The sequence below is a fragment of the Coregonus clupeaformis genome, chromosome 1 (genome assembly GCF_020615455.1).
Source record: "Coregonus clupeaformis isolate EN_2021a chromosome 1, ASM2061545v1, whole genome shotgun sequence".
Classification (NCBI taxonomy): Eukaryota; Metazoa; Chordata; class Actinopteri; order Salmoniformes; family Salmonidae; genus Coregonus; species Coregonus clupeaformis.
The window spans coordinates 39,257,716-39,329,804 of NC_059192.1; the positions used below are offsets into that span (position 1 = coordinate 39,257,716).

General features: G+C 44.6%; 1 protein-coding gene across 1 annotated transcript; it reads right to left on the bottom strand.

Moving 5' to 3' along the window:
- Nucleotides 1-17,743: 17,743 nt before the first annotated feature.
- On the bottom strand, nt 17,744-49,833 carry LOC121569432 (extracellular tyrosine-protein kinase PKDCC). The gene is made up of 7 exons (XM_041880392.1): nt 48,782-49,833; nt 39,806-39,928; nt 33,886-34,151; nt 27,155-27,234; nt 25,977-26,084; nt 19,651-19,824; nt 17,744-18,277 (listed from the first exon to the last, which is right to left on the bottom strand). The coding sequence occupies exons 1-7, from the start codon at nt 49,580-49,582 to the stop codon at nt 18,192-18,194; spliced, it is 1,638 nt and encodes a 545-aa protein (XP_041736326.1). The 5' UTR covers nt 49,583-49,833; the 3' UTR covers nt 17,744-18,191.
- Between the last annotated feature and the right edge of the window lie 22,256 nt (nt 49,834-72,089).

Here is a 72,089-nt window from a genome sequence, read left to right on the forward strand (position 1 = left end):
AGGACGTGCTCTTGAGCTGACCGGGAATAGATAAGGATGTCGTCGAGGTAGACAAACACAAATCGGTTCAACATGTCTCGGAGCACATCATTGACCAGGGCCTGGAACACTACTCATCCCCTTCCCGTATTCGAACCAGATGGTAGGTGTTCCGAAGGTCCAACTTGGAGAAGATGGTCACCCCCTGGAGAGGCTCGAAAGCTGAGGAGATTAGTGGTAGCGGGTACCGGTTTTTAACCGTAATGTCATTGAGACCCCAGTTGTCGATACACAGACGCAGGGTCTTGTCCTTCTTCTCCACAAAGAAGAACCCTGCGCCGGCGGGGGAGGAAGAGAGACGCATAAACCCAGCAGTGAGACAGTCCTCAATATACCTTTCCATCGCTTTGATCTCTGGACCCGACAGGGAATAAAGTCGGCCCCGAGGAGGTGTAGTGCCCGGGAGAAGGTCAATGGCACAGTCATAGGGCCGATGCATAGGAAGCGAGGTGGCACGGGCCTTGCTGAAAACCTCCCGGAGGTCCTGGTATTCCGCGAGAATGGTGGAGAGGTCCAGGGCTTTTCCCAAACCTGCAGGAAGATGTCCAATGAGCATGGCAAATCGGGCTCCAAACCAGGATAGAACCAGTAGCCCAGTCGATTAGAGGATTGTGCCTCTGGAGCCAGGAGAACCCCAAAGCCACGGGTGCATGAGGGGATTCAATGGGCAGGAACTGCATACTCTCACTGTGATTGCCCGACACTCTCAGGTTAATGGGAAATGTATTGTGGGTGACTCTGCCAATAGAGCCCATCCAACGCTTTGACGTCCATGGGAATGGAGAGGGGTTGTGTGGCGATACCCAGCTCCGACACAAGAGTAGCGTCCATAAAGCTCTCATCGGCCCCAGAGTCAATGAGCACCCGGAGAGATTTGGACCGGTCACCCCACAACAGGGTAGCATGAAAGAGGGGTACGAGCAATGGAAGGTGGGAAACTCCCCGTACGGCTCACCAGCGTACTCATACCTACTTGATGAGCCTGGGTTTTTAATGGGAAGGTAGCTAAGCAGCACTCAGTGATCTCCGAGGGAACTCGGGTGACACCGGATTCTCGGAAATGTAGACTTCTCGCCTCCGAGGAACCCCGGTGGGAATCGAGGGTGAGCGAGGGCGACAGGGCACAGATTCCCTCTCCCTCCTACGTTCTAGTAGCTGGCCATCGATCCGGATGGTCAAGGCTATGAGGGAGTCGAGGTCCATGGGCAGCTCCCGGGCTGCGAGCTCATCTTTGTTTACCTTGCTAGTCTGTGAAGGAACATGTCGAACAATGCTTCTGGGTTCCAGGCACTCTCAGCCGCCAACGTGCGAAAATCCACTGTGTAGTCTGCCACACTATGGGAGTCTTGACGTAGCTGGAGCAGCTTACGAGCAGTCTCTCTCCCGGGCAACGGAGAATCGAATACCTTCCGTTCTTCTGCCACAAACTCCTCCAGGCTGAGGCAGACGGCGGACTGTTGCTCCCACACCGCCGTAGCCCAGGCAAGTGCCCTCCCGGACATCAGCGTTATGAGGTACGCTATCTTCGAGCGGTCCGATGGGAAAGAAGAAGGCTGCAGCTCGAAGACGAGGGAGCACTGGGAGAGAAAGGCCCGGCAGGTTCAAGAATCTCCAGCGTAGCGCTCCGGAGGAGGTAAGCCGGGTTCTCGGGACACTGGGGTAGACTGGGAAGAAACGCCGCTGGTGGCGGGGTAGCTGAGAGTCTGGGGGATCACTGGTGTGGCCCGCTGCCTAGTAGGGAATCCGTGGAATTGCTCCAGCAATGTATCGAAAGCCTGGTCATGGCGTTCTGCCAGGGTATGGAGTCCCTCCATAAGGCATTGCAGTAACTCCTCGTGTCTTCCAATGGTGGCTCATTGCTGGGAGACAGCATTGTGGAGCTGGTCTGAGTCTGCTGGGTCAGTCATGGCCAGTTCGTACTATCACGACTCAGGATATGACCCAGATGCACACACAGGAGGCGGATAGTACAGTTCTCAATAATAATTTAAGACCTGACAAGACGAACTGGCAACAGAATACAGGTATAAATGCACTGAGGATAATGGGGAAGATGGGCGACACCTGGAGGGGGTGGAGACAAGCACAAAGACAGGTGAAACAGATCAGTGTGTGACACTCAGTGTATAGTCAGTGTTATACAGCAGATTTCAATGCAGTAAGAGAGAACCAACATAGCTCCTGGACCATGGGGCTGACAGTCATGAAACAATTAGCAATTACTGCAGCAACTCATCTAGGCTTCCACAGCGCAGAATATTTAATCAAATGTAACGTTTGTAAGTAGCAGAGGATCATCGGCCCATGATCCTGAGGGTGAAGCTGGGACCAATTGAGAAGCAGTAGCAGTGCCCGTGCTGGAGTGAGACGTACAGTATATAGCTCAGAGCTAGCCCGCAGTGCTGGCGAAGGAACTGGAGCCATGATGAATTCCAGTATCTGTATATGTTGCCAGCATCAATGTTGAACAGAGGTTCGCCCGTGGTCGGCATACAGGTAGCCTAACATGAAAGAGAGGATTAAAAGCAGTGTTAATTGTAGTGATTAAAACCAATGTTCTATTGCTAGTCTTAAATTCTTGGAGTGTATGAGAATAAGATTAACATGTGAGTGTTCATGAAACGACCAGAACTGAGAGATTATGCAAAGATGAAAGGGATGGAACATTTAGTGTATTTAAATGAAGAACCCCTAAAAGCCATCATACAGACCGTCTCTGGAAAAGCATGTGTAAACCCAACACCGTTGCTTTAAAGTGAAACTCAAACTTGTGCTACTGAGAGAGGAGAAACACTTTCTGATATGCATGTTAGTCACTGCTCCGTAGGCCATGAAGAGTAGTGGTCAGATGGATTCCTGAGCAAACTACACACCGAAGGGTCCTGACGCCCAAGATGAACTGAAACCCTGCTATCGGACCATTAATAAAGATAGGCTGCATTTGTCTGACTGAGATTCAGAATAGAAAAGCATATTTGGTTATTCAAACAATAAAACATCATACAGAGAGCAGAGGAGACATTAAACTGCTGCAGAGCAGCACAGCTCAGCCATAACATACCATCACATAGCATAAAACTACATACAATATACTACCGAACCCCCAAAACAGCAACCAACGGTGGCTACGTATAACCACTAGTACTATATAAATAGCCTAATGTTACTACTGATACTGTTAAGAAGTAGCTGATGCATCCGCAGCATGCGTGAGCATGCACAATAAGATTGACAATGATAATCTAAAACCTAGGCCTACAATAGTCTACCTGAACTGTGGGCTTATGTCAAACCTTAAATGCCAGTAAGCATTCAGAGAAGAATAGATGACCTGATACCTAGAGAAATAGACCCCGTAGATTACTAGAATAGGCCTGCAGATTAGAGTTGTCTGGAATAGCTCTCTCAAACAGAATGTTTCATTAAAGTGATACAACGCTTGATAGCCAACAGCTAATCGCCAAGTCAGTGATTAACAAGCCCTCAGCATGCTAGGTAATGCTAGTATCAACAGCCATCCAACGCAGCTGGAAGCTGTAACAAGCCTGATTGGTCATCGTACTGCGATATAGTGTCAGCTTCCCCACTAAGGTCCAAGGGGATAACTTGAACTCTGAGAATATGTATATTTTTGGGGGTTAAAGTTAGAAGTAGTAATCCTTTTTTTAATGAGCTGTACTTCTGTGAATATGATTAGTGATGATAATGTTTAGAGATATCACGCTGCTCAGCTGCTGAACGGTGCATATGGCGGCCCACAGCATTTTGTGGTAGATATGGGTCATGCTCAGCTACTGTGCCCGAATGTCACGATCGTTGAACGGAGTAGACCAAGGCGCAGCGTTGAAGGCAAACATACTTTATTATCCGAAGTGATAACACGAACAAAACAATAAACGAATAACGTGACGTCCTAGGTTAAACAACCAACACGGAACAAACCAACTGGAACAAGATCCCACAACACCTGTGGGAACACAGCCTGTCTAAATATGGCTCCCAATCAGAGACAACCAGCAACAGCTGACACTCGTTGCCTCTGATTGGGAACCACTCTGGCCAACATAGAAATACAAAACTAGACTGTGAACATAGAACAAACACATACAATCTACACACCCTGGCTCAACATATAGAGTCCCCAGAGCCAGGGTGTGACAGTACTCCCCCCCCCTAAAGGCGCGGACTGCGACCGCGCCTCAACATAAACCAAACAGGGTAGGGCTGGGTGGGCATTCCTCCTCAGAGGCGGTTCCGGCTCCGGGCTTGCCCACCACCCTCCAATAATCCCCCCGTAGCGCCCCTGGTCCGGTCTGGCCCCGCTGGCTGGAGCTGGACTGGACATCGTAGGAGCGGATTGCTTAAGCTCCGGTGTGGAGCAGCTGACCGGTACCCGACCAGACACCGGTGACCCAGGCACGGGTTGTGCCGGACTGACGACGCGCAACCCTGGCTTGGTGCGTGGAGCAGGAACGGGCCGGACCGGGCTGACGATGCGCACCCCTGGCTTGGTGCGTGGAGCAGCCACGGGCCAGACCGGGCCGACGATGCGCACCCCTGGCTTGGTGCGTGGAGCAGGAACGGGCCGGACCGGGCTGACGATGCGCACCCCTGGCTTGGTGCGTGGAGCAGCAACGGGCGGACCGGGCTGACGATGCGCACCCCTGGCTTGGTGCGTGGAGCAGCAACGGGCCGTACCGGGCTGACGATCGCACCCCTGGCTTGGTGCGTGGAGCAGCAACGGGCGGACCGGGCTGACGATGCGCACCCCTGGCTTGGTGCGTGGAGCAGCAACGGGCCGGACCGGGCTGACGATGCGCACCCCTGGCTTGGTGCGTGGAGCAGGAACGGGCCGGACCGGGCTGACGATGCGCACCCCTGGCTTGGTGCGTGGAGCAGCAACGGGCCGGACCGGGCTGACGATGCGCACCCCTGTCTTTGTGCGTGGAGCAGCAACGGGCCGTACCGAGCTGACGATGCGCAACCCTGGCTTGGTGCGTGGAGCAGGAACGGGCCGGACCGGGCTGACGACTCGCACCGTAGGCTTGGTGCGAGGGGCAGGAACAGGCCGGGCTGGCGACACACACCGTAGGCTTGGTGCGAGTGGCAGGAACAGGCCGGGCCGGGCTGGCGACGCGCACCATAGGCTTGGTGCGAGGGGCAGGAACAGGCCGGGCCGGGCTGGCGACGCACACCGTAGGCTTGGTGCGAGTGGCAGGAACAGGCCGGGCCGGGCTGGCGACGCGCACCGTAGGCTTGGTGCGAGTGGCAGGAACAGGCCGGGCCGGGCTGGCGACGCACACCGTAGGCTTGGTGCGAGTGGCAGGAACAGGCCGGGCCGGGCTGGCGACGCGCACCTTAGGCTTGGTGCGAGGAGCAGGTACAGGCCGGGCCGGGCTGTGGAGACGGATAGGAGGCCTGGAGTGAAGAGCTGCCACAACCCGTCCTGGCTGAATGCCTACCTTCACACACTCTGTGTGAGGCATCAGCACAGGACGTACAGGGCTGTGTACCCGTACCGACATAACAGCACGTGACACTGGCGCAGGATATCCGGGACCGAGGAGAGGCACTGGAGACCACGAGCGCTGAGCCGGCACTTTCCGTCCTGGCTGCATGCCCTCCTTCGCACGACACGTGCGGGGTGCTCGCACAGGACGTACCGGACTATGCCGGACCACTCGTGGCACAGTACGCAGCGCCGCATGCCCCGGAACCTGCCCAGTCTCATGCTGCCATGCCTGAGTACGGGGAGTTGGCTCTGCTCTCCATCCAGGCTCCGCCAACCTGCCTTCTGGCCCCCCAAACCCGGTGGCCTCCTCTCCTAATCTCCCAATTCGCCCTGTGGCAGCCTCCTGCTGCCCAGACGCCCATGCCGTGTGCCCCCCCCCTAAAAATATTTTGGGGTTGCCTCTCGTCCGTCCGACGACGACACTGTTGACGCCGTTGCTCCTCTCTCGCCAGGGCCTTAACCTTAGCCCATGCCCTTTTCCCCAAAGCACGTCCTCCCAGGACCACACTTGGCCCACCTGGGCCATCGCCAATCTCTCCAGCTCCTTACCCGGCGCTTCCTCCCATGTCCAGGCTGCCTGCTCCTGGACACGCTGCTTGGTCCTGGTGTGGTGGGATCTTCTGTCACGATCGTTGAACGGAGTAGACCAAGGCGCAGCGTTGAAGGCAAACATACTTTATTATCCGAAGTGATAACACGAACAAAACAATAAACGAATAACGTGACGTCCTAGGTTAAACAACCAACACGGAACAAACCAACTGGAACAAGATCCCACAACACCTGTGGGAACACAGCCTGTCTAAATATGGCTCCCAATCAGAGACAACCAGCAACAGCTAACACTCGTTGCCTCTGATTGGGAACCACTCTGGTCAACATAGAAATACAAAACTAGACTGTGAACATAGAACAAACACATACAATCTACACACCCTGGCTCAACATATAGAGTCCCCAGAGCCAGGGTGTGACACCGAAGCTCGTGACCCACAGCATGATAAAAAAGTAGGCCATGAATGTCACGTGTTGCTGTGGATTGGTGTGGTGTGGAATCAGGCGCAGGACGCAGAAGATAAGTCGAACAAGACTTTAGTAGAGCACACAAAATAATCCAAACAGCCCGGAGGCAAAAGGACGCACACAGGCGTAAACAAACGAGAGCACACACAGGTGCGAAAATCCTCTCCTAAAAATTACAAGGAGGAAAGCTATGAAATAGCGTACCGAAAACGGGTAGCGCAACAACACGACAAGGGAACAATTACACACAACACCAAACTAACAACAAGGAAACTAAATAGGGTGCTTAATTAGACATGACACAAAATGGGTGTGTCCTCTGTAGCTCAGCTGGTAGAGCACGGCGCTTGTAACGCCAAGTTAGTGGGTTCGATCCCCGGGACCACCCATACACAAAAAAATGTATGCACGCATGACTGTAAGTCGCTTTGGATAAAAGCGTCTGCTAAATGGCATATTATTTATATTATTATTATTTACAAAACAGGTGTGACTAACAGACAAAACCAATCAAACAAGAAACATAGAGCGGTGGCAGCTAGTACTCCGGAGACGACGACCGCCGAAACCTGCCCGAACAAGGAGGAGGAGCCGCCTCGGCCGAAACCGTGACAGTACCCCCCCCTTGACGCGCGGCTCCAGCCGTGCGCCGCCTCCGGCCTCGGGGACGACCAGGAGGACGCGGAGCAGGGCGCGTGGATGACCACGATGGAATTCGGTCATCAGGGGACGGATCCAGAATGTCCCTCCTCGGCACCCAGCACCGCTCCTCCGGACCGTACCCTCCCACTCCACGAGATATTGGAGACCCCCATCCGGCGTCTCGAATCCAGGATGGTCCGAACAGTGTACGCCGGAGCCCCCTCGATGTCCAACGGGGGCGGAGGAGTCTCCTCAATCTGAAAGTCCTGGAGTGGACCAGCTACCACCGGCCTGAGGAGAGACACATGGAACGAGGGGTTAATATTCTTGTAATCAATAGGCAGTTGTAACCTGTAACACACCTCGTTCAATCTCCTCAGGACTTTAAAAGGCCCCACAAACCGCCGACCCAGCTTCCGGCAGGGCAGGCGGAGGGGCAGGTTTCTGGTTGAGAGCCAGACTCGATCTCCAGGTGCGTACACTGGCCCCTCACTGCGGTGTAGGTCGGCGCTCGTCTTCTGTCGACGGATGGCACGCTGCAGATGGACGTGTGCAGCGTTCCACGTCTCCTCCGAGCGCCGCACCCACTCATCCACAGCAGGGGCCTCGATCTGGCTCTCATGCCAAGGTGCCAGAACCGGCTGGTACCCTAAAACACACTGGAAAGGGGTTAGTCTCGTGGAGGAGTGGCGGAGAGAGTTCTGTGCCATCTCGGCCCAGGGCACATATCTCGCCCACTCCTCCGGCCGGCCCTGACAATATGACCTCAGAAACCTACCCACATCCTGGTTGACTCGTTCGACCTGCCCATTACTCTCCGGGTGGTAACCCGAGGTAAGGCTCACCGAGACCCCCAACCGTTCCATAAAGGCTCTCCAGACTCTGGAGGTAAACTGGGGGCCTCGATCGGACACTATATCCTCGGGTACCCCGTAATGCCGGAAGACGTGAGTAAATAGAGCCTCAGCGGTCTGTAGGGCAGTAGGAAGACCCGGCATGGGAAGGAGACGACAGGCCTTCGAGAACCGATCCACAACGACCAGGATGGTGGTATTCCCTTGTGAGGAGGGAAGGTCGGTAACAAAATCCACCGAGAGGTGAGACCAGGGTCGTTGTGGAACGGGCAGGGGTTGTAATTTACCCCTGGGCAAGTGTCTGGGCGCCTTACACTGGGCACACACTGAGCAGGAGGAGACATAAACCCTCACATCCCTGGCTAACGTTGGCCACCAGTACTTCGTACTAAGGCAGTGCACTGTCCGACCAATACCTGGATGTCCAGAGGAGGGGGACGTGTGAGCCCAATAAATCAGCCGATCCCGGACCTCGAGCGGGACGTACGCCCGACCCACCGGACACTGTGGAGGGCTAGGGTCGGTGCGTAATGCCCGCTCGATCTCCGCATCGACCTCCCACACCACCGGTGCCACCAGACAAGACTCCGGTAGTATGGGAATGGACTCCACGCACCTCTCCTCCGTGTCATACCGCCGGGACAGGGCATCTGCCTTCCCGTTCTGGGACCCAGGGATGTAAGTGATCTTGAACACAAACCGGGCGAGAAACATAGTCCATCGAGCCTGGCGAGGATTCAGTCTCCTAGCTGCCCGAATGTATTCCAGGTTACGATGGTCGGTCAGAATGAGGAAAGGGTGCTGAGCCCCCTCAAGCCAATGCCTCCACACCTTTAAGGCCTGTACTACGGCTAACAGCTCCCTGTCCCCTACGTCATAATTCCGCTCCGCCGGACTGAGCTTCTTAGAATAAAAAGCACAGGGGCGGAGCTTAGGTGGTGTGCCGGACCGTTGTGAAAGAACTGCCCCGATACCGGCCTCAGACGCGTCCACCTCAACTTGGAAGGGTAAAGTGGGATCCGGGTGCGCCAGCACTGGAGCCGAGGTAAACAGGTCCTTCAGTCTCCCAAAAGCCCTGTCCGCCTCAGCCGACCACTGCAAGCGCACCGGACCCCCCTTCAGAAGAGACGTTATGGGAGCTGCCACCTGTCCAAAACCCCGGATAAACCTCCGGTAGTAATTCGCAAAACCCAAGAACCGCTGCACCTCTTTAACCGTAGTTGGGGTTTGCCAATTACGCACGGCGGACACTCGGTCCACCTCCATTCTCACCCCTGACGCAGACAACTGGTAACCCAAAAAGGAGACTGACTCCTGAAAGAACAGACATTTCTCGGCTTTGACATACAGGTCATGCTCCAACAGTCTCCTCAATACCCTGCGCACCAGGGCTACATGCTCGGCCCGAGTAGAACTGTACACAAGAATATCATCTATGTACACCACTACTCCCTGCGCCTGCATGTCCCGGAAAATTTCATCTACAAACGATTGGAAGACTGATGTAGCATTCATTAACCCATATGACATGACGAGATACTCGTAATGGCCGGAGGTAGTACTAAATGCTGTCTTCCACTCATCGCCCTCCCTAATGCGCACCAAGTTATATGCGCTCCTGAGGTCCAATTTTGTGAAGAACCGTGCCCCGTGTAATGACTCCGTCATGGTCCCAATCAGCGGGAGTGGATAACTATATTTCACAGTCACCTGATTGAGACCGCGGTAATCAATACACGGACGCAAACCTCCATCCTTTTTCTTCACAAAAAAGAAGCTCGAGGACGCGGGAGAAGTGGAGGGCCGTATGTATCCCTGTCTCAGAGACTCGGCAATATAAGTTTCCATTGCCCTTTTCTCCTCCTGTGACAAAGGATACACATGGCTCCGTGGAAGCGCGGCTCCTGTCTGGAGGTCTATCGCACAATCCCCCTGTCTATGAGGTGGCAACCGTGCCGCTCTGGTCTTACTAAACACGAGTGCCAAATCCCCATACTCAGGAGGAATGTGCAGTGCTGGCATCTGGTTCGGACTCTCCACCGAGGTCGCCCCTACGGAAACACCCAGACATAGCCCCTCACACTGAGCAGACCACCCTTTAAGAGCCTTCTCTCGCCACGAAATAGTAGGATCATGGGTAATCAACCAGGGAAGCCCCAGTACCACCGGATACGCAGGAGAGTCGATCAGATAGAGTTGAATCGTCTCCTCATGACCCCCCTGCGTCATCATCCTAAGTGGCGCTGTGACCTCCCCAATTAACCCAGATCCTAACGGACGACTATCTAAGGCATGTACAGGGAAGGGCTTATCGACTGGAAGGAGGGGAATCCCTAACTTAACACAGAATTTACGATCTACAAAATTCCCAGCTGCGCCTGAATCGACTAGCGCCTTATGCTGGGAACGAGGTGCAACCTGTGGGAAACAAACAGGTAATGTAATGTGTACGACAGAAAGCTCTGGGTAAGTAGGGCGCCTACTCACCTGGGAGGACTCCCCAATGTGTGACCTGCCATCTCCCTCACCAGGGGACCCTCCCCAGCACCTAGCCGCGGTGTGCCCTCCGCGGCCGCAGTTGGTGCAGGAGACTGCCCCCCTCGGGCTCCTTCCTCTCCTCCCTCTAGCGCCAGCACCTCCAAGCTCCATCGGGCTCTGCTCGGAGGCGCTGGAGGGTGGAATGGGAGGCCCCCACCTGGGACGTCCGCGGGTCGCAAGCAGGGTGTCCAGTCGAATGGCCATGTCCACCAGCTGGTCAAATGTTAGTGTAGTGTCCCTGCATGCTAACTCTCTGCGGACGTCCTCCCGAAGGCTACATCTAAAGTGGTCTATGAGGGCCCTCTCATTCCACCCAGCATCGGCCGCTAGAGTCCGGAACTCCAGCGCAAACTCTTGAGCGCTCCTCATCCCCTGTCGGAGGTGGAATAGACGCTCCCCCGCCGCCTTCCCTTCTGGTGGATGGTCGAAGACAGCACGGAAGCGGCGGGAGAACTCCGCATAGGTGACTGTGGCGGTGTCTATTCCCCTCCATTCGGCGTTGGCCCACTCCAACGCCTTGCCGGTGAGACAGGAGATGAGGGCAGAAACGCTCTCGTATCCCGAGGGCGCCGGGTGTATGGTGGCAAGGTAGAGCTCCACTTGTAGTAGGAACCCCTGACACCCGGCAGCGGTGCCGTCGTACGCCCTCGGGAGCGAGAGCCGAATCCCACTGGGTTCCGGTAGATGGACGGGCTGGCTGTCCGATGGTGATGGTGCGATAGGTGGAGGTGTGGGTACCCCGCTGGTTTCCCATCGACGGAGGGTGTCCATGACGCAGTCCAAGGCGTTCCCGATCCGGTTGATACGATCGTCTTGACCACGGAGACGCTCCTCCATGATGTCGGTGGGTGCTCCTGCTGATTCCATGAAAGGTGTGTAATTCTGTCACGTGTTGCTGTGGATTGGTGTGGTGTGGAATCAGGCGCAGGACGCAGAAGATAAGTCGAACAAGACTTTAGTAGAGCACACAAAATAATCCAAACAGCCCGGAGGCAAAAGGACGCACACAGGCGTAAACAAACGAGAGCACACACAGGTGCGAAAATCCTCTCCTAAAAATTACAAGGAGGAAAGCTATGAAATAGCGTACCGAAAACGGGTAGCGCAACAACACGACAAGGGAACAATTACACACAACACCAAACTAACAACAAGGAAACTAAATAGGGTGCTTAATTAGACATGACACAAAACAGGTGTGACTAACAGACAAAACCAATCAAACAAGAAACATAGAGCGGTGGCAGCTAGTACTCCGGAGACGACGACCGCCGAAACCTGCCCGAACAAGGAGGAGGAGCCGCCTCGGCCGAAACCGTGACAATGAAGAGTAGAAGAGAAGATGACAGAACTAATTAATAGATAAACATAAGAATGCATGTCTTTATCCTGTAAGGGGCAATCTGGGATAAAGCTAATACGATTATCCCACCACTATTTTATACTAGCTGGGAACGGCCGGAGAACTGACCACTAATGTAATAAACAGCTACAGTGAGGGAATTAAGTATTTGATCCCCTGCTGATTTTGTACGTTTGCCCACTGACAAAGACATGATCAGTCTATAATTTTAATGGTAGGTTTATTTGAACAGTGAGAGACAAAATAACAACCAAAAAATCCAGAAAAACACATGTAAAAATTTTTATAAATTCATTTGCATTTTAATGAGGGAAATAAGTATTTGACCCCTCTGCAAAACATGACTTAGCACTTGGTTGCAAAACCCTTGTTGGCAATCACAGAGGTCAGACGTTTCTTGTAGTTGGCCACCAGGTTTGCACACATCTCAGGAGGGATTTTGTCCCACTCCTCTTTGCAGATCTTCTCCATGTCATTATGTTTTCGAGGCTGATGTTTGGCAACTTGAACCTTCAGCTCCCTCCACAGAATTTCCATGGGATTAAGGTCTGGAGACTGGTTAGGCCACTTCAGGACCTTAATGTGCTTCTTCTTGAGCCACTCCTTTGTTGCCTTGGCCGTGTGTTTTGGGTCATTTGTCATGCTGGAATACCCATCCACAACCCATTTTCAATGCCCTGGCTGAGGGAAGGAGGTTCTCACCCAAGATTTGACGGTACATGGCCCCGTCCATCGTCCCTTTGATGCGGTGAAGTTGTCCTGTCCCCTTAGCAGAAAAACACCCCCAAAGCATAATGTTTCCACCTCCATGTTTGACGGTGGGGATGGTGTTCTTGGGGTCATAGGCAGCATTCCTCCTCCTCCAAACACGGCGAGTTGAGTTGATGCCAAAGAGCTCGATTTTGGTCTCATCTGACCACAACACTTTCACCCAGTTCTCCTCTGAATCATTCAGATGTTCATTGGCAAACTTCAGACAGGCCTGTATATGTGCTTTCTTGAGCAGGGGGCGCTGCAGGATTTCAGTCCTTCACGGCATAGTGTGTTACCAATTGTTTTCTTGGTGACTATGGTCCCAGCTGCCTTGAGATCATTGACAAGATCCTCCCGTGTAGTTCTGGGCTGATTCCTCACCGTTCTCATGATCATTGCAACTCCACGAGGTGAGATCTTGCATGGAGCCCCAGACTGAGGGAGATTGACAGTTCTTTTGTGTTTCTTCCATTTGCGAATAATCGCACCAACTGTTGACACCTTCTCACCAAGCTGCTTGGCGATGGTCTTGTAGCCCATTCCAGCCTTGTGTAGGTCTTCAATCTTGTCCCTGACATCCTTGCAGAGCTTTGGTCTTGGCTATGGTGGAGAGTTTGGAATTGATTGATTGCTTCTGTGGACAGGTGTATTTTATACAGGTAACAAGCTGAGATTAGGAGCACTCCATTTAAGAGTGTGCTCCTAATTTCAGCTCGTTACCTGTATAAAAGACACCTGGGAGCCAGAAATCTTTCTGATTGAGAGGGGGTCAAATACTTATTTCCCTCATTAAAATGCAAATCAATTTATGAAATTTTTTTGTTGTCATTCTGTCTCTTACTGTTCAAATAAACCTACCATTAAAATTATAGACTGATCATTTCTTTGTCAGTGGGCAAACGTACAAAATCAGCAGGGGATCAAATACTTTTTCCCCACACTGTATGGATGACAGTAAAGCTATGGTTGAGCTACAGGGTTTGCGTGCAAACACATGTTTACAACAATAGAATTATACACACTACAAGAAAATGCATCCGCCTGCTATCGAGGGACCAACAGCAGTAGAGGCAGCAGATAATGAGTGAGTAAACTGATCAGCTTAAATATACCACCATATTAAGTTAGGAAGTGTTTGTAGAACATGATTGGTGCGACCTCAGCTGATGCATCAGCTGATGCATCGCTGAAGACAATACTCTGGTTCCCTGTCTCAACCTGCTGCACTTAATATAGTAGTAGTTTATTTCATTTTTACATTTAGGCCGTACTTGGCAGCTAAAAGCTGAATTGCAGTACACAAGTAAACGTAAAATAAACAAGCATCAAGTCTATATCTTCAGAGGGTGCCTGCGTTTGGTGAAGGCATCTACCAGTATTCTACTGGTAACCGAGTTGTATGGTAGGGACAAGGTTGGTGATGATAATGGTGATGATGATGGAGTTGGGTCACTGGAGTTGTCCTCAGACGTTGTTCTCGTCAGTCCTCAGCTCTCTGTAGCTACTGGACGACTCCTCCACCAGCTATGTGTAGTACCCACTTGGGTGATGCTTCTTCTGCTGCCGATTCTGGCGCTTAAAACTCACCACACATAAGTCCAATGTATAAAGTAATCCTATAAGGGAGCCCTCTTCCATCTCCACACTGCAGTCCTCTCACACTTTGGATGGTGAAACAAGAAGCTGTGTCAAGAATGCGTCTTTTGAATGCAAACAGTCAGCTGGCTAGCTAACAAGCTAACTAACTAGCTAGCTAGCTAAGCAAACCAAACAAATCAACCTCCCATCATTTCTGCAACTCCGATGCCCAAGACAAGTAGACATATTGGATCATAATGTTTAATTAGCAAACAAAACAAAACTGATTTCAAATAACAAAACAAAAAAACTTAAATCAACTAAATATGTACAATATTTACAGGAGCTCTCAACCTATGCTGCATTTGTGGCGTCATGGCAACCAAAATAAAAATATTTTACTGTAACTAAATAAACACACACACACAGATGTCTCACTCGCCACAAGGTTTTTATTTTTCCATATAAAAATAGCCATCTCATCGTTATCATCAAAAGAAACAATGAACAACAGACACAAAGTGTTAATGCTTTGTAGAATTCACTTTTGATTCATTATTTTCACAAGGAGTGCTTTCACTGAAAGCAATGTCTCTTTGATACTGTCTGTTGAATTATCTAAAGGTTAATGTCACATTTCCTTAGGAAATTAGAATAGAGCGCGATTAGGTCCTGCTTTGTTTGCTCTAAACCCAGGGTCATATTAATTAGAGCAAACCGTAGCAAAGTGTTTTGCAACGTAAAGCGAAAATGAGTTTTTATTGGACAAGTTTTGGTAGGTACTCCCTGTTTTAGTCAAATTCCTTCCGTTTGGTGCAATGAATACAACCCAGTGAGAGTGGCACACACTCTCCTCAATAAATACACCATAAAATACACCATAAAAATGTACCCTCTCAAGGAGGTCACTACACTACATAAAATTTGGTCAACATGCAAAATCAATAATGACACAATATTCCAAATGAGTCCTTGATTTGTCTGTACGAGAACAATTTCTTTGTTTTCATCAACATTGGATAAAAAAAGTATATATTTTATCTGATAACTCAGATATAACAATCATCTGTGTTATAAGCGCAGATTCTTCATTCACTAAGATTTGGAATCAATCACACTTTCTGAGATGCTTTTTGAAAGCATAGAGAAACCCTGTTTGAAAAAAGAAAGTGCTGTGGGTCTAATACAAGACCGAGGGAGGGAAAGGAAACAGAGAAAGAGAGACATGAGGGGATAAGGGAGGAGGCAGAACGTCTGAGTAACACTCAGCATTAGAGAATCTAAAAGTAAGGGCTGAGACTGAAACATCAGTCCTTTGCCAATACCTTTGTTTCCATCTGGAATAAAGCCTGAGCATTGCATGAAGACATACTATTTAAACATTTTTCTTGGGGTAAACCCCTTATTTTTGGAATATGTTTCTCTTGTTGAGTACCTTTCCTATTGTTTGATGGTTGGCTGAAGGTTTGTATAGAGGCTGGCTTGAAACCTTCACAGACAATGATAAACATGCTACAGTACCAGAAGGAGATCCTTTTGACCAGACTCCATGTGAAGGTACAAAAGTATGTGGACAGCCCTTCAAATTAGTGTATTCGGCTATTTCAGCCACACCCATTGCACACAGCCATGCAATCTCCATAGAAAACATTGGCAGTAGAATGGCCCGTAATTAAGAGCTCAGTGACTTTCAACCGTCATAGGATGCCACCTTTCCAACAAGTCAGTTTGTCAAATTTCTGCCCTGCTAGAGAGCTGCCCTGGTCAACTGTAAGTGCTGTTATTGTGAAGTAGAAACGTCTAGGAGCACCAACGGCTCAGCCGCGAAGTGGTAGGCCACACAAGCTCACAGAACGGGACCGCCGAGTGCTGAAGAGCGTACGCATAGCGCATAAAAATTGTGTCCTCGGTTGCAACACTCACTACCGAGTTCCAAACTGCCTCTGGAAGCAACGTCAGCACGAGAACTGTTCATCAGGAGCTTCAGGAAATGGGGTTCCATGGCCGAGCAGCCGCACGCAAGCCTAAGATCACTATTCACAATGCCAAGCGTCGGCTGGAGTGGTGTAAAGCTCACTGCCATTGGACTCTGGAGCAGTGGAAACGCGTTCACTGGAGTGATGAATCACGCTACACCATCTGGCAGTCCGATGGACGATTCTGGTTTTGGCGGATGCCAGGAGAACGCTACCTGCCCGAATGCATAGTGCCAACTGTAAACTTTGGTGGAGGAGGAATAATGGTCTGGGGCTGTTTTTCATGGTTCGGGCTAGGCCCCTTAGTTCCAGTGAAGCAAAATCTTAATGCTACAGCATACAATTACATTCTAGAAGCCGGGTGTACACTACACAATTTTGGCCCCGATTTAGCTGTCCCAGACAAGTTTTTGAGATCGGAGACAAAATCCCCATGCCTACTCGGGGCGCACGGCCGTCACCGACGCTCGTTTAATGTGAGTGGGTCAGAGACGCAATCTGAGGTTTGAGCAGTCCCAGACGTCCCCATATTTTTAAACATTTTATCGGCACAAAATCTGTAATGCTCTTGTTGTGTGAGATGTGCAATGAAACGTTTTGAGAACGGTGATGAGCAATAACCAATGAGACCTCGCCAGAGAAGAAGCCAGTGAGATGATGACGTTGTTTAGCATCACCCAGAATGTATAGACTCTCGAGAAGGCGCGATGAATACTACTAGTATGCGTTTGTACTTGCCTTTAATCAAGTGTCAAATCGTTACAGTTCTGAAGTTCACAAGCAATGTTATTCAATTCAAAATGTTGGGTAGATATTTCAACTCTGTACGGCAAGCGTGAATGTCTGACTGAAAAACGTTTGATGCTGTTTTGAGCCACAGCTCGTTGTAGCTACATTAAATCTAATCACATCATCACATCATTGTTTTCGCAAGACAACGTGGTATCGACAATCCTCAAGACCAAGTGAAGAATCTTGGCAAGACAAAAAAAAAACTACAGGAAAGATGGTCGTTTAATGTGAGAGGTTTAGCGATGTTAGGATTTTGAAAGTCGTGTAGTGTACACCTGGCTTTAGTTCCAGTGAAGGGAAATCTTAACGCTACAGCATACAATGGCATTCTAGATGATTCTGTGCTTCCAACTTTGTGGCAACAGTTTGGGGAAGGCCCTTTCCTGTTTCAGCACAACAATGACCCAGTGCACAAAGCGAGGTCCATACAGAAATGGTTTGTCGAGATCGGTGTGGAAGAACTTGACTGGCCTGCACAGAGCCCTGACCTCAACCCCATCAAACACCTTTGGGTTGAATTGGAATGCCAACTGCGAGCCAGGCCTAATCGCCCAACATCAGTGCCCGACCTCACTAATGCTCTTGTGGCTGAATGGAAGCAAGTCTCCGCAGCAATGTTCCAACATCTAGTGGAAAGCCTTCCCAGAAGAGTGGAGGCTGTTATAGCAGCAAAGGGGGAACCAACTCCATATTAATACCCATGATTTTGGTATGAGATGTTTGATGAGCAGGTGTCCACATACTTTTGAACATGTAGTGTAGTTTAGGGGGCACAGGAGGGGAATCTCAGGCGTGCACTCTCACCCTTCTTAGCTAGGAGGGTAACCTCACTACACCCTGAGCTATAGCCTTGCACAACCCAACATTTTCCTTTGCAGAACACATATGAAGAGCAATATTGTAACATTGTTCTCCTAGTGATATTATTGCACTTCAGTGGGAGCTGGTTTGGGTTAGGCTTCTCTATGCCCCATGGAGGGTGTGTTCTAGGATCCATCTTCAACTCCCTCTGTCCGACCCATCCAATGGGGTGACTCACTAAGCCGTGAGGGCATGCCCCAGGAGCAGGTTAGCCAATCAGAGGGAGGTTTGGCAGTTAAGTCTCCTCCCCCTCCGTTGATTCAGCTGCCAACTCTGACGTAGGTGACCCGTCCCTTGGCAGAGCTCAGACTGGCACTGCCCGTCTTGAAGAATACAAGCTGGTGACCTGGGGACAGAGAAGAAGAAAAATCAATAAATGTGAATAAAAGTGGAAAAGTAGGAGAGACCGTAAGAGGAAGACATTGTGTTAAATGAGCTGAATGTACCCTAGCATATGCATACCTTCTACAATGTATTATCTGTTAATTGCATGAATACGATGACAATCGTACCAGAAATTGCTAAAAAATAGAAAGACTGAAAATAAAGAACTGCGGTGTGTAGAGGAGGTAGAGACAGAGAGAGATACTGTATGATGGCTGGAGAGGAGGAGGACGAAGAGTGAAGAGAAGGAATGTGAAAGTGCTGTGGGTCTAGACGGGCCTGGTTCAATAAATAGGGATTGCCATGCTGATGTGCTCCCCTCAGACTGAGCTCTAATGAAGTGTGTGTGTGTGTGTGTGCGCGTGAGTGACACCTAGTAGAAAGGAGGGGGTTAGTGACGAGAGACGACGATACTGAAGGCCCTGCCTCTGTTTGATCAGAGAGAGAGACGTCTGACAACGCTGGGTACTTTACCTCCCACACACACACACACACACACACACACACACACACACACACACACACACACACACACACACACACACACAAACACACACAGGGTACTTTATGGACAAACCCCACAGACACAAATGGACACACAAACACACACACACACAGACAGCCACACGAATGCACCCCACACATTGTCTTCAACAATACAATGATAACGCTGTAGCGTGAAGAAACATTCACTCGCTGTTGGCTGGGCTCCCTGCTTGTGCCATCAAACCCCTGCAACTTATCCAGAACTCTGCAGCCCGCCTGGTTTTCAACCTTCCCAAGTTCCCTCACGTCACCCCGCTCGAAGCTCGCATCCACTACAAGACCATGGTGCTTACCTACAGAACAGCAAGAGGAACTGCCCCTCCCTACCTTCAGGCTATACTCAAACCCTACACCCCAACCCGAACATTCCGTTCTGCCACCTCAGGTCTCTTGGCCCTCCCACCCTTAAAATAGGGCAGCTCCCGGTCAGCCCAGTCCAAGCTCTTCTCTGTCCTGGCACCCCATTGGTGGAACCAGCTTCCCCCTGAAGCTAGGACAGCAGAGTCCCTGCCCATCTTCCAAAAACATCTGAAACCCTACTTCTTTAAACAGTATCTTAAATATTCCTCCTCCTCCTCCTCCTCCTCACCTCGAATAATAAATAAATAACCCCCCCTTGTAGCTCTGACTCTACTGATAGCTACGTTATTAAGGAAAAATGTACTTTCTATGCCTGTGATATGTGGTTGTCCCACCTAGCTATCTTAAGATGAACGCACTAACTGCAAGTCGTTCTGGATAAGAGCGTCTGCTAAATGACTAAAATGTGAATGTAAATGTAACTCTTGCCTGTCCAGGTGGTCTGATTGGTCAGTACAAATGCTTGGCACTGGGCATGGCTCTCACACACACCAATAGCCTCTGTGATGCTGAAGACTGATAGCAGACATCCATCGTGCTGATAGGATGGCCAGCAGCGGTAGTTCTCCCCAGGAATAGAGGCATCCACCACATGCTTATAGTCTGGAGAAGACAAGGAGAGAAGTAATTTAGTTAGCAAGGAAGGGTGTGTGTGTGTGTGCGCGTGTGTGCGTGTGCGTGCGTGCGTGTGCATGTATGTGTGTGTGTGTGTGTGCATGTGTGTGCATGTGGTCCTCTGTAGCTCAATTGGTAGAGCATGGCGCTTGTAACGCCAGGGTAGTGGGTTCGATCCCCGGGACCACCCATACGTAAAAATTTATGCACACGTGACTGTAAGTCGCTTTGGATAAAAGCGTCTGCTAAATGGCATATTATTATTATGTTTGTCACTGGTTGGGGGAGATACACTGAGGGTCCTGCACATGTGTAATGAGGTAGCTTATTATGTGAGAATACCTTGTTTTCTCTTCTCTCTTTGTGTCTTTTCTGTTTTTAACACTCCTAAATATTAAATTGGACCCCCCCCCAAACTTCTCCCTCCAACTATTTTTTACTTTGAAATAAAATAAGGTGATTCATTAAAACATTAGGTTGAATTTGAGTGTAAGCAGTTGCAATTGAAATGTACATTTACCATGCCAATAAAGAAACATAACTTTTATTAAATCGAATTACAGAGGGAATTACAAAATGCTCAACATTGTTTTAACCAGATCCAGGGTTCCCCTAAGGATCCACTAAAAATATGAGTGTGTTTGACGGACATTTAATAAAAGCAAAAAAATCTAAAATACAAAAGAAATGAATAGAATTAAATAGGTTCGCTTTGCCAAGGCCCATATCAAAATACTGCTGGTAGCCAATAGTTGTATGTTGTAGAAAATAGAATAGCCTGTTTTGTGTCCTGGGTTTTATGCTCAATAGAGCAAGTCTTATTTCTCTGAGTGTTCTCAAGTTGAACAATAACTCCACAGACATTACTGATTAAGCCTGACCAGACATGGTTAGCTGGATCTGAGGTGGAACATAGAATCTTGAGTGCATGGCGACCCAACTTAGTTGCAACTAACCATATACACGTATCAATAAGTAGTTTGAATGATCAGACTTTTGAATTTCAACAGTGTATATGACAATGTGCAGAATCATGTATATGATAACACAGTCATGCTCTTGATTTAAGTATGCTAGGGTCATGTGGGGTTTTGGTTGGTGAGTAGCTTGATTGATGTGTGGCAATTGTCATTCTCATGTATACTGAACAAAAATATAAACACAACATGCAACATTTTCAAAGACTTTACTGAGTTACAGTTCATTTAAGGAAATCAGTCAATTGAAATACATTTATTAGGACCTAAACTATGTATTTCACATGACTGGGAATACAGATATGCATCTGATGGTCACAGATACCTTTAAAAAAAGGTAGGGGCGTGAATCAGAAAACCATTCAGTATTTGGTGTGACCACCATTCGCTTCATGCAGCGCGACACATCTCCTTTGCATAGAATCGATCAGGCTGTTGATTGTGGCCTGTGGAATGTTATCCCACTCCTCTTCAATGGCTGTGCGAAGTTTCTGGATATTGGAGGGAACTGGAACACGCTGTCGTACACGTAGATCCAGAGTATCCCAAACATGCTCAATGTGTGACATGTCTGGTGAGTATGCAGGCCACGGAAGAACTGGGACATTTTCAGCTTCAAGGAATTGTGTGCAGATCCTTGCGACATGGGACTGTACATTATCATGCTGAAATTATAAGGTGATGGCGGCGGATGAATGGCACGACAATGGGCCTCAGGATGTTATCATGGTATCTCTGTGCATTCAAATTGCCATAGGAAAAATTATATTGTGTTTGTTGTCCGTAGCTTATGCCTGCCCATACCATAACCCCACCGCCACCATGGGGCACTCGGTTCACAACGTTGACATCAGCAAACCGCTCGCCCACACAACGCCACACACATGGTCTGCAGTTGTGATGCCGGTTGGACGTACTGCCAAATTCTCTAAAATGATGTTGGAGGCGGCTTATGGTAGAGAAATGAACATTAAATTATCTGGCAACAGCTCTGGTGGACATTCCTGCAGTCAGCATGCCAATTGCACAGTCCCTCAACCTTGAGACATCTTTGGCATTGTGTTGTTTGACAAAACTGCTAATTTTAGAGTGTCCTTTTATTGTCCACAGCACAAGGTGCACCTGTGTAATTTAATCAGCTTCTTGATATGCCACACCTGTCAGGTGGATAATTTGTCTTGGCAAAGAAGAAATGCTCACTAACAGGGATGTAAACAAATTTGTTCACAAAATGTGAGTTATTTCAGCTCATGAAACATGGGACCAATACTTTACATGTTGCATTTATATTTTTGTTCAGTGTATTTACTGTAAGTCTAATAAAACACAGATTTGTTCTATGCTACTTTCTATAGTGGTAAGAAACATTACTGACAATGATTACAATTACTGGCCATTGTAATGCTGATCTTTAAATGCTAATAGTGAGGTTTTCCTCTGTGTCATCTCAAATCGCTGCGATTACACTGTGGTTCTGCTGACTAGAAACCACACTCTACACAGTCCAGTCAGCAAGATGTCTCTGTGAGTGTGTGTGTGTGTGTGTGTGTGTGTGTGTGTGTGTGTGTGTACGTGATTTTCTACAGTGTAGAATAATAGTGAAGACATCAAAACTATGAAATAACACATATGGAATCATGTAGTAACCAAAAAAGTGTTAAACAAATCAAAATATATTTTATATTTGAGATTCTTCAAAGTAGCCACCCTTTGCCTTGATGACAGCTTTGCACACTCTTGGCATTCTCTCAACCAGGTTCATGAGGTAGTCACATGGAATGCATTTCAGTTAACAGGTGTGCCTTGTTAAAAGTTAATTTGTGGAATTGTTTTCCTTCTTAATGCATTTGAGCCAATCAGTTGTATTGTGACATTTACATTTAAGTCATTTAGCAGACGCTCTTATCAAGAGCGACTTACAGTTAGTGAGTGCATACATTTTTTTTTTTTTATACTGGCCCCCCATGGGAATCGAACCCACAACCCTGGCATTGCAAACGCCATGCTCTACCAACTGAGCTACATCCCTGCCGGCCGTTCCCTCCCCTACCCTCAACGACGCTGGGCCAATTGTGCGCCGCCCCATGGGTCTCCCGGTCGCGGCCAGCTACAACAGAGCCTGGATTCGAACCAGGATCTCTAGTGGCACAGCTAGCACTGCGATGCAGTGCCTTAGACCACTGCGCCACTCGGGAGACACAAGGTAGGGGTGGTATACAGAAGATAGCCCTATTTGGTAAAATATCAAGTCCATCAGCAAAGAGAAATGACAGTCCATCATTACTTTTTAAGACATGAAGGTCAGTCAATCTGGAAAAGTTTTTTCAAGTGTAGTCGCAAAAACCATCAAGCGCTATGATGAAATTGGCTCTCATGAGGACCGCCACAGGAAAGGAAGACCCAGAGTTACCTCTACTGCAGAAGATACGTCCATCGGAGTTACCAGCCTCAGAAATTGCAGCCCAAATAAATGCTTCACAGAGTTCAAGTAACAGACACATCTCAACATCAACTGTTCAGAGAAGACTGCGTGAATCAGGCCTTCATGGTCGAATTGCTGCAAAGAAACCACTACTAAAGGACACCAATAAGAAGAAGAGACTTACTTCGGCCAAGAGACACGAGCAATGGACTTTAGACCGGTGGAAATTCTGTTCTTTGGTCTGATGAGTCCAAATTAGAGATTTTTTGTTCCAACCGCCGTGTCTTTGTGAGACGTAGAGTAGGTGAACGGATGATCTCCACATGTGTGGTTCCCACCGTGAAGCATGGAGGAGGAGGAGGTGTGATGGTGTGGGGGTGCTTTAGTGGTGACACTGTCAGTGATTTATTTAGAATTCAAGGCACACTTAACCAGCATGGCTATCACAGCATTCTGCAGCGATACGCCATCCATTCTGGTTTGCGCTTAGTGGGACTATGATTTGTTTTTCAACACGACAATGACCCAACACACCTCCAGGCTGTGTAAGGGCTATTTGACCAAGAAGAAGAGTGATAGTCTGCTGTATCAGATGACCTGGCCTCCACAATCACCCAACCTCAACCCAATTGAGATGGTTAGGGATGAGTTGGACCAGAGAGTGAAGGAAAAGCAGCCAACAAGTGCTCAGCATATGTGGGAACTCCTTCAAGACTGTTGGAAAAGCATTCCAGGTGAAGCTGGTTGAGAGAATGCCAAGAGTGTGCAAAGCTGTCATTAAGGCAAAGGGTGGCTACTTTGAAGAATCTAAAATCTAAAATAGATTTTGATTTGTTTAACACTTCTTTGGTTACTACAATTCCATATGTATTAATTAATAGTTTTGATGTGTTCACTATTATTCTACAATGTAGAAAATAATTTAGTAAAAATTAAAGAAAAACCTTGAATGAGTAGGTGTGTCCAAACTTTTGACTGGTACTGTATGTGCATGATAATGAGCATATGTGTGTACTGGTTAGCATGTGCTCCACGAATCAGCAAAGAAAGAGATATTTCAGTAGCCTAGTATGTTGTGTTTTTAACTGACACAGTATTTATATACCATGTACATGAAGCAGTGTGAGCATCTGTACTTCCCCTACACAATCAGGATCCAGTTTTCCTATGGTCTGTGGGTTTAACTAAGCTTCACAGGACTGTGACAATGAGAAGAGAAGAGGAGGGCAGCTTCAAAGCAAGTCACCCCCCCCCCCTCCTTTAAAAGCCTCCCAGCCCGTGAATCATTGAGTCAGTTTCTCTCTTTCTCTGTTACTTATTCTCTTTCTCTTTCTCCATCTTGGAATCTAGTACTTTTCAATTTTCCCGACTACTCTTTCTAGTGTTGGAATACGGAATAGACATCACAACACTGCTTTCTGTCTTTCTTTCTCTGTCTCTCTGTCGCTCTCTCTCTCCCCCTCAATGTCTCTCTGTCTTCCACCCTTTCTCTCTATACCGTATATATCAGTGTCATGCCTGGCTGGGCCAGGAGTACTCCTGGTGATTTACAGGGAGGGTTTACACGTCTGTTAGAAGAGGAAGAAAGATGGCAGGAGGGGAGCAGGACAGAACGTCTCTGTGGACGACCTTTTCACGATTTACTATGTGGAGGTATGCACACACACGCATGCATGCACACACACACGCCCACACACACATGCGCCGTCCCCCCTGTATGCGTGGCAACAGACAGCCGTGCTCCGGGTAGTAAATAACTACAACTATTAGACGCTTTATGACTGTAATTAATGCTTTATGGAGCACTCGCTTTCTCTAAATGCAGGACTTAAAAGCTCCTAGAAATGGCATGATGGGGAGAGAGAACAAGGAGAGCAGGGGAGGAAGAGGGGGCTGAAGGGAAGGAGTGAGCAAGGGAATAAGCATGCACTGGTGTGTAATTGCATAAAAAGCACATGATGCAAGGCCACATTCCACAGGGAAGCCCTGCATGGGCGAACACTAGAAAGACCCTACCAGTGTTCCTGTGTGATAGTGTTGTTCTGTGTCAGTGAGAGAGGAGTTCAGGGTGGAGAGTGGAGAGTGAGAGGCCTACTGGAGCAGCAGTGTCTTTGTAAAGGGTTAAGCAGACACAGTGTTTGGCCCTTGGGCTGTGAGCACTCGTCGGTCAACAACTGTCTGGGTCTACTTTACACTGCCAATGGAGCGAGGCGAGGAGACACTGAGGGAGGGCAGGAATGGAGAGAGAAAGAACATGTGAAAGTAAAAGAAGATGAGCAAGGGGCACCAAGTGAATGTAAGACAGCGAAAACAGAATCCTCCCGATAGAGGAATGGAAAAAGGTGAATTGATAGAGACGGAAAGCTGTCAAGCAGAGATGAGAAGGAGACGGCCTGAGCGGGAGAGAGAGAGAGAGAGAGAGCTCACACTCACCTCTCTCCTCCCAATGCACCCTCAGCTTAGTAGACATGTCAGTCTCTCCCATCCCCCACTGAGTTCCCTCCCGTTATATACATTTTAATATATTTTATCTCATTACTATTATTTGTCCGTAGTATTTCTGAACATAGCTCTCTCTCCCCACCTCACTCCCCTGGGCCCCCACCTGCACACACACATGTCTGTTTTACTATCCTTGTGGGGACCAAACATTTGATTCCCTAACCCTAACCCTTAACCTAACCCTAACCCTAACCCTAACCCTAACCCTAACCCGAACCTGTGTGTGTGTGCATATTTACCTGTTCTGTGTGTCTGTGTGCTGTTCTGAAGGTAAAATCCATTTCTGTACAGGTGCAACACTTTCTCCAACTGAAGCAGCGTCTCATCTATCCCCCATATCAGCTCTCCTGAAACCAACACAGGAAGTAACATTCAGTTTAAACTCCACACCTTCAAACACAATTCCACATAACAAAGGTTATGACTTATTATTTTACCGACATTAAAGCATACCATTCAACCAAATCTGTGAGGAACAAAAATGGTGTACAATAGCACAGACAAAACAGGCCCAGCTCAGTCTTTGAACATGGATCAAGGGACATCGGACAGTGTCTGTGTTTGCTATCCTTATAGTAGACGCTGATCGGAGGTCGTTAAGCTCTCTGTCTGACTGGGAGAGATAGGATCACCGGACCCATCCCCCAGTTCATACACACACGCACAAACACACACACACAGACACAGATGCACATACACTCATACACAGACACACACACCGCCCGCCCACGCGGCTCGCATCTTCACAGCCTGTTGTGTCCCAGTAAAACAGATCTCAAACACCCAGCTGACATACCATCACTCTGATGAGAAGCCAGATAGGTGGGAGAGGAGCAAGGAAGAAGAAAGAGAGAGCAAAAGGGAAGAATGGAAGAGAGAGAGAGAGAGAGAGAGAGAGAGAGAGAGAGAGAGAGAGAGAGAGAGAGAGAGAGAGAGAGAGAGAGAGAGAGAGAGAGAGAGAGAGAGAGAGAGAGAGAGAGAGAGAGAGAGAGAGAGAGAGAGAGAGAGAGAGAGATCCAGCTCAGGCATATAAAACATGGATAGCACTGAGCCAGTCTAAGTATAGTGGTAGCTAGTAGCTTCATATCTTAGCCAAACAGTAACTAGTGAGAAGCAGAGAGAGAGAACACACACCCACTGGGCACAACCTGGTTGAATCAACGTTGTTTCAACATAATTTCAACAACATTTTATGACATTGAATCAATGTGGGAAACTGATTGGATTTGCAAAAAGTCATCAACATACAGACGTTTCAGGATTTTCTGTCTCTTTTTCAACCAACTTTTAACCTAAATCCAGTGACATGGTTCAAAGTTTTGTTGATTCACTTTGAATTCAAGTTAGTTGACAACTCAATGAAATGTATATAAAAAATGTGACGTTGAACTGACGTCTGTCTCCAGTGGGCACTCACCTGTGGAGTTGACTATCTTGTCCAGTAGGGGTCTTAGAGTGGGTGGGGCACTGTGAGGCAGCAGGTATGTAAAGAAGAACCTGGAAATTAAAATCAACACAGGAGTTTCAAACACCACAGCTGTGTCCTTTGACTTCAGTTCTTGCCTGGTTTAGATATTATCTGTCGTAAAGGTATCGGTTAGTGTTTGTGTATAGTTTGTAATCAAAGGTACGTTTCTGTGTTTTTCAAGGTTCCATTCTAGGACCACTATTGTTTTCACTATATACGCTACCTCTTATGATGTCATTTGGAAGCACAATGTCAACTTTCACTGCTATGAGGGTGATATACAGCTGTACATTTCGTGTCAAGATCGAGACCGGGAGGGGGCCAAGGGGTCCGAGATCGAGATAAGACCGAGACCAGAAAAATGCGAGTCCAATTCAAGACAATGATTGTAATGTTGCCAAATCACCACTATAATAAGAGTTCAAAATGTCCGGTATTTCTGTATTCATCTTTCAGAACAACATATGGATTCTTTAGACATTCAGAATAGGGAAAAAATGCATACTGAGGGAAAATAGAGCCACTCTACAAATTATTACTAACCCAAACAAAGTGGGGAACAAAGGGCCTTCTATGCCTTCAGAGAAGGGCTAAGGATTTCTAAAATAATTATTATAATAATATTATTATTATTATTATTATACTATTATTTTCAATGATGTTCTGATTTAATCTCTTCAGTTTTTGTTGGAAAGGAAAGGGTTAACACTGAAGACAAAATAATATAAAATCAGGATTTTTCTTTGCTGGTCTCTGGGGAGATAAATCTAGCTAACTATGTCAGCCATTGGCTAGGCCATCAGAAGCTAGATAAAGGCATCTGTCATTAGGGCAACATTTGGGAGTGACAGTGGAATCAACCAATCACATTTTGACTTAATGGGTGGGACCGTTTTTACAAAACTTATGGAAACTTCTGCCTTCTTGAAGGCCAACAGATCACTGCGCAATAGCGAGCAGTAGTTTTCCCATGGTCTAGCTAGCTAGCTTTAGTTGTCGGCTAGTTTGCAGTGGCTGCAGCAGGAGTTATCAAAGAGGATATTGTTGCTAATTTGTTAGCTTCTCCCTTTTCATGAATAACTTTCAACAAGAAGTTAAGTTTCAAATGATCATCATCTGGTGAGTGGAACTGTGTTTTTTACTGCAGCGTGCTTGCTGTTGTTAGCCATCTCTTTGAAACGAACTTATGTGTATGACACATTGTTGCATTTAAAGTGGAACTGACAACATTTTAGCAACATGAAATCTTATTAAAATCTGTTCATATACACCCCCAGGAAGAATATTACACTTTAAAAAAAAACATTTCTGACAAGCGACCACTTAGATATGGTCATTTTCAAATTTTCACAAATTCTTAGAATGTTTGAGAATTATGTATGCTAAGGCATTTGTGAAAATGTTATAGCAATATAGAGTGGGAAAGCGGCCATGCATTTCGACAATTAATAGACACTGCAATCAATAAAACCGAATACTAACATATGTCTTGTCCAGGACCGGAGTCTACACAGACCTGTGCTCTATAGCCAATCAGAGCTACAGTAGGCCTTCATACAAACAAGCCATTTGCCACACGGGCCTGCCATCATTCACTTTGAACTTGACTGTGTGTTTACAGGCAGTTGCAACAGCGCAACTTTAGATCATTAGAACGCATTCGCCAAAAGCCAAAAAAATACACCTGAATGGATTTCTGCAAATATGTCAACACCACGGGAGTCCTCTTACATTTGGGAACTTTACAGTCCTATTGAACAAACAACCATGAAAAGGTAGGCTCTGCACATCAACAACAACAAGATCAACAACTAATGCTAGCCAGAGCAAGATGAGCTAAAATCTAACAAAGGAACATTGGATAAACCCTCTCAAACTTTTTCAGCCAGTTGGCCATCAAAATTGCACTGATAAACGATGGGGAATTGTAGCTCCTCGTCCTTCTGCAGCTTGCCTGCCAATGTATGCTTGTCCCAATCAAGCACCCAAGCTAACTGGCTAAAGTTGGCTAGCTTGCTAGCTAGCTACTTCCAGACACAAATGAGAGAACACCTCACTGACCATTTTACTCGCCCTAACAGAGCTGGTTGGGCTGTTTACATGTTATCTAGAGCATTCTTGACTAACTATTATTTTTTTTGCCTACGTTTACTGACACTGGTCATATTCAGCGGGTGTTGCGTATTCGTAAATTCATCAGTTGTTCTGCGCTCTGGCACATTTAGACGAGAGTGCTCTGAAATTGGAGTAGATAGCCAGAGTGAAATTGCGAACGCAAGAGATATGCTAACTGGATAACAGTTGTTTAAGTTCTTGCTAGCTAACCAAATTACACCTGCATCTCTAGCTGTGTATAGCCACCGAAAAAAGATATGAAGGGAAAAAGTCAGTCACTCACTTGTGATCATTGCCCTTGCTAGTTTGATTTTATTGACATTCCCAGCCTTAGTTACATTCATCCGTTTTTGTCCAGAATATTGTATAATTGAAACTGAAACAGTGCATCCCGAATGGGGGCAGCTAACAATGTACCAGGCCAGCTGTGATTTACAACCTGATAGCAATATTTTTGGACTATTGAATTATATTAATCATGCGTTGAACTGCATCCATCTACTCTGCCAACAATTCCTTAGTGTACGTCATGGAACATGGAATCAAATATAACCTATTTTTAAAACCTCTTATAAAGGTGGTTTTGTAGCATAAATTGGGAATTTGATATTTTTGATTGATATCATGATTGTCTGTTTGTTTCATATCTGCAAAGTAGTTAAAACGCTGTCAGTTCCACTTTAAACTTTAGGTCACTGGTTACTTTATGTGCTAAACGTGAAATGTTGTACATTTCGATTGGGAAATGCTTAATGGTTGTGTTTTTGTATTCTTATGATTGGTACCTACTGGCTTATTATGTCCGAGTTTATGGACTGCTTATCCTTTAACATCATGCTGTGTGACTGCTGTCTTTCCATCAGCCCTATGCAGTGTAGTGGTGCCTGGATAAGTGGGTATACTCTAATTTTGCCAAAGATTTTGTCATCTTTATTGATTTATCAAAAGCATTTGATTTAGCTGAACATTCTATCATACTAGGAAAACTTCAAAACATTGGTTTCACTAATAGATCACCAAACTGGTTCCATGCATATTTTAGCAATAGAAAAATATGTGTTTCATATAAGGACACAAATCACATCTTCTTTGACTCAGTAGAGGAGTACCTCAAGGTTCAGTATTCTTTTCTCTATATTCATAAATGAATTGCCTCCAATTTGTCAGAATACACATGTTCACTTAGACACTGATGATACAATGCTCTATATATCAGGTTAAAATATTTTGCAGATACAAGAAACTCTCCAAGTTGATTTTAACGTTTACAAAAATGGTTTCTAGCAAATATTTTGTTTTAAATCAAACAAAGTCCTATTCCATGCTGTTTGGTACACGGCAAAGAATAAACTAATTCCAGCATTACCACAAAAATGGAAGAGGCAAGTGGAAGGGGGAGAAAGTAAGGAACTTGTCTGTCGGCCCTGCAAGACCAAAATTGGTTAAAGAAGATTGTGATAAATAAAAAGGTTCATTTAAGGACCAGAATATTGACAGCTGTGCCATATATAGTGCATTCGGAAAGTATTCAGACCCCTCGACTTGTTCCACATTTTCTTACGTTACAGCCTTATTCTAAAATTGATGAAATTGTTATTTTTCCTCATCAACCTACACACAATACCCCATGACTAAGCAAAAACTGGTTTTTAGACATTTTTGCAAATTTATTTAAAAAAGATAACAATAATGTAATATCACATTTACATAAGTATTCAGACCCTTTACTCAGTACTTAGTTGAAGCACCTTTGGCAGCGATTACACTCAAGTCTTCTTGGGTATGACGCTACAAGCTTGGCACACCTGTATTTGGGGAGTTTCTTCCATTCTTCTCTGCAGATCCTCTCAAGCTCTGTCAGGTTGGATGGGGAGCATCGCTGCACAGCTATTTTCAGGTCTCTCCAGAGATGTTAGATCAGGTTCAAGTTCGGGCTCTGGCTGGGCCACTCAAAGACATTCAGAGACTTGTCCCGAAGACACTCTGAGCGTTGTCTTGGCTGTGTGCTTAGGGTCGTTGTCCTGTTGGAAGGTGAACCTTCGCCCCAGTCTGAGGTCCTAGGTTCTCTGGAGCAGGTTTTCCTCAAGGATCTCTCTGTACTTTGCTCCGTTCATCTTTCTGTCTATCCTGACTAGTCTCCCATTCCCTGCCGCTGAAAAACATCCCCACAGCATGATGCTGCCACCACCATACTTCACTGTAGGGATGGTGCCAGGTTTCCTCCAGACGTGACGCTTGGCATTCAGGCCAAAGAGTTCAATCTTGGTTTCATCAGACCAGAGAATCTTGTTTCTCATGGTCTGAGAGTCCTTTAGGTGCCTTTTGGCAAACTCCAAGCGGGCTGCCATGTGCCTTTTACTGAGTGGCTTCCGTCTGGCCACTCTATTATAAAGGCCTTATTGGTGGAGTGCTGCAGAGATGGTTGTCCTTCTGGAAGATTCGCTCTGTCAGAGTGACCATCGGGTTCTTGGTCACCTCCCTGACCAAGGCCCTTCTCCCCCGATTGCTCAGTTTGGCCGGGCGGCCAGCTCTAGGAAGAGTCTTGGTGGTTCCAAACTTCTTCCATTTAAGAATGATGGAGGCCGCTGTGTTCTTGGGGACCTTCAATGCTGCAGACATTTTTTTCTACCCTTCCCCAGATCTGTGCCTTGACACAATCCTGTCTTGGTGCTCTACGGACAATTCCTTCGACCTCATGGCTTGGTTTTTTCTCTGACAAATGTGGGACCTTATTTACACAGATGTGTGCCTTTCTAAAACATCAAGTTATAGAAACATCTCAAGGATGATCAATGGAAACAGGATGCACCTGAGCTCAATTTCAAGTCTCAAGGTATTTCAGTTTTATTTGTAATTTTTTAATTTGACAAACATTTCTAAAAACCTGTTTTTGTTTTGTCATTATGGGGTATTGTGTGTAGGTTGATGGGGGGAAAAAGTAATTTAATCCACTTTAGAATAAGGCTGTAGCATAACAAAATGATGAATCAAGAGATTTCATCCTGCAAATTTTTTCATGAATAAAATAAATAATCATGGTATGAAATTATTTTTATTTTCAAATACAATCTCTTGTGGTCAATTGGCAGTGTACCATCCGCTTTGACAAATATCGTCCCGTGGCTGAATCTAGTTGCCTACCTCTGCTCTAGATCCTACCCCGCTTACCCCTATGCAAATAAAAGATGACTGGTCATTGGTCAGAATAATCAGATCAGATTGTGATGTCATGTTGTGGACCAAAAACGTCATCCCACCTGAACAGACTGAAATTGCAGGCTATGTCCCTGCACAGGCCTCCTTTCGAAGCAAGCAGCTGGATGGAGGGCTAACTTGTCCCTAGAAGGGCACATCACGTCATGCCAGCCTTTTTTCGCTATACTCGACTTGAACTGGTTGAGTCACTGATGTGATATTCCTGTCCAGTTTTGTACCCCCTCAGGCTTGTGCAAATCGGGGAGATCTTTGTGGGCTATACTCAGCCTTGTCTCAGGGTAGTAAGTTAGGTCTGTTGATATCCCTTTGGTGGTGTGGGGGCTGTGCTTTGGCAAAGTGGGTGGGGTTATATCCTGCCCAGTTGGCCCCTTCCGGGGGTAAATTTGGACAGGGCAACAATGTCCCCTGATCCCCCGTCTCAGTCCCCAGTATCTATGCTGCAATAGTCTATGTGTCGGGGGGCTAGGGTCAGTCTGTGTGATCTCAAATTCTCATGTCCTGTCTGGTGTCCTGTGTGATCTTAGGCATGCTCCCTCTAATTCTCCTCTGTCTCTTTCTTTTTCTCTCTCCTGGAAGAACCTGAACCATAGAACCATGCCTCCGGACTACCTGGCCTGACGACTCCTGGCTGTCCCTGTCCCAGTCCTTCCGGTCGTGCTGCCGATCCAGTTCTGCCTCCGGCTATGGAACCCTGACCTGTTTCACCGGACGTGCTACCTTGTCCCGGACCTGCTGCTTCGACTCTCTCTCTCTCTCACTCACTCACTCACTCACTCACTCACTCACTCACTGAATGAATGAATGCTCGGCTATGAAAAGCCAACTGACATTTCACCTGAGTTGTTGAACTGTTGAATCCTCTATAACCACTGTGGTTATTATTTGACCCTGCTGGTCATCTATGAACGTTTAAACATCTTGAAGAACAAGCTGGCCTTAATGGCCATGTACTCTTAAAGCCTACACCCGGCACAGCCAGAAGAGTACTGGCAACCACTCGGAGCCTGGTTCCTCTCTAGGTTTCTTTCTAGGTTGTTTTTCCTAGCCACTATTCTTCTGCATTGCTTGCTCTTTGGGGGTTTAGGCTGGGTATATCTGTATAACAATTTTTTGGCAACTGCTGATGTAAAAAGGGCTTTATAAAATACATTTGATTGAATTTGATTGACTTCAACAGAACCACTCTCATCATACTGTGATGTAACTAATTCAGTGGATGCTGATGTCCCTTTAAATCATGGCTGAAATGCTATTAACCCAACCCACCCTCCGATTTCTCCCTCCCCACCAGCCTCCAATGAAATAATGAGATTATCCTTTAACATGGCAGAGGTCTTGCTCCTCCTCACCTGTAGGCATTGTAGAGGTTGCGCTTCTCGTTAATGCCCAGGCAGCGCCCTCTGCTGCAGGGGAGTGTGAAGTTGCGGGCGGGAAACTCCATGACGCAGTCAGAGGGGTAGCAGGGGGCCTCCTCTGTGCTGGCGTCGTCCAGGTCTGTTACTTTGAGCTCCCCCGCCACCAGGACAAACTGGCGAGGCCTGAAGTCCAGCAGGGTGACAGAGCCCAGAGGGGAGTGGGCCAGGTAGTGGAGCAGACGCACCAGACTCAGACAGATCTACAGCAGAGAGAGAGAGAGAGAGAGAGAGAGAGATGTTTACTGTTAATTTCTGATAGTTTATTTCACTTTTGTTTATTTATTTTCACTTGCTTTGGTCATGTAAACATATGTTTCCCATGCCAATAAAGCCCCTTTGAATTGAGTTCAGTTGAATTAAGAGAGAGAGAATGGTGGCTCCATATCAAAATCTGTTCAGGGTACATGAATCTACTTCTGTGCCAAATGTGGAGCCCTTATCTTAAACAGTCCAGTTAGAGTATCCGCCCTGAAATTGGAAGGTTGGAAGGGTTTTAGTGTAATTCTGTAGCAGATAAGAGTATTGACAGTGGAGATGAGTCAGTCTGTCACTATTTCCCTGATTCCATCTCTCTATTCCATCTCTTTTCCATTGCATTGTTCTCTTTTCCACTGCATTGTTCTCTTTGGGGTTGACTGGGAGCAACCCCCCCCCCCCCATTTCCTCTTTGAACACTCATAAATCCCTGAGAGAACTACTTGAGTGTTGGTGTTTATGTGTATGCGTGTGTCCCTCTCCCATTGTGTGTGTCCAGGGGTCGAGGGTAAGGGCTGAGAGGGGCAAGAGGAAGCGTGAAAGGGGCTAGAGAACACGTGAAAGGGGGAACAGACACCTATAGTACACAGACTATAAACCAAACATCTACGTTCCCAAGAGTAGAGAGTGGGAGTGAGACAGAGAGAGAAAGGAGGAGAGGAGGAGGTGCTGAACAGCTCATTTCTTTTCAAGCGAGACAAAAGCTGTTTTTAATGTACTGTGGATTAAGAGTGAGTGGGAGAGGTCAGACACAGAGCACTGAGGCGTGAGTTAGGGCCTGGAGTCTCTTTCTTATCCTAGTGAAGTGAGAGTAGTGCTGGAGGAATGCAATACTATGTCATACTATGCTTAAATGGGCAATCTACAGTTGCTACATCAATTTTTAAATGTATAAATTAATGATACGTACCCATTTATTCTTGAAAAATATACAGTACCAGTCAAAAGTCTGGACACACCTACTCCTTCAAGGGTTTTTCTTTATTTTTACTATTTTCTACATTGTAGAATAGTAGCGAAGACATCAAAACTATGAAATAACACATATGGAATCACGTAGTAACCAAAAAAAAGTGTTAAACAAATCAAAATATATTTTATATTTGAGATTCTTCAAATAGCCACCCTTTGCCTTGATGACAGATTTGTTTAACACTTTTTTGGTTACTACATGATTCCATATGTGTTATTTCATAGTTTTGATGTCTTCACTATTATTCTACAATGTAAAAAATAGAACAAATAAAGAAAAACCCTTGAATGAGTAGGTGTGTCCAAACTTTTGACTGGTAGTGTAACTCATAAATTCCTTATGAGCTTAGTTCAGCTGTAGTAACCCAACAGAACCCAAATATAAACAAAGTAAATATTTTTTGAAACACTGTACAGCCTCAAAACATCGTAAAAACTATAAGGTTGATATCATGGATGGTCAGTCTTTTCATCCATAGCTCTGTCTATGAATTTGAGAGTGGTTACATTTCTCCAGCCCCATCCCTCAGCTTTTTACTGAAACAGTGGCGGGGAATTAGCTTTGTTGTTGTTTCAACTGCTGATTGCCCCTGTAAATGCTGGGTCATTTTTTTGATTGATTTGATTGATAGCCATAGGTTTTTAAAGTACCCTAACTATTCTGTCATTCTATTTGACCATACTGCGTATTGTAAATCTGAAATACAGGTTTGATTGAATGTATCTATAATTTATAATTTCCATAAATGTAAATGTAAATGAGCCTGACGTGAAGGTTGACAGACAGACTGGAGGGAGGGGTTGAAGGGGATATGGGTGTGTCTCTCACTGACAGGGGCTGCAGGCCAGGGCCATCAAAGCCTTTGTCAACGCTCACAGGAAATGGTTACAGACCTAAATGGAGCATTTCAAATTCAGTGGGTTTACAGCGCGCCTCCCTAGAGTCTATTAATGCCTCATACGAATTGCAAATACTCAGAGAAAAAGCATATTTTTCTTTCATTTCACACTCCACATTTCAAGGGAAGGATCTTGGGTGACAAGGGAGGGAGACCTGACGCTTATGTTGTGGGGAAACAAAGGAGCAACCAAAAAACAGCACAGACTGATGCTGCATGAACACACACAGCACAGACTGATGCTGCATGAACACACACAGCACAGACTGATGCTGCATGAACACACACAGCACACACTGATGCTGCATGAACACACACAGCACATACTGATGCTGCATGAACACACACAGCACAGACTGATGCTGCATGAACACACACAGCACACACTGATGCTGCATGAACACACACAGCACACACTGATGCTGCATGAACACACACAGCACACACTGATGCTGCATGAACACACACAGCACGGAGTGATGCTGCATGAACACACACAGCACAGACTGATGCTGCATGAACACACACAGCACACACTGATGCTGCATGAACGCACACAGCACACACTGATGCTGCATGAACGCACACAGCACAGAGTGATGCTGCATGAACACACACAGCACAGACTGATGCTGCATGAACACACACAGCACACACTCATGCTGCATGAACACACACAGCACACACTGATGCTGCATGAACACACACAGCACACACTGATGCTGCATAAACACACACAGCACACACTGATGCTGCATGAACACACACAGCACAGACTGATGCTGCATGAACACACACAGCACACACTGATGCAGCATGAACACACATAGCACAGACTGATGCTGCATGAAGGCCCAGGAAATCAAAGTGGAAAGTTACCTCAATCTATTTATTTACCAGATGGCTGATGTCAGTGGCAGTCGGTGCCTTTTAAGATGAGCATGTACTTATTTCTATTAGCTACAGCATATTGGATGACTGTTATTCATATTCCATTCAACCAGCTCAACGTAACATCGATAGGTTTAGGCTACTACATGATACTCAAATTTTCCCTATACCCATCATGAGGTTGCTACAACCTATCAGGTTGAGATAAAAATTTGAGTAAGGTGACAGACAGTGACACATTCAATACCACCTTGCACACTCTTGCCTGCATCTAGATGATCTAGGGTGTGTAATGATTAGTCCAAAAGTTGCAAACAATAGTTTCTATTGGAAAAATTCAGGTATGTTTATCCCCGTTTTGTTTCGTTTGCTTCCATTTAAGAAATGTTTTTTCAAAGAAATAGGCGGAATGAATACACCCCTGATCATCCGCAAACGCAGTTCACTTTCATAGAAACCTTTCCAAGCCAAACCTTCATAACACTTACAAACACCATCATCACTTTGCTCATTATATAATTCCTTCTTGCATCTACGCACTCTCCTCATCTCACCTTTTCCCTTCGCTTGTGGACTTCAGTGCACAACACAAAAGCTGTCTGTGACCAGGCAAAAAAATATTTCCAAGCCAAACCTTCATACCATAACCTAACTGCTACACACAGCCTACATCGTTGTCAGCATATTAGCTAACATTATAGTCAACATAGCTACTATAACTAACGCATTAGTAAACTCGCTACAACCGTGCTGTACAGTGTCTAGCAAGCAGTTTAGCAGTTACACCGGCAGGGCCTGGTGGCAATAAATTAATAAAATCAAAAGCTTACCATGACTTGGAAGAGTTCCAGCGTTGGATAGCCATAGCCAGCTAGCTAACATAGCATCACTCTCTGTTTGAGCTTGGTGTTTGAGTAGGCTAAACTAGCTAGCTGCATTCGCTAGCTAAGTAAGTGAAATTGAAAGTGAAAAAATACAAAATATAACTCTCTCTCTCTCTCTCTCTCTTGCTTCTCCTTCATTTTTGAATAAATTCATTCATTCAAAAAATTTCAACTATTGTCTTTCGCTCTCTTTGAGTCAACTACTCACCACATGTTATGCACTCCAATGCTAGCTAGCTGTAGATTATGCTTTCAGTACTAGATTCATTCTTTGATCCTTTGATTGGGTGGACAACATGTCAGTTCATGCTGCAAGAGCTCTGATAGGTTGGAGGACGTCCTCCGGAAGTTGTCATAATTACTGTGTAAGTCTATGGAAGGGGGTGAAAACCATGAGCCTCCTAGGTTTTGTATTGAAGTCAATGTTCCCAGAGGACGGAAACTAGCTGTCCTCCGGCTATACCATGGTGCTACCCCAGAGAATGCTGTTGAGGCTACTGTAGACCTTCATTGCGAAACAGATTGTTTTAATCAATTATTTGGTGCCGTGAATATATTTAGTATAGTTCTATCTAAAAAGGATAACTTTTTTAATGTTTCACTATTTTTATATTTATCAAATTTACTGAGGATGGTCCTCCCCTTCCTCCTCTGATGAGCCTCCACTGGCTGATGTATTTTGTGTGGCTAACTACACTATGAAGCTCCGTGAGGGAGCTCTGACTTTGGTTAAAGGCCGCCTCTCCATGACAAATACAGTGTTGATTAAGGGATTAAACTAATTATGCTTTAGGAGGTCATAGACTAGTGTGATGACATGTAGATAGGCATAGTGTGTAGTGTTATAAATGACAGTGATCACACATCCAAGGACGTGTTGAGCTGTGCATGTGTCAATGGTTACACTGGGAACTCTTTAACTATCTCCCCCATGCCCAATTCCCAACCTGCCCCTAGCCCCTACACCCTAACCCCTACCCCCCAGGCACTTCTACACATCTGAAAGGATTCTATAGATGTAAATTATATTAAAGCTCAAGGCACTTAAGGAAGCCCAAGGCCTATCAGAGGGCATTGTGAAGCTATTACTATGTTATATATATATATATATATATATATATATATCCATTCCTTTTCTGATCCATATGTGCCTATAGCTATAGGTTGATTTGAAATTTGATAACAATCTCAAATTAGATTTCCCACCCTGTATTCATCATCAAAACATTTGTGTTGAAGGATCTCTCAGTAGAAGAGCTGACTGTCTCAGTGAATCTCCTCCAGTCTTGCCAGTGAGGAAAGGAAGAAAGGGAAAAAGGAAGAAAAGGAAGGAGGGGAGAGAGAGAAAAGAGGAAGAGAGCACTTGCTGGTGATTTCATGCACCGAAGCTCTTTCATCCTCTGTGCGGCAGGCGGGTGGGCACTCCCCAGCCACAGGAAGCAATAGGAAATAATTAGATTGTGGCTCTGTGGTGATAGTGATCGGCAGACCCGGCCCAGAGGCCCCAGCGGCCCAGTGGCACACAGGTCCATGCTACCCAGCTAGGGAGGCAGGAAACTGGGCAAGAGAAGGGCTCTGGCTCTGGAAATACCATCCGCTATACCAGTAGTGTCCCTATAAACCAGGTTAACCAAGCTCATGCTTCAGCCAATTCGCTCTACACTCTGAGACAGCCTGTAATGGGTTTGAGTCACAGGGGGCTCAGTAAGGCCTTAGTATCCACTTATGCATGTGATCCACCCTCAGTCCCTCAGTAAACCCAACCAGCATTCAGCCTATTCTGCTGACTCATACATGTTGCACTCTGTTCAGTGAGAGAGAGAAAATCACAAGACGTTCACAAGATAGTGATAATGTCAATGTAGCATTCGATTAAAACACTGTTGTAAGTAGTGCTTTAAGTGAGGGTCTGTGTTTAAGTGAAATGTGTGTGTGTTGTCCACCAACACTCACCCTGAAGCGTTCCTCCCAGGAGGTCTGCAGTAGTTGGATCATCTCCAGAGGACTTCCCAGCTCTGTGATGGCAGTCACCGTGTCCTGGATGTCATTGCTTTCCTGGTAGCAGTACCCATACAACTGGAGGGTACACAGAGAAACACTGGTTCTTCATCTTATACATACGATATACACTGAGTGTACAAAACATTAGGAACACCTTCCTAATTTTGAGTTGCACCCTGTTTTGCCTTCAGAACAGCCTGTCATCGACTCTACAAGGTGTCGAAAGCATTCCACAGGGATGCTGGCCCAAGTTGACTCCAATGCTTCCCACAGTTGTGTCAAGTTTGTTGGATGTCCTTTCGGTGGTGGACCATTCTAGATACACACGGGAAACTGTTGAGCATGAAAAATCCAGCAGCATTGCAGTTCTTGACACACTCAAACCGGTGCACCTGGCACCTACTACTATACCCCGTTCAAAGGTACTTAAATATTTTTTCTTGCCCATTCACCCTCTGAATGGCACACATACACAATCCATGTCTCAATTGTTTCAAGGCTTAAAAATCCTTCTTTAACCTGTTTCCTCCCCTTCATCTACACTGATTGAAGTGGATTTAACAAGTGACATCAATAAGGGAGCATAGCTTTCACCTGGATTCACCTGATCAGTCTATGTCATCATGAAAAGAGAAGGTGTTCCTAATGTTTTGTACACTGTGTAAATCTGAGCGGTCAATGACAAACAATCTCAATCAGAAGATTGAATTACTGTTGTTGGTTGCATGCATTCTGATGTTTTTAAATGAAAATGCAATGAGACATGCGAGAGCGTTGGCACTCATTAATGTTTATTTGGGTCGATTGTAGTAGTTTACTCTCCTCTTTGTTACTATGGTAAGTGCCTCCTAGAGATGCTGGTCCTTTGCTTGCAGAAACATTTGTGTAAGATAATTTGTGCCAGAAGAACTAGTTAAAATAAGTGGGCATGAAATTAAATCTAAAAGCATAACAACCAATATCGCTGTCAACCATACCACCAGGGAAAACACTGACTATGCAAAACAGAGAAGGTGGCATTGCATGTTGTTTTTAGGTTAATAAAGGCTTTACAAGTTAATAATGTGAGAATGTAGCATGTCTGAGAGTAAAGTAGTAGAGGCTTCATACTCTCTGAGGCTGACTACTGTTTGTCAGCAGTTTGGGTGTGTCTGTGAAGAGTGATGCAGAGACATTTATAGCAGTGGTGTGTGATGGGAAATGTGAGGTGCCCAGTGGGTGCCAACCTTGTGGGAGGAGAGGAGGGGCCTGTGGGCAAGGCTGGCAGAGTGCCCCCTCACCCCACCACTGGGTGCGGCATGAGAAACACATGAAGAAGACTGCACTTATAGAGCTTTAATCAGGCCTTCAGGATAAGTTCAATTCAACATGTTCCTTGTGCAGTGAGAATGCATGTATGAATTGAGTTCAGTTGAGTTGAGTTTTCGAGTGTTGTATAGTTGCTTTATTTCTCTCTGTAAAAATTGTTCTGTTGAGTACGTGAATCCAAAGCGCATTTTTGCAGCAAAATATTTATTTTTATTTTTTTATATAGGGTCAATACAGAACTAACACCTTTTTTTGGAGTAAGTGTGCATCATTAGTGTGTGTGTGTGTGTGTGTGTGTGTGTGTGTGTGTGTGTGTGTGTGTGTGTGTGTGTGTGTGTGTGTGTGTGTGTGTGTGTGTGTGTGTGTGTGTGTGTGTGTGTGTGTGTGTGTGTGTGTGTGCGTGCATGCGGATGCGTGCATGTGTGTGAGATTGCCCTTGGCAATGCCAGAGAAGCTTTCCCAGGGGTGGGAGTGTACGGAAAGTTTTGTTATCTGAGATTGAATTTACAGTAATTGACTATTATCATCACACACCATCTCCAGGTTGTGTGTATGCACCATGTCTGCAGCCAGTGCTGCAGTTGTTGGTATTGTGTGCAGCGGAGGCATTCTTGTGCGAACACGACTGCATCAGGGCAGTGTTTTCCCTCCATGGCAGACTAGACTCATCGGCAGCTAAGGCTGCCCTGAGTGAGATAGCAGCTGTACGCATGCTGGGGCAGTGTTTGTGTTTGCTCTGAATCTGGTGCCATTTTGTCTGACTGGGGTTCAGAGGTCACTCACCTCGGTGGTTTGTTAATGTCTTTTTACTGAGAAAGGCATGACATCATTTACATTTTTCAGAGAAATGTTTATCTGTGCAAATGTATTTATATATTTTAGCAACAGGATTCTGAACAGTTCTGTTGTGAGTTCTGTTGTGAGTGTTGTTCTGAGTTCAGAATCTATGGTGCTATTCTGAGTTCAGGTTTTGATATGTCTCTGTTTCGTCTGGACATAGAGGTTTATCTAAGTGCATCTTTGGATGGGTGTATATAGAGTTTGAGAGAGCGTGGCCTTAGTGTAAAGGCTGAGAAACTCTGAGGTGAGGTAAGTGTGAAAAGGCAGGCACATTAGGAACCAAGCCTAGTAGGCCAATCCCCTGGCAGTTCACCCCTTTCCTGGCCAGAGGCAGGAGTGAGTCAGCATGCCATAGCACGGCATGGCCTCACCAGGAACAGAGAGGGGACAGAGGGCCAGGGCCACAGACACAACTGGCCAGTTGGCTGTACACACAAGAAGTGAGTTGAAGGAAGGAAGGTCTCTCTATTCTTACTAAACTAAATGTAGGGTAGTGGGAATGTGCATTTCAACTGAGACCGGTTAATAATGCTGAGAGTTGAAGATGGACAAAGAGAATGAATCCATGCAGGTTCTGCTTGAGGTGAGGCCGGGTAGCCGGGTGGCGGTCAGAGTGAGATGGGTATAGCAGCCAAGAGGGGCTGCTGATGCGGGAACAGTTGCCCTGCTTGAGAAGCAGACAAAATAGTCAAGTACATATGCTATGCGCGTCATAATATGCCAACGCACCAGTGCTCCACAAAAGCATTTCTGTGTGGGACATTATTAATGTGTAAATAAACGCGGGGGTCGGCAGGGTAGTTAACCCAGTCACCACACTCTCTTTAACGAAGGCCTCCTGGCCCCCGATCAAACCGGCCCCGGGGTGGACATGTTTGTCCAGAGATGAAATCCCAAGCATCTGCCAGAGCCCAGAGCACACTGCTGCTCTTCTGTTGGACAGGGTCACAGCAGGACTGAGTGTCAGTCAAACAAGAACACCTCTATCATACCAACCAGATTCTCTCTGGATCACTGCTATGGACTGGGTGGGGACTTACTGTAAGCCCAGAGGAGGTAAGCCCAATAAAAATGTAGAGCTTTTAATTTCACTCACAAATCAGGTATTAAGTAACATACTTTGAACTATTATTCATGACATTTTATGAAATGCATGTTTGAAGTGAATTCATGTACAGTGTATGGGTTTAACTTAGTGCTTCTGTGTGTAAGCATGTGTGTGTGTAAGTGTGTAAGTGTGTAAGTGTGTGTGTGTGTGTGTGTGTGTGTGTGTGTGTGTGTGTGTGTGTGCGTGCGCGCGCGCGCGTGCGTGTGTGTCCGTTGTGTGTGTGTATCGAATGACATTAATGGTTGAATTTGGTATGCCTTGTTTTAATCAGAGACTTGGACCAAGTGCAACTGGCAGAAAACCCATCTGTCATTTTCCTTTTCCATGTGAATTGATCCTAGTACATTAGATGGATTTGAGTCTCATAATGCATTAAATAGAGGAGGGTGAAATTGTTTAAACCGTAAGTTTGGGTGCATAAAGGGGTTTAAAAGTTTTGAGTTTCGATGATTACACACTCCGTTTATTACATAGTCTGGGAGCGAGCGTTCAGGTAGAAAAATATGTATGACTGCTAACTTAGTGCTTTTTGGATGACTGTAAAATGTACAGAATTATTGTTTTTGCTGAATTTGGTGCCTTACATCTCAACGAAATAGGGAAGGAAGCATATGGAAACAGAAACAAGTTTGTTGAGTTAGAACTCTCATCAACTTGTTTTCTCCAACCGCTCAGTAAAATAAACAACATTTCAAACTGTGTCGGGGGAGAGGGCTGCACACAAGTTTTGCAGAAATAATTTACTCCAATACTCTGGAGTGATATTCATCTTCTCATTTCCTCCTTAAACACATCACAGGGTTTCTCCAGGCTCAAATCAATACCAACCTGACATTCAGATTACCAGTTAACAGGAGCTGAGCATGTTCTCAGAGTGAAATAAAAGGAAGAAGTTACAGAGCTTTAACTAATGCAAATGATGTGGGAGATTCGCTGGCCCTATCAAATAATGTTTCACAAAAATCTAACTTTATCCGATCAAATAATTGTTAATGTTTTCTATTAAAACTGGGATTTTTTATGTTCTGTGAGCACATGCACAACAGCCCATATTCAACTTCAAAATGGTACTTTCCTTTACTTTCTTTATCTATTACTTAGAAGTGATGACATGCATGTATTGTATATTCTTGGAAAGTTTCAGAGCAAGAAGAGCAGCAGAAATGACCTATGTTTATGTGGTGAGGGCCTGGGGTTCTGGGGGTCATGAGGGCACCCTGCTCTCCCTGCAGAGTGTGGGGGCTGCAGAGCCCCAATAGACCCAGAGTAGGGGTTGATCAGAAACAGGGCTGAGGGCTTAGAGAGGCAGGGCAGGCCTGGGACCACATTTCTCTGGCATTCTCTTTTTTCCCCCAGCTTCCTTCCCGTGGAAGTCGGAGGTTAAAGTGTTAACCCTGGCTTAATTGCAACTCTGTCTCCAGTCCCCTCATCGTCAAACTGACCCCAAGGCCCACAGACACCCAGCTTTCACATTAACACAACCTGGTTACTGATTCTCCAACTAATGGAGGAGATCTACTGAGCAGGCCCTGGGGGAGAGAGGGAGAGGCTGACAGAATGACACAGTTGTGTAAACATCATCCAACTACACAGCCAGAAACAGGCCCAGACTCCAGCAGCAGCCCGGAGGTCCCACCACTCTCAGATCATCTGTATCCACCACATACACTTTCTCTGAAGGGTGACCCTTAACCTTCCACGTCCCTCTCATTTTACATTAATGTCATTATGTAGACACTCTTATCCAGAGGGACTTACAGAAGTGAGTGCATACATGTTCATACTTTTTTTTTCATACTGGTCCGCCGTGGGAATCGAACCCACAACCATGGTGTTGCAAGCGTCATGCTCTACCAACTGAGCCACATTCCCTCCATCCCACACACAGTCAGCCCAAGCAGGCAAGCAGCCCCTCTTGTTATCTCCTTCACTGATCAGCTCAAATTCATATTGTTCACACTCGTTCTAACATGGATGAGGGCAGAGAAAGGTGGACCGCGCCTGCCGTGCGTGCTGGTGTGAAAACATGTGTCCACAATCCACCTCGACCTCTCAGTCAGTCGCCCACTTCTCCTCTTCTCTCCACAGGAGCGTACCCCATCTATCCTGGACAAGCAGTATCAGTCAACATGGCTATTGACACCAAAAGTGTGCTGAGTTAGGAGAACAGTGATGAACTGCTTTGGTTTCTACCTCTGACTCCATTTGTGGTAGTTTAAGGGGTGACTGTCCAATAAGATCCCACTCTCTCCAGTGAGAGAGCACGGGCCTCTGTCGCTCCTCTCATGCTGAGGGACTTGCCAGAGGCAGACACTAACCAGACAGTGTGCTGTTGACTGTGTTGCCAGGACAGAGCCAGACTTCATCACTCTAACAGGATATATTAGATCAGCAGAGCTGGACATGAAATACTCTTTGGGATGCTAAACATACTAAAACGTTTACTTGCAATCAACCAGTTGTTACTTTGCACAATTTTTGGGTAAATGATGCATTGATGTCAATGGGAGATTTACGTGAAAAATATTGTTATACATACAGATCTCAAGTTATGATTCTAGTAAGTCAAATTAATATCGACCTAAGCCAGCTAAAATAAACATTTGTTTTAGTAATGGAGATATTGCTGTAATTCAGTTTTAAAGTTAATATATTGTTTATTCTTGTGATTTATTCTTTCTATGGCTAGTGGAGCATGTCAGTAAACTTTACCCTAGAAGTCATTCAGGCATTTTTCCTGGTGCACAAAAAAAGTGCATGTATTAGCCTTAAGGCCGGTGTGCTCATGTTCATAGAGGAATGAAAAAGAAATAATATTTTCCCTATGATTAGAGAGAGAAATTCCATACCATTTCCAGTTTATGTTAACATTTTCTAAAGCAATTCCTGTAATCCCTCAATGTAGCTTCCATGCCAGAAAATGAATTTTGTTCGTTTTTATGTTTATCCTGAAATAAATCATCTTGGTATTATTCGCTTATGACAACGATGATAGAGTGGGATAGCCAAAGTGCACTTTCCAGTCACACAAATGCTAGCGTGTACGTGTGTATAGGCCGTGTGTGTGTGTGTGTGTGTGTGTGTGTGTGTGTGTGTGTGTGTGTGTGTTACACCGTGATGGACAGAGAAGTCTGAGTGGACACACAAACCAAGATTCCAGTATTACAAAAAAAAACAAATAAATAAAAATAAAAACACACTCCAGTGCTACAGTCAATATTCATGTAAATCTGTACCTATCACAACATGGACTAGTAAGTGAGCGATGAGAGATGGACCGCTACTATATTGGGCTCTACTCCCCCCTGTCTCCACAACAGAACTTCTATAACGAAAATAACTTCCTATTGATGAATAAACCAAGTAAAACATTAGAAACAGTCCAAATGTATTAACATGCTGTAGTAACATGTAGTCCCCTTTTCAATGCAGTTTTCAAAAAAAAAAATTCTGGTTAAAGTTATAGCTTGGCCATCAAATTTAAGGAGAGTTTTGAGATGAGTTAATAATGTGAACTATCCCAATTATTGAATGTAAATCAATTGAAAGACACCCAGTTAGTTATACATTTTAAGTCATAGATTAAAATAAGTTACAAAATGTGGCATTGGCCTAACTCCTCATAGCCTTACTAAAGTCTATACATGTCAACAACAACAAAAAATGATTTCTATATTAATGTTGTATTTTAATTCAAGGTTAATGTGGGTTTAACATTGTTTGACAATTATATGTGCTTTACAATAATACAAATTTTATAAGGGTGTGATATTTGTTTTCTTATGTGGAATTTAAATCTTGATAATAATGTAAACTAACTCTAAATTGTCATACTGGGTAAATAACTTTATTATGGGCCAGATATTCCCTTATATCCTAGGCTAGGGTATCGTTCTTAAAATGTTTCTACATTCACCATGTAATCAAAAAGATAAAGGCTGATAGAAGTGATTCAAAATATGTATGACACATTTGGCTTTAACAGATAACTTCCAGTTCGAATGTGCTAACAAAATACTTATGTACAGCAATTCTGATCAAAAGATCACAAACTTATAATATTGTCCTGAAAATGATTTTAGGGAGCATAATTGATTACGTATATTGTATTTTAATAAATGTTCTGTATAGACTATTTGGCTACTGTCTTGGTTCTGTTGTACCATCCTATAAAACAGTAGGTCTATCTTGAAAACATGCCACTTTTTACTTGGTTAAAGTGCAACTATTTGTTTTACCTTAAATTAGCCTACCTAATTTTTATTAGGTTATAATAACCACCCTACACTTTATTTCAAAACAAAACGGCACGTTTTTCACTGGTTTGATGGCTATTTATCTATGCATCCAGCAACAGTTGCAATGAAGTCATGAAATGCCCTCAACGACGTCGTTTGGATTGCTGTTGTTTGGATATTTTAATTGGGCCTCGTGCGGTGCATATTACAGTAAAGCACAGATTTAGGACTATATGCTGTAGCCTAGAAATGCCACTGTGACCAGTACCTCAAGGCCATATATGTTTTCTCAAGCAGTAGCCTAACATGTGAAACATTAGAAGAACGTTCTTCAAATATAGGCCCTATATTGGAAAATGTGACATGCGTCAGTATAGGCTTGCAACTGTTGTTCTTATGCATAGATCTAGGGATACGTGTACAGGCATAACCATTTGTAGACCTACATTGTTGGCCTATATGGATTATAAATGCTTTATTAGTGTGGATATTGATAAGGCCATTTGCCCTAGGCTACTTCCTCCGTCTGAATTGTAAAATCGTCCTTTACGCATGCATGCATTTATTTTGGTGACGTTATAGACAAGCTGCTTAAAGACGAGCTGTTGATATAACGTAATTAAAATGCCTTCTTTCTTTTTTACAAAAATGTATTATGATTTACCCGCGTATCGGTAGGCTACGCCACAGCTGTTGTGTAAATGCAAATAAATACAAGGTAGAATGCTGCGATGCCTCGGGCGTCTCACCGCTCACCGGCTCATGCACCATGCAGATCCAGCAAACCGCTGATCAGCTTAAAATCGACAGGGTAACAATGAAGCGATGGCGCTCATTCAACTATAAACTATTAATCAGCCACTAAAAGGACAGCACATCATCCAAATAGCACTATTAATAATAGGCCAACCATACACTTATTTCATACTGGCTATTTTCTTTTCACTGCACTCTGGTCTGATTTCTCAAGGAATCTCGTGGAAATGGAATACACACCAATTTCCAAAGTGTTCAACCCATGTGTCACTTTTGACACGCTGAGAGTAGAATTAATGTAAAGTTTCACATCTATGGTTATTCAGTCATTAGGGAAATAATGATTCATGGTTCACTGTTGGTATAAGGCAAAATGGCAATTCACTTCGATACTGCTAAAGAGCACAAATTGGGTTAAATTTGAAGTCAAACTTAAATGATTTAAAGGGCCACTGCTACAAGTTATAACTAAATTAATGGATTTCCGATAAAGGCCTTTAGGCAATAGACAATAAAAACACAAGGATATGCTACATCTTAAATAGGCCTATGTGTGATACTTGGCCTATAGCTCAATAAATAATTGTGCAACAGAAATGGCTAGAAGACACTGATCTATAATATAAACAATTGTAATCATTCGTCATCAATTTGTTAGCTAGCCTAGATATAGATTACCTTTAGAATGTTGGGGTGCTGTAGCCTTTCCATCAGCGTCATTTCTTTCACTATTTTGAAGGACGCCAGTGTGTAGCAGTCTCCAGGTGATCCATATTTCTTTACGCAATTTTCCATATCGTGTCCCCCGAAATCCACCGATTTCAGAGCCACGGACAAGCTGTTGTTGAGAGACGCCTTGTAGACAGCCTTTGTGTAGCCTGAGCCGAGGTACTGAACATTGGTCACGTTGTCTATGCTGCTGCAGCCAAGCATCAGTGTACCGTTAATGCTCCTCAAATTCATAGTGAAATCTTTCCGTGATGCTGTGTGCATGTATGTGGATGGTTTAAGTCGATTTTGAACATGCGTCTGTCGGTTATCGGTTCGCTCAATGACTTTGATAGTGTCCCAATTGTCCCCTGGCTCTGAATCCATGAGCCTCCGTCTCTCCAGCGGGCGGACTGGGTCTCCGGTGCCAGACCCATGTGCTTGGCGCCGACGGTACCGCACAACCTCATCAAATCTTTCTCGTATCTGCAGCAAAAGGTCCTGGTGATGCCTGCTTCCTGCGGCAGGTTTACTATTGGACTCGGCCACAACTTCAGTGACTGACTCGCCGACTTGAAGCTGTGAATCGTCTGTAACCTGCTGCTTTTTTTCGTGGTAGTACCGATGTACTCTATGGTCGTGGTTCTGATGGTGCTCAAACCCTGGTATATACAGCAAATTCATCAGTGTACCAAGGAAGAAGGCAAGGCAGAAGCCTGCCGCAACCACAATCTTTCTGCGCTTCATTGTAACCAGTTTTATTAATAACATAAAATATATTTGTCTGTCTTCGCCTCCAGCCCCCGCCTAGCAGTCTACCACCTCTGTAGCGATGCCCAGAGTCCACAGTTATATCGTGCGCGTCAGAACTTAATGGTATACCGATCCTCGAACGATGCCGAATGCGCTATGATCACGTCTTCATCTTGACTATGATTTATGCAGCCAAGCAGGCTTAAGATCCTCCCCATATAAGGTTGATCATGGTGATACACTTGCCTTCACAGACTGCAAAGCCCACCACTTATGCCCGCATCAGGCAGGGGTCCTCTCTCGTAGCCTACTAGAAGCCCCCCTGAGCGACTAAACAACGGTGACGCCACTGTGATTGACAGCATACGTATATCATGCACTGTAGTTCTCCAGGCAGTGCATTTCTCATTAGGATACGTTTTACACAGAAAATCTTAAAACCACACTACCCATTGTGCAATGTGAAAAATCCAGACACTGGACACTGAGTTCCAACAAACCAGCAGCTGTGGGGCGGTGTTTGAGGTTTCTTCGAACTGCCGTTTCGAGTAATGGCACGCGCAAAAGCTGCCCACTGAAGCGAGTGATGAAAGCGCATAAATTGATTGATGGACGTTAATAATAATGTCTACTATAGCTCTTGATGGATTAATATTTGTTTAATTCAATTTTTGAATGGCTTATATGTGGTTTAAATATAGGCTTAATGTAATGTTTGCAAAGCCTTTCTAATAGGGGCCTACGCCTCAATATATGCCAATTGGTTATGTCATCCATATTATAAATTGTTACCTATCGAGTACATTTTCTGCTGATGGTCTATTGTTACACAACATGAAAAGTAGGTAAGTTTAAATGTTTCCAATGAATAATGAGCATTGCTTTATAAGAGACAACTAAACATTAGAACACAATGCTTTTTAGCAAGTATTGCATTTAGCTAACACTTTTGGATTGTTTTAATCTACAACCTCGGTTTTAAATTGTTAGAGAAGTCCAGGCTCCTTGCAGGCTGATGTTCTGCGAGCCCCTCTGTTACTTGGGGAAAAAATCTGTATAATTACGTCTCTGGGGTCGGAGAAGTAAAACTCTAAATTAAAAGCAGACATTACAAAAAAAGGAGTATAAATAATCAAATAATAGGCTCCAATAAGGCTTTGTTAAACTCGGCTGAGATAAGCATTCCTCGAATGGAATCTCATGTTAGCCAGCACCCCCGCCCTCCTAAATAAATCCCGTGGTGTTTGTCTACTGTAAATACACTGTAGCAGTGCCAGCGACGTTAAAAAATGAGCCAGCACCATCACGACCCCTTTTTAGTGGGCCCAAACAGAGAGTTCACCCTGGGGTCTCGCTCTCTATTGTGGTAAACGATGATGAACTTTAAAATAATGTTATTAATAATGCCCTCATTTTTTTTTTATCGGATTACTTTAATGACAAAATAGTTATTTCTGGTGTTGCAGAGACAAAACCGAGCAGCCTCCGTGGTTTCATTAGGCCCCAAAAATCAGCAGGATGACGCGGCGAGACCGGTCTGAGCCCTGCTGGGGCTCCGGATAGTGTAGACCTGAATGCTAGTGACACGTCTATCCATCAAACCCACATTACCATGCTGTTAGCAACTAATTAACACATACAATCAACCTGGAAACTGAACAAACAAAGCCGAGACAGCGGGGCGCAGCCGCACGGGGGGGTTCCTCACACTCACACTCCTTTTTATAGCTTTGGTTGATATATATTAGTCTCGGTTTAAATAGGTCAGTAAATATTATTATATTACATAATATTATATTATACTATATTAGCCTATATTACATATTAGGAACAATTGGGCCTTTTTGACAGATTGGTAAGGACCATTTTGGATGGAACTGCAGTGGAGCTGAAGCATTATAGTAACTACCTATACCACTGTATCCCACACCAAATTGTATCATATATGGAATTGTTATTGTCACTTAAAGACGGCATGGGTGTAGAGAAGCTTAGCTTAGGATGATGATAATTATACATTGTGACAATAATAGTGATTTATAATAATAATAATCAAATAATTAACAATTTGTAAATTTGGCGTTTCTTTTTCTTTACTTTTACACACAGTGATTGCATTCAATCATTGTTATCTGGTAATATACATGGCTCATTAGAGAATGATTGGTTACACTTATCTAGGCCTATTTAGCAAAGTCATCCTTACATTGTGATGTAAATACATATTAGTTAATATTTAGGCCTACTATTGCAGTCCAACTGTCAACAAGTTTTGACTTGCGCAAGATAGCCTAATCACCATAACGCACAGACACAAAACGCATACAATTCATTTTTGAGTAACAGGAGTGATGTGTAAGTGTAAGGAAATTGTATTTTCCTCATTAGTCGTGCAGTTGTTGCTGTAGTATTTCTGATTCCTTACTACAAGGGTGGAGAGGGCATTTATTTGAATGGCCTGGTTTGGGGCGTAGGCCTACAGCTCTGCGGGTGGGGAGGCTCAGTGCGCCTCAGGGGAGCTACTACGCATTAATCCCACTTAAATAACTTCATTTTCTTGAGGATTTCTGGGGACAATAGCCAAACATAGTATTCTTATAACCACTGTGCTGCGGGGCCTAACCTTTAAGGTTTCCATTTAACCGGCCGTTTACATGAGAATCCTCGCAGAGGGAGTGGTGTTTGGCTGGCTCGGGGGGGTGACGGATTAGGCTGCTGCAGTGCAGGAATGTTTAGCCTTTGCTGTCCCTTTGTGATTGGCGCAACCTATGGCTGCATGTGACTGAGCTAATCCTTTTACGTTCTATTTTCTGAGGGTGATAATTATAGCCTACGCGTTGGTTACTGTAAGTCACGCATTAATTAAAATGGTTGACCATTCATTGTGTGCTTAAGTAGGCCTATGTCACCCGAAGTAATGGCATGTGTCAATCAAGTTTGAGCCGAAAATAATGATCAGCAACCTGCAAATGTGAATGCCATGGAGAGGTCTAAATATATAAGTTGTAAACTTGTCAATGAATGTGAAATATTACTTTTGTCAATTTTGTTGCAAGGACCCAAAGGCCAAAAATAAATTAGCTAGTTTCTTGGATAAGGCATTTTAGCCAGAGTCATTTCTGAATCAGAACTTCAATGTACAGTGGAGTCAGTCAACTGGAGCTGTTTTTAATCAATATAATTAATTTCTGAACAGTGTCTTGAGGTTGTATCTATTCAATTTGCTGTGTGTCTTATTCATGGTTTTGATTTTAGAAATGCACTGTACATGTATTTAATTTCCTACTTTGGTGCCAAGCTTTTTTATGGTCCGTTTAAGTTTAAACTGACTCCATTTCCATCTGGACCTTTAGTCAGGAGGTTTGTATGGTTTTCTTCTTCCTGTCCTCCTGCTGGCTGCTGTAGAAAAGTGGAGTAAACCCATATCAGTGTCTGAGACAAGAGAGCTTTCTCTACTCCATAAGAGTTATGTTTTTAGAGATTAACTTCTGGTCCTGTTTAGTGGAGAAATGAGGAAGCTGGCAAGAAAGAGAGAAAGGAGGAGAGAGAGAAAGACTGGAGGAAGGCCTGTGCCGCCCACCAACACTCAGTCACACTCTGTGAGTTTATGAGCCTCAGACTATGTGTGAATGTGACCTTGAAACAAGCATGCGCTTTGGTTGGAGCCATTAGGAAACGTGTCAGTGGATCAGGCCCGGGCCACGGCGTGTGTGCGTGTGCACGCGCGTGTGTGTGTGTCTGTGTGTGTGTGTTTATGCATGCCGCTCATTACCAACAACCCTGGGTATCAGTCAGATGTTAAATGCAATGCAGGTGATGGCAGACACTTATCTCAGTAAGACAGTGCAAATGTGTGTGTTTAATAAACAGAGCTACTCCCCAGGAGCTACCCCACTATCTGGCATGGGGGTTAGATACACTTCATTGCATTTATCCCATTTAGCTTTGACTGAAAGCTGCATGCAGCACTCCAGTTTTCACTCCAATCTTCCTATTTAATTGCAAATTAGTATATCTAATGAGTTCTAATGTGAATCATGGCTTGTAGCACAATGGGACACTTGTCTACATTTGGCCAATACACAATACTACCAAGTTAGCACAAAACGTTCTGAGAACCTTTTGTTTCTTAGATCTTCGTGAAAGCGTGGTTGTCCTATGGATATTTTGCATATGGTTATTTTCCCACAACATTCTGGGAATGGTGCAGGATAGTTGCTTGCTTTTGGAACATTCTCATCAGATTTAAGGAACTTTACACATTTTTTTTACTTTCTTGGTATTTCATTACTTTAACAAAACATTTACTAAAAGTTCAAACATGGTTACATTTAATTTCATCCAAATGGTTTGACATTGGGAATGTTCTCAAATAGTTCCAAGAACATTAAGAGACAATGTTTTTCTGTGGGAATTTTAGTACTTCCACAGAACATTTCACACAAGTTCCATGTGGTTCTATTTCATGTCATATTTTTACTACATTCTGGGAACATTCTCAAAAATGGTGTGACTGATGCTGCGTTCACGTGCTAGTCAGAACAAGGAAACTCTGAAATCTCCGACTTGGAAACTCGTTGTAGAAACATGAGCTCCGAGTTTCCAACTTGAATGTACCAGAATCAACCAAATAACTTACGTTCATTTTAACTCATAGGTTCCGAGTTTCCGATAGCACGTGAACGCGGCATTAAGCGATGTTCTCAGAATGTTCAGAGAATATATGGTTCTCAACAATTGCGCACATTTAGCTCTATCCTCAGAGTTATAGGCCTACAGCAAAAAGGGAAGGCCTAACTGCATGCTTTTCATGATCAGTAAACATTAATTGATCATGTAATTTCAGATACATGAGGGTAGCCTCACAATATCTCTCAATATTGACCACCATTAATTTGATATTTGAGTGATATCAAATAAAAGTGAAGTAGACCTGATAAGTATGAGTGGTTTAGGTTAATTTCCCAAACTTTGTGGGGTCTGCCTGTCAAGCAGAAGAAGGGCGCTATTGTTGGCTGATAATGTTTAATTTGCAAGCTACCAGTAAAAACGTTGTACAGTTAAACATAATGGTTGGTAAGTAGACCTAATGTACTTTTTCCTCCAACCAACGTAGGCCTACATAGTGTTTAATCATGATTGCTGCTGACAGACATGATAGACTACATTGATTGATGGACGACGTCAAATTGGCTAGCTAGCTAGTAACCTATCACGTCAATATTGCTAGTTAACAAGCTAACATTCAGAGGATACAGTAGATGGCTACATCCAAATATTGTTTGATTTGCTTGCCATCTATAGTGGTGATGACAGTAGTCTGACTGACAACTTTACCAGGACGATGTCAAGCTCTTGTCAAAAGCCTAATCTCTGATGAAGCAAGCTAAAATATACATGTTGCGATTGCTTTAGCTAGCTAGCGAGCTAGCTACATGCCAAATGGATTTGGCTACCCTCATGTATCTGAAAATACATGATCAATTGATGTTTACTGATTGCTGTACAACTTTGATGATAGAGCTAAATGTGGAATAATTGGGAAAGAGTAATTCTGACTATGCTCTTTAAGAGGTGATGATATTAAAATCAAATAGTTATAACATGTATTTAACAATCCCTTGAAAATGGCACGTACTGTAGTTGTCAATGGCTTTAGCAGAGCTGGAGGTCTCTTTGCCTCCCAGCAGCCAAATGTTTTATTGATAACGACCTATACATTCCGTTCTCAGAACATGAAGAAAAAAAAACACAAGAAAACTAGTAACATTCAGAAAACATTCTAAGAATGTTATTTTAAAAAATACACATTCCGTTCTCAGCGTCAACAAAACTCTTTCTGTCCTTTATCTTGTTAAGTGTGTTCAGGCGTGTCTGCTGCAGCCACTAATTGGCCACACTTGATCTTAATGAGTGCTTGTTTCCTTTGAAATGGGGTCTGCTTGAATAGACAAAAATGAAAAGCTTTGTATGAGTAAAAAAACATGGCATGCTAGCTCCATCCTGGTGGCACAGTGGACATATTCCATGGATAGAGAACAGAAGATCATAGGTTAAAATCTCCCTGATGCCCTGTCACAAATTCATTTCCGTGTGTCCTATCTCTGCTTGGAGTTCAAAAAAGTTAACCCAAAATAAGCAAGCAGTGTTATAAAAAAGTCGTATTGAAACATTCAGCTAAAGTTTTAAGGAAGTTATTCAAAAACCTCCAAATAACCTTTAATTTTCGTAGTGTTAGGAATTAAGATACGTTTCAACAATAACCATAAAACGTTCACAATATTTAGAGAATGTTATCAGAATGTTATTTAATTACCTTCAAATAACCTATCATTTCCATTCTCAGAGCGTTTATAAAACCTCACAGGAAAACTTTCAAGGAACCAATTTAAAACGTTCTCAGAACCTCCCTGCAACCTAAAAATAAATGTTCCCAGAACAGGTAAAATGTTCACTTCTGTTCTCAGAATGTTTAAAGGGCAACTGCACTTCCTGATTTAGCCTTTAAAAAAATGTTTTATCAATGCTCTTTAAGAAATGCTAGCGGCCATGATTGAAGGCAAATGAGAGTTGTCTTGGGGGTTTGGTTTGATGTGGGTGTTTCTTGGGTGTGTTGTTTCCATTCAATCACAACAAAAAAGGCCAGTAGTGAGTACAGCGAGGTAAGCTAAGCTAGTTTAGCTTGGTGATAGCTGCAGCTGGCTATCCTATCTAGCCAGAGCCGCCGGAAAACATGTGATGAGACAGCATTTGCCCAAATACTTTTCAATCTCGACACACCTCTTTTAAAGCAGCATCACCGACCGGGCCAGTAACTTCTCAGCAGTGGTGGAAAAAGTACCCAATTGTCATACTTGAGTAAAAGTAAAGATACCTTAATAGAAAATTACTCAAGTAAAAGTGAAAGTCACCAAGTAAAATCCTACTTGAGTAAAAGTCTAAAAGTATTTGGTTTTAAATATACTTAAGTATAAAAAGTAAATGTAATTGCTAAAATATACTTAAGTATCAAAAGTCAATGTAAAAGTATAAATCATTTCAAATTCCTTATATTAAGCAAACCAGACGGCACCATTTATGGATAGCCAGGGGCACGCTCCAACACTCAGACATAATTTACAAATTAATAATGTGTTTAGTGAGTCCGCCAGATCAGACGCAGTAGGGATGACCAGGGATGTTCTCTTGATAAGTGTGTGAATTAGACCCTTTTCCTGCCCTGCTAAGGATTTAAAATGTAACAAGTACTTTTGGCTGTCAGGGAAAATGTATGGAGTAAAAAGTACATCATTTTCTTTAGGAATGTAGTGAAGTAAAAGTAAAAGTAGTCAAAATATAAATAGTAAAGGCCTCCCGATTGGCGCAGCTGTCTAAGGCTACAGACCCGGGTTCGATCCCAGGCTGTGTCACAGCTGGCTGTGACCGGGAGACCCATGAAGCGGCGCACAATTGTAAAGTAAAGTACAGATACCCCCAAAAACTACTTAAGTAGTACTTTCAAGTATTTTCACTTAAGTACTTTACACCACTGCTTCTCAGCACATTTTTGCGTTCCTGTTCAACATTTACCTTCTCTGCCGCAGTCTACCATTGAAAACCATTAAAGACTACACACAGAAAAGTTGTGCTATTTGTATTTGAGCAATATGATTGGCCATTCATTCAAGCACCACTACGCTCCCGCAAGTCACAACTTTTTGAGCAGTACAGAAGTTGATAGCTACGTTCCCACAGCACACATGAGCTGTCCTGAGCAAAAAGAAGCACCCATCAATCTACTCGCTGAGCATATTTATTTACATTTTTTGTCTCGTCTCTCGTTATGTCCACTGTTAGATCTTTCCCGGGGGACAAATCCCAGAACTACTAATATCCCTACAACAGGTGTAGGCTACATGTGGACATTGTACAAACATCTCCCAGCTTGAGTGTAGATAAATGTATTAACAAAAATTATATGAGTGTGTTCGAGTTACAAAGATCTAACATTTTATGCTGTAAATATCATATTGATGTGCTTATGAAGACAGTATGCACCCCCCTCCCATAAGTTTAAAATATTTTCACATGACACTCCCTTGTACTGTAAAATAAATTGAACACCCTCCCCCCTCATATAATTAATTCAAAATAATGTTTACAACCAAAAATAACAATAACTTTAGCAACCATGTGTTTATAAACGTGGATATTGACTTTGCAACTTTTTTTGGCACAGTCGATACCAAGCAGGGCTACGGGCCAGAAGGTTGAGGGTTCACCGACCACCACAGACGAGCTCACTCTCCCTGCCTGTTTCATTACACTACAATCAGAGCCAGCTGCAGACAATGATCAGCTATGGGCAAATCTGATTTTCAACATTTTGATGACATATTTATAATGATATAAAATACAGTACAGTGCCTTGCAAAAGTATTCATCCCCCATGGCGTTTTTCCTATTTTGTTGCATTGAATCCTGTAATTTAAATTGATTTTTATTTGGATTTCATGTAATGGACATACAGAAAATAGTCCAAATTGGTGAAGGGAAATGAATGAAATAACTTGTTTGTGGTGCGTGCATACTGTATGTATTCACCCCCTTTGCTATGAAGCCCCTAAATAAGATCTGTTGCAACCAATTACCTTCAGAAGTCACATAATTAGTTAAATAATGTCCACCTGTGTGCAATCTAAGTGTCACATGATCTGTCACATGATCTCAGTATACATACACCTGAAAGGCCCCAGAGTCTGCAACACCACTAAGTAAGGGGCACCACCAAGCAAGCGGGACCATGAAGACCAAGGAGCTCTCCAAACAGGTCAGGGACAAAGTTGTGGAGAAGTACAGATCAGGGTTGGGTTATAAAAAAATATCTGAAACTTTGAGCATCCCACAGAGCACCATTAAATCCATTATAAAAAAATTGAAAGAATATGGCACCACAACAAACACGCCAAGAGAGGGCCGCCCACCAAAACTCACGGACCAGGCAAGGAGGGCATTAATCAGAGAGGCAACAAAGAGACCAAAGATAACACTGAAGGAGCTGCAAAGCTCCACAGCGGAGATTGGAGTATCTTTCCATAGGACCACTTTAAGCCGTACACTCCACAGAGCTGGGCTTTATGGAAGAGTGGCCAGAAAAAAGCCATTGCTGAAAGAAAAAAATAAGCAAACACGTTTGGTTATCGCCAAAAGGCATGTGGGAGACTCCCCAAATATATGGAAGATGGTTCTCTGGTCAAATAAGACTAAAATTGAGCTTTTTGGCCATCAAGGAAAACGCTATGTCTGGCGCAAACTCAACACCTCTCATCACCACGAGAACACCACCCCCACAGTGAAACATGGTGGTGGCAGCATCATGCTGTGGGGATGTTTTTCATCGGCAGGGACTGGGAAACTGGTCAGAATTGAAGGAATGATGGATGGCGCTAAATACAGGGAAATTCTTGAGGAAAACCTGTTTCAGTCTTCCAGGACAATGACCCTAAGCATACTGCTAAAGCAACACTCGAGTGGTTTAAGGGAAACATTTAAATGTCTTGGAATGGCCTAGTCAAAGCCCAGACCTCAATCCAATTGAGAATCTGTGGTATGACTTAAAGATTGCTGTACACCAGCGGAACCCATCCAACTTGAAGGAGCTGGAGCAGTTTTGCCTTGAAGAATGGGAAAAATCCCAGTGGCTAGATGTGCCAAGCTTATAGAGACATACCCCAAGAGATTTGCAGCTGTAATTGCTGCAAAAGGTGGCTCTACAAAGTATTGACTTTGGGGAGGTGAATAGTTATGCACGCTCAAGTTTTCAGTTTTTTTGTCTTATTTCTTGTTTGTTTCACAAGAAAAAATATTTTACATCTTCAAAGCAGTACGCATGTTGTGAAAATTTAATGATACAAACCCCTAAAAAATCAATTTTAATTCCAGTTTGTAAGGCAACAAAATAGGAAAAATGCCAAGGGAGGTGAATACTTTCGCAAGCCACTGTATATGCAACATATTTTCCCCTACAGACTTCTGGGCCAATACACCACACAACCAATAAACCAATGTCATTCAACATTGGGTGTTGCACAGTTTTGATTGATTAATTGACTTTATTTGTCAGTAAAAAAAAGACATTTTTTAAAGTGACCGGGATTGCACAATAAAGTCGGCGAATTATTTCCATTGTGGTCCCTATTTTAAAAAACTTAAATACATATACAATTATATAGATACAGACACATTCCAGAGATAGAGATGAAATAGAGATGATTTTCATGTGAATGTTCAAAAATCTTCATAAAAACAATATGCCATTTCAGAGATCCCTTTAGGAAAAGTTGGTGTCTGAAAACATGACAGGGAAGATTTAAATTTACCGGACATTTGAGAAATTTTATGGACATCCATATGCATTCACATCCAACCTGGCGCAGCCAGCGCCATAAATAAACAAGGGATGTTGGCCAAATGAGCCCTATTTATGTGTCCTTAAAAACATTATTCCTTGTGTTTTGATGTGTAGCATATGCAAAACATTATAGCCTATTTTTTAGGGGAGGGTTAGACTACTTTCCTAAAACAATAATTGTCCATCTCACGGTTCAGCTGTCAGAGATTTAAGCACTAAATGTATCAGGGCATTGCATGCAAAGGGCTATAGGTTTAGGTGTCCACTGAATTATATTCCTATTAAAATAAATATAAACAGTACCAGTCAAAAGTTTGGACACACCTACTCATTCCAGGGTTTTTCTACATCATAGAATAATAGTGAAGACATCAAAACTATGAAATAACACATATGGAATCATGTAGTTACCAAAAAAGTGATAAAACAAATTAAAATATATTTTATATTTGAGATTCTTCAAAGTAGCCACCCTTTGCCTTGATGACAGCTTTGCACACTCTTGGCATTCTCTCAACCAGCTTCATGAGATAGTCACCTGGAATGCATTTCAGTTAACAGGTGTGCCTTGTTAAAAGTTAATTTGTGGAATTTTTTTCCTTCTTAATGCGTTTGAGCCAATCAGTTGTGTTGTGACAAGGTAGGGGTGGTATACAGAAGATAGCCATATTTGGTAAAAGACCAAGTCCATATTATGGCAAGAACAGCTCAAATAAGCAAAGAGAAACGACAGTCCATCAAGGTCTGTCAAGAACTTTGAAAGTTTCTTCAAGTTCAGTCGCAAAAATCATCAAGCTCTATGATGAAACTGGCTCTCATGAGGACCGCCACAGGAAAGGAAGACCCAGAGTTACCTCTGCTGCAGAGGACAAGTTAACTGCACCTCAGATTGTAGCCCAAATAAATGCTTCACAGAGTTCAAGTAACAGACACATCTCAACATCAACTGTTCAGAGGAGACTGTGTGAATCAGGCCTTCATGGTCGAATTACTGCAAAGGAACCATTACTAAAGGACACCAATAAGAAGAAGAGACTTGCTTGGGCCAAGAAACACGAGAAATAAAATAAAATAAAATAAAATGTTATTTGTCACATACACGTGTTTAGCAGATGTTATTGCGGGTGTAGCGAAATGCTTGTGCTTCTAGCTCAGACAGTGCAGTAATATCTAACAAGTAATATCTAACAATTTCACAACATATACCCAATACACACAAATCTAATTAAGGAATGGAATTAAGAATATATACATATATGGACGAGCAATGACAGAGCAGCATGGACTAAGATACAGAATAGAATACATACGTATATACAGTGGGGAGAACAAGTATTTGATACACTGCCGATTTTGCAGGTTTTCCTACTTACAAAGCATGTAGAGGTCTGTAATTTTTATCATAGGTACACTTCAACTGTGAGAGACGGAATCTAAAACAAAAGTCCAGAAAATCACATTGTATGATTTTGAAGTAATTAATTTGCATTTTATTGCATGACATAAGTATGCAATACAGGTGCATGACATAAGTATGCAATACAGGTGGTCCTCTGTAGCTCAGCTGGTAGAGCACGGCGCTTGTAACGCCAAGGTAGTGGGTTCGATCCCAGGGACCACCCATACACAAAAAAAATGTATGCACGCATGACTGTAAGTCGCTTTGGATAAAAGCGTCTGCTAAATGGCATATTAATTATTAATTAATATTAATTAATATATTTGATACATCAGAAAAGCAGAACTTAATATTTGGTACAGAAACCTTTGTTTGCAATTACAGAGATCATACATTTCCTGTAGGTCTTGACCAGGTTTGCACACACTGCAGCAGGGATTTTGGCCCATTCCTCCATACAGACCTTCTCCAGATCCTTCAGGTTTCGGGGCTGTCGCTGGGCAATACGGACTTTCAGCTCCCTCCAAAGATTTTCTATTGGGTTCAGGTCTGGAGACTGGCTAGGCCACTCCAGGACCTTGAGATGCTTCTTACGGAGCCACTTCTTAGTTGCCCTGGCTGTGTGTTTCGGGTCGTTGTCATGCTGGAAGACCCAGCCACGACCCATCTTCAATGCTCTTACTGAGGGAAGGAGGTTGTTGGCCAAGATCTCGCGATACATGGCCCCATCCATCCTCCCCTCAATACTGTGCAGTCGTCCTGTCCCCTTTGCAGAAAAGCATCCCCAAAGAATGATGTTTCCACCTCCATGCTTCACGGTTGGGATGGTGTTCTTGGGGTTGTACTTATCCTTCTTCTTCCTCCAAACATGGCGAGTGGAGTTTAGACCAAAAAGGTATATTTTTGTCTCATCAGACCACATGACCTTCTCCCATTCCTCCTCTGGATCATCCAGATGGTCATTGGCAAACTTCAGACGGGCCTGGACATGCGCTGGCTTGAGCAGGGGGACCTTGCGTGCGCTGCAGGATTTTAATCCATGACGGCGTAGTGTGTTACTAATGGTTTTCTTTGAGACTGTGGTCCCAGCTCTCTTCAGGTCATTGACCAGGTCCTGCCATGTAGTTCTGGGCTGTTCCCTCACCTTCCTCATGATCATTGATGCCCCACGAAGTGAGATCTTGCATGGAGCCCCAGACCGAGGGTGATTGACCGTCATCTTGAACTTCTTCCATTTTCTATTAATTGCGTCAACAGTTGTTGCCTTCTCACCAAGCTGATTGCCTATTGTCCTGTAGCCCTTCCCAGCTTTGTGCAGGTCTACAATTTTATCCCTGATGTCCTTACACAGCTCTCTGGTCTTGGCCATTGTGGAGAGGTTGGAGTCTGTTTGATTGAGTGTCTTTTATACAGGTAACGAGTTCAAACAGGTGCAGTTAATACAGGTAATGAGTGGAGAACAGGAGGGCTTCTTGAAGAAAAACTAACAGGTCTGTGAGAGCCGGAATTCTTACTGGTTGGTAGGTGATCAAATACTTATGTCATGCAATAAAATGCAAATGAATTACTTCAAAATCATACAATGTGATTATCTGGATTTTTGTTTTAGATTCCGTCTCTCACAGTTGAAATGTACATATGATACAAATTACAGACCTCTACATGCTTTGTAAGTAGGAAAACCTGCAAAATCGGCAGTGTATCAAATACTTGTTCTCCCCACTGTACATATGAGATGAGTAATGCAAGATATGTAAACATTATTAAAGTGATTTCTATGGGCAGCAGCAGCCTCTATTGTGCTAGTGATGACTATTTATCAGTCTGATGGCCTTGAGATAGAAGCTGTTTTTCAGTCTCTCGGTCCCAGCTTTGACGCACCAGTACTGACCTCACCTTCTGGATGATAGCGGGGTGAACAGGCAGCGGCTCGGGTGGTTGATGTCCTTGATGAACTTTTTGGCCTTCCTGTGACATCGGATGCTGTAGGTGTCCTGGAGGGCGGGTAATTTGCACCCGGTAATACGTTCGGCAGACCGCACCACCCTCTGGAGAGCCCTGCGGTTGCGGGCGGTGCAGTTGCTGTACCAGGCCGTGATACAGCCCGACAGGATGCTCTCAATTGTGCATCTGTAAAAGTTTGTGAGGGTTTTAGGTGCCAAGCCAAATTTCTACAGCCTCCTGAGGTTGAAGAGGCTCTGTTGCGCCTTCTTCACCACACTGTCTGCGTGGGTGGACCATTTCAGTTTGTCAGTGATGTGTACGCCAAGGAACTTGAAGCTTTCCACCTTCTCCACTGCGGTTCCGTCGATGTGGATAGGGGGGTGCACCCTCTGCTGTTTCCTGAAGTCCATGATCATCTCCTTTGTTTTGTTGAGGTTGAGTGAGAGGTTATTTTCCTGGCACCTCTCTCCCAGAGCCCTCACCTCCTCCCTGTAGGCTGTCTCGTCATTGTTGGTAATCAAGCCTACCACAATGGACATTAGACCGGTGGAAATCTGTCCAAATTTGAGATTTTTGGTTCCAACCGCCATCTCTTTGTGAGACGCTGAGTAGGTGAACGGATGATCTCTGCATGTGTGGTTCCCACCGTGAAGCATAGAGGAGGAGGTGTGATGATGTGGGGGTGCTTTGCTGGTGTCACTGTCAGTGATTTATTTAGAATTCAAGGCACACTTAACCAGCATGGCTACCACAGCATTCTGCAGTGATACGCCATCCCATCTGGTTTGGGCTTTGTGGGACTATAATTTGTTTTTCAACAGGACAATGACCCATCACACCTCCAGGCTGTGTAAGGAATATTTGACCAAGAAGGAGAGTGATGGAGTGCTGCATCAGATGACCTGGCCTCCACAATCACCCAACCTCAACCCAATTGAGATGGTTTGGGATGAGTTAGACCGCAGAGTGAAGGAAAAGTAGCAAGGAGGGCTCAGCATTTGTGTGAACTCCTTCAAGACTGTTGGAAAAGCATTCCAGGTGAAGCTGGTTGAGAGAATGCCAAGAGTGTGCAAAGCTGTCATCAAGGCAAAGGGTGGCAACTTTGAAGAATCTCAAATATATAATATATTTTGATTTGATTAACCCTTTTTTGGTTACTACATGATTCCATATGGGTTATTTCATAGTGTTGTCTTCACTATTATTCTACAATAGCAAAAATAAGAAAATTAGTAAGTGTGTCCAAACTTTTGACTGGTACTGATATATATATATATATATATATATATATATATATATATATATATATATATACACACTACCGTTCAAAAGTTTGGGGTCACTTAGAAATGTCCTTGTTTTCAAAAGTCCTCTGTAGCTCAGCTGGTAGAGCACGGCGCTTGTAACGCCAAGGTAGTGGGTTCGATCCCCGGGACCACCCATACACAAAAATAAATAAATGTATGCACGCATGACTGTAAGTCGCTTTGGATAAAAGCGTCTGCTAAATGGCGTATTATTATTAAAAGAAAAGCAATTTTTTTGTCCATTAAAATAACATCAAATTGATCAGAAATACAGTGTAGACATTGTTAATGTTGTAAATAGCTATTGTAGTTGGAAACGGCTGATTTCTAATGGAATATCTACATGGGCGTACAGAGGCCCATTATCAGCAACCATCAGTCCTGTGTTCCAATGGCACTTTGTGTTTGCTAATCCAAGTTGATCATTTTAAAAGTCTAATTGATCATTAGAAAACCCTTTTGCAATTATGTTAGCACAGCTGAAAACTGATGTGCTGATTAAAGAAGCAATAAAACTGGCCTTCTTGAGACTAGTTGAGTATCTGGAGCATCAGCAATTGTGGGTTCGATTACAGGCTCAAAATGGCCATAAACAAAGAACTTTCTTCTGAAACTCATCAGTCTATTCTTGTTCTGAGAAATGAAGGCCATTCCATGCGAGAAATTGCCAAGAAACTGAAGATCTTGTACAACGCTGTGTACTACTCCCTTCACAGAATAGCGCAAACTGTCTCTAACCAGAATAGAAATAGGAGTGGGATTCCCCGGTGCACAACTGAGCAAGAGGACAAATACATTAGAGTGTCTAGTTTGAGAAACAAATGCCTCACATGTCCTCAACTGGCAGCTTCATTAAATAGTACCCGCAAAACACCAGTCTCAACGTCAACAGTAAAGGGCGACTCCGGGATGCTGACCTTCTAGGCAGAGTTGCAAAGAAAAAGCCATATCTCTGACTGCCCATCTTAATCTTTTATTTTTATTGGCCAGTCTGAGATATCGCTTTTTCTTTGCAACTCTGCCTAGAAGGTCAGCATCCCGGAGTCGCCCTTCACTGTTGACGTTGAGACTGGTGTTTTGCGGGTACTATTTAACGAAGCTGCCGGTGACGTTTTACCAGTCAGTAAACTTATGGCTTTGTGGTCCTCTGTAGCTCAATTGGTAGAGCATGGTGCTTGTAACGCCAGGGTAGTGGGTTCGATCCCCGGGACCACCCATACGTAAAAGTTGATGCGCACCTGACTGTAAGTCGCTTTGGATAAAAGCGTCTGCTAAATGGCATATTATTATTATTTTCCCACAACCAATGTGAAACCTAAAACATACGTTCCCACACCTTCCAAGGAACCAAATGTGCTAGCTGATTAATTAGCTTGAGAGAGGTGAAATACAGGTCAAAAGAGAAAACAACATTCCTGGACTGGGTCCCACTGTGAGATCTCAGGGGCCAACAGTGAGAGAGCACTGACATTTGGGTGTGTGTATGTCTGTGTACGTTTGCAATGCAGCTGAGCAGCTGCATGCAAGCCATGCCTTGGAGTGGAGACGCTAGTGTGCTGCACTCCTCCCGTGTTTCACATCCCTCTGACATCAGCCTGCTAGCACACTACCACATTCCACCTAGAGATTCCTCCTCAGAGCAAAATATCTGCCTCCTGGACAGAGTCACATGGCAGGCAAGCAGGTCACATGTCTTGAGTCGGTATTGACACATTGATTCAGTGAATCAAAAGTAAGAAGTTTAGAATATTCAAAAAAGTACAATACATACAATTATAAATCAAATCTACCTTTATACCTGAATGCAATCTACCTGAATTATATGTTAGAATACTCTTATTTATATTAGCCTAGAGTCCAGTCATATCAGATCAGTGAAAGGCCTGAGCTAGCATTAGCTTCAGTAGTGTCATTGCATGGCTTACATGTCTTGTTGTCGAGCAAACTTTCTGTGGAAGATACTACGCTGAGTCGAGATAAATCGAGTTTCCTTGTTGGCCTATTTGGCGGGGAAACTGTGAAGCGAGCTGTAACCTATTGCCTGTTTCTGTTTCTGGCTCTTTTATTAAAGAAAGTTAAACAATGTTGAGTCTATTTGCTGCTTTTCATTTAGTTATGTAGCTGTTCTTTATGCTATGCTATCCTACAATATTCTGCCCATATGCTTTTTTAGGGCATAAGTGAACCAATATATGAGAGCCTTCAAACATATTTAAACGAGTTTCCCCTCTAAAGTATTAGTAGGCTTTATGGATAAAAAAGTTAATCGCCCATCCCGGTTTTATTTATTCTGTCTAAAAGGAAGGCATCAAATACAGTGAATTTTTTAAATGTTATTTTATACAATATTATATATAATATTCTGACACAAACCAACAGTTGTTCCCCAGCCAATCCCACACATGCGTTGTTCCCCAGCCAATCGTGCACATGCGGGCACGGCAGACAAAATAGTTGCTGAAGAAGGAGTTTGCTTCTGCTGCAGCCTTTGCTGTAAAATATAACACGTTGCAGCAGTGCTTCCCATTTCATGAGCTGTAAATGACTTTCTCCTCTCCTCTCACCTCCCCTCCTGTCCTCTTTTCTCCTCTCCTCTCTACAGGTCTAAATTCTTCTGTCAGTTCCAGACTGTGGGGGCGGGGCCACAGCTGCTTCCAATCATGGATGTTTAATAAAGAAGGCTTGCAGGTCGGTCCAGGTCACTGTATCTGCACACCATATCACTTCAGACTGCTAGTGGGGCAGAAAATTGGATGAACGCCCCCCCCGCCCCACACACACACATATTATTGTTCCTTTCTTCAGAAGTCCTTGTCCTGTCATTTGTCTTTCCTCCACATTTCTTGCTCAATACACAGTGGAAGTGGGTCATTTGATTCCTAGGCATCAATGCTCTGCTTGTTTCTAAGTTACTGTTTAACCCACTTTTGATGACTGTGAAAAACAGCAGATAAAGCAACTCTAAAACGTGACTTTCATTAAGCAGTAAGTAGATGGGAACTAACATCAACCAACAGACCCTCAAGGTCTTGACTTACACAGATAGCCCTTAGTGCACTGACTGGGACGTGCTCCAGTCATGACCACGGTTTGTAAACCAGTGTTGACAGAACCATGTTTGCCATCTACTGATAGTCCTGCTGACTGGCATATAAAGGCACAACAAAGTGCAAATGGTTATTAGTGGGTGAGTAATGTGTGTTCGGACAGTTAATAAGCGGCTTTGACTTCTTTCTCCCCTCTCTCTCCAGATAAAATCTTGCGACTTGTGACGGCCGGCCGCCCAACAACCTGCCCGCTTGACCCTATCCCCTCCTCTCTTCTCCAGACCATCTCCGGTGACCTTCTCCCTTACCTCACCTCGCTCATCAACTCATCCTTGACCGCTAGTTATGTCCCTTCCGTCTTCAAGAGAGCGAGAGTTGCACCCCTTCTCAAAAAACCAACACTCGATCCCTCTGATGTCAACAACTACAAACCAGTATCCCTTCTTTCTTTTCTCTCCAAAACTCTTGAGCGTGCCGTCTTTAGCCAACTCTCTTGCTATCTCTCTCAGAATGACCTTCTTGATCCAAACCAGTCAGGTTTCAAGACTGGTCATTCAACTGAGACTGCTCTTCTCTGTGTCAGGGAGGCTCTCCGCACTGCTAAAGCTAACTCTCTCTCCTCTGCTCTTGTCCTTCTAGACCTGTCTGCTGCCTTTGATACTGTGAACCATCAGATCCTCCTCTCCACCCTCTCCGAGCTGGGCATCTCCGGCGCGGCTCACTCTTGGATTGCGTCCTACCTGACCGGTCGCTCCTACCAAGTGGCGTGGCGATAATCTGTCTCTGCACCACGTGCTCTCACCACTGGTGTCCCCCAGGGCTCAGTTCTAGGCCCTCTCCTATTCTCGCTATACACCAAGTCACTTGGCTCTGTCATATCCTCACATGGCCTCTCCTATCATTGCTACGCAGACGACACACAACTAATCTTCTCCTTTCCCCCTTCTGATAACCAGGTGGCGAATCGCATCTCTGCATGTCTGGCAGACATATCAGTGTGGATGACGGATCACCACCTCAAGCTGAACCCTCGGCAAGACGGAGCTGCTCTTCCTCCCGGGGAAGGACTGCCCGTTCCATGATCTCGCCATCACGGTTGACAACTCCGTTGTGTCCTCCTCCCAGAGTGCGAAGAGCCTTGGCATGACCCTGGACAACACCCTGTCGTTCTCCGCTAACATCAAGGCGGTGACCCGATCCTGTAGGTTCATGCTCTACAACATTCGGAGAGTACGACCCTGCCTTACACAGGAAGCGGCACAGGTCCTAATCCAGGCACTTGTCATCTCCCGTCTGGATTACTGCAACTCGCTGTTGGCTGGGCTCCCTGCCTGTGCCATTAAACCCCTACAACTCATCCAGAATGCCACAGCCCGTCTGGTGTTCAACCTTCCCAAGTTATCTCACGTCACCCCGCTCCTCCGCACACTCCACTGGCTTCCAGTTGAAGCTCGCATCTGCTACAAGACCATGGTGCTTGCCTTACGGAGCTGTGAGGGGAACGGCACCTCCGTACCTTCAGGCTCTGATCAGTCCCTACACCCAAACGAGGGCATTGCGTTCATCCACCTCTGGCCTGCTGGCCCCCCTACCTCTGCGGAAGCACAGTTCCCGCTCAGCCCAGTCAAAACTGTTCGCTGCTCTGGCACCCCAATGGTGGAACAAGCTCCCTCACGACACCAGGACAGCGGAGTCACTCACCAACTTCCGGAGACACTTGAAACCCCACCACTTTAAGGAATACCTGGGATAGGATAAAGTAATCCTTCTACCCTCCCTTACCCCACCCCCCCCCTCCAAAAAAAAAAAAAAAAACATATTGTAAAGTGGTTATCCCACTGGCTATAAGGTGAATGCACCAATTTGTAAGTCGCTCTGGATAAGAGCATCTGCTAAATGACGTAAATGTAAATGTAATGTAAATGTAAGAGTTGAAAGGCTCTGGGTGGTTATCTGGCCCTTAGCAGTAGATGAGATTGATGTGTGAGGAGACCATGGGTTAACCCTTTACATTAGTACCTGTTTACGGGTTGAAAATGGCAGATGTGGCTATATGTCTAAGTGGCTGTACAGTAACATGCTATACATGACGTCAGAGCTCTGCGCTTCACAGTGCTGTATGGGTTTTGACTGACAACCGTTCTGAACTTGAGCACCACATGTGAGAAGAAGTTCCCATACCTCCCGTTAATTGGGCAACATTTGCAAATATTTTGTTGTCTGAGTGAGGAAAATGCTGTAAATTAAGATGACTCGATGCATTTCGAAATATGAGATGTTGAGGATTATAGTAAATACCGCTGATCGTATTTTATAACTTAGATGTATGTTGGCAATAGAACAAGCTTTCAAATAATGCCCACCTGACCCAGATTGCGATTTATAATGGACCATTTTTGTTTACTGTTGTAAACAACAACAGTAATTGTTTGATGGCAGGGATGCAGGGTCAGTGGTGGAAAAAGTACCCAATTGTCATACTTGAGTAAAAGTAAAGATACGTTAATAGAAAATGACTCAAGTAAAAGTCAACAAATGCGGCAAAAAGTACAGTAAATGTAAAATGCACATAAAATCAACAGTGTAATGTTGTAACAGGTAGAACCGTCAACCTATTATGAACTCACCCTTGTTGGTCTGCCTGTGCCAGGTGTATGTGATTGTTAATTAAGGGCATGGCCTTTTGTATAAAAGCCTTCCTGTTTGTTATTCAGGGGGTCCCCTTACTATGTGCTGGTCAGCGTGCCTTGGGTGGACAGGAGTGGTGATGTTTTTTTGTATTTTTTTTCTTCATAAAGTAAGTTTGAGAAATAGGAATTATTCTAAATGTAGTGTTTTTAGGCGTTGGTTTCCATATTCCACCTAGACCTTCCTTCTCCCTGGGCACGCCCTCCGTGAATGTTACAACACATTATGATTGTCTGTTTGAGTATGTGAATGAAATGTATAAACCTAGTGATATTTGTTTGAAAAATCTGATATTGTCTTGCAGGACAGTTGTACGGAGCTGAAGATGATTTATGGAAATGATGTAGGCCTATGGAGACTGCCTTTCTTGTGATGCTGAAAATTAAAATAAATTGTTGTTGCACCCTGATATTGTCTGATTCCCATGCTCCACTCCTTAATGTTAAAGAACCTGTGTTACGTTTAGCTTAGTCCTGAGGACCTCACCTCCCGGTGGCATAGTACGGCTACAGGACTAGATACAGTGGGGAGAACAAGTATTTGATACACTGCCGATTTTGCAGGTTTTCCTACTTAAAAAGCATGTAGAGGTCTGTCATTTTTATCATAGGTACACTTCAACTGTGAGAGAAAATCCAGAAAATCACATTGTATGATTTTTAAGTAATTAATTTGCATTTTATTGCATGACATAAGTATTTGATACATCAGAAAAGCAGAACTTAATATTTGGTACAGAAACATTTGTTTGCAATTACAGAGATCATACGTTTCCTGTAGGTCTTGACCAGGTTAGCACACACTGCAGCAGGGATTTTGGCCCACTCCTCCATACAGACCTTCTCCAGATCCTTCAGGTTTCGGGGCTGTCGTTGGGCAATACGGACTTTCAGCTCCATCCAAAGATTCTCTATTGGGTTCAGGTCTGGAGACTGGCTAAGCCACTCCAGGACCTTGAGATGCTTTTTCCGGAGCCACTCCTTGGTTGCCCTGGCTGTGTGTTTCGGGTCATTGTCATACTGGAAGACCCAGCCACGACCCATCTTCAATGCTCTTACTGAGGGAAGGAGGTTGTTGGCCAAGATATTGCGATACATGGCCCCATCCATCCTCCCCTCAATACGGTGCAGTCGTCCTATCCCCTTTGCAGAAAAGTATCCCCAAAGAATGATGTTTCCACCTCCATGCTTCACGGTTGGGATGGTGATCTTGGGGTTGTACTCATCCTTCTTCTTCCTCCAAACACGGCGAGTGGAGTTTAGACCAAAAAGCTCTATTTTTGTCTCGTCAGACCACATGACCTTCTCCCATTCCTACTCTGGATCATCCAGATGGTCATTGGCAAACTTCAGACGGGCCTGGACATGCGCTGGCTTGAGCAGGGGGACCTTGCGTGCGCTGCAGGATTTTAATCCATGACGGCGTAGTGTGTTACTAATGGTTTTCTTTGAGACTGTGGTCCTAGCTCTCTTCAGGTCATTGACCAGGTCCTGCCGTGTAGTTCTGGGCTGATCCCTCACCTTCCTCATGATCATTGATGCCCCACGAGGTGTGATCTTGCATGGAGCCCCAGACCGAGGGTGATTGACCGTCATCTTGAACTTCTTCCATTTTCTAATAATTGCGCCAACAGTTGTTGCCTTCTCACCAAGCTGCTTGCCTATTGTCCTGTAGCCCATCCCAGCCTTGTGCAGGTCTACAAATGTATCCCTGATGTCCTTACACAGCTCTCTGGTCTTGGCCATTGTGG

Coding starts and splice junctions, on each gene's coding strand:
- LOC121569432 (XM_041880392.1), bottom strand. CDS start 49,582: ATGTTATTAATAAAACTGGTTACAATGAAGCGCAGAAAGATTGTGGTT. Junction 39,929..48,781: donor AGCACCCCAACATTCTAAAG/GTAATCTATATC, acceptor TGTACCCTCCAG/TTGTATGGGTACTGCTACCA. Junction 19,825..25,976: donor CACACAGACACACAGAACAG/GTAAATATGCAC, acceptor TGTCTTCTCCAG/ACTATAAGCATGTGGTGGAT.